The sequence below is a fragment of the Salmo salar genome, chromosome 15, assembly GCF_965601325.2.
Source record: "Salmo salar chromosome 15, fSalSal1, whole genome shotgun sequence".
NCBI lineage: Eukaryota > Metazoa > Chordata > Actinopteri > Salmoniformes > Salmonidae > Salmo > Salmo salar.
Window position 1 is genome coordinate 16,379,059 of NC_138305.1, and position 65,594 is coordinate 16,444,652.

Sequence of the window (65,594 nt, forward strand, 5' to 3'; positions counted from 1 at the left end):
GGTAGAGTCCGGCGTGTGGGTTAGAGTCCAGCGTGTTGGGTAGAGTCCAGCGTGTGGGGTAGAGTCCAGCGTGTGGGTTAGAGTCCAGCATGTGGGGTAGAGTCCAGCGTCTGAGTAGAGTCCAACATGTGGGTAGAGTCCAGCGTGTGGGTGCGTGTGGATAGATTCCGGCTTGTGGGTAGAGTCCGGCGTGTGGGTAGAGTCCGGCGTGTGGGTAGAGTCTGGCGTGTGGGTAGAGTCTAGCATGTGGGTAGAGTCCCGCATGTGTGGTAGAGTCCAGCGTGTGGGTAGAGTCCAGCATGTGGGTAGAGTCCAGCGTGTGGGTAGAGTCCAGCGTGTGGGTAGAGTCCAACGTGTGGGTAGAGTCCAGCGTGTGGGGTAGAGTCCAGCGTGTGGGTAGAGTCCAGCGTGTGGGTAGAGTCCAACGTGTGGGTAGAGTCCAGCGTGTGGGGTAGAGTCCAGCGTGTGGGGTAGAGTCCAGCGTGTGGGTAGAGTCCAGCGTGTGGGTTAGAGTCCGGCATGTGGGTAGAGTCCAGCGTGTGGGATAGAGTCCAGCGTGTGTGGTAGAGTCCGGAGTGTGGGGTAGAGTCCGGCGTGTGGGTAGAGTCCGGCGTGTGGGTTAGAGTCCAGCGTGTTGGGTAGAGTCCAGCGTGTGGGGTAGAGTCCAGCGTGTGGGTTAGAGTCCAGCATGTGGGGTAGAGTCCAGCGTCTGAGTAGAGTCCAACATGTGGGTAGAGTCCAGCGTGTGGGTAGATTCCAGCGTGTGGGTAGAGTCCAACGTGTGGGTAGAGTCCGGCGTGTGGGTAGAGTCCGGCGTGTGGGTAGAGTCCAGCGTCTGGGTAGAGTCCAACATGTGGGTAGAGTCCAGCGTGTGGGTAGATTCCAGCTTGTGGGTAGAGTCCGGCGTGTGGGTAGAGTCCGGCATGTGGGTAGAGTCCAGCGTGTGGTTAGAGTCCGGCGTGTGGGTAGAGTCTGGCGTGTGGGTAGAGTCTAGCATGTGGGTAGAGTCCAGCGTGTGGGGTAGAGTCCAGCGTGTGGGATAGAGTCCCGCATGTGTGGTAGAGTCCAGCGTGTGGGTAGAGTCCAGCGTGTGGGTTAGAGTCCAGCATGTGGGGTAGAGTCCAGCGTCTGGGTAGAGTCCAACATGTGGGTAGAGTCCAGCGTCTGGGTAGAGTCCAACATGTGGGTAGAGTCCAGCGTGTGGGTAGATTCCAGCGTGTGGGTAGAGTCCAGCGTGTTGGGTAGAGTCCAGCGTGTGGGGTAGAGTCCAGCGTGTGGGTTAGAGTCCAGCATGTGGGGTAGAGTCCAGCGTCTGGGTAGAGTCCAACATGTGGGTAGAGTCCAGCATGTGGGTAGATTCCAGCGTGTGGGTAGAGTCCGGCGTGTGGGTAGAGTCCGGCGTGTGGGTAGAGTCCAGCGTCTGGGTAGAGTCCAACATGTGAGTAGAGTCCAGCATGTGGGTAGAGTCCAGCGTGTGGGGTAGAGTCCAGCGTGTGTGGTAGAGTCCAGCATGTGGGTTAGAGTCCAGCGTGTGGGTTAGAGTCCGGCATGTGGGTAGAGTCCAGCGTGTGGATAGATTCCAGCTTGTGGGTAGAGTCCGGCGTGTGGGTAGAGTCCGGCGTGTGGGTAGAGTCTGGCTTGTGGGTAGAGTCTAGCATGTGGGTAGAGTCCAGCGTGTGGGGTAGAGTCCCGCATGTGTGGTAGAGTCCAGCGTGTGGATAGAGTCCAGCGTGTGGGTAGAGTCCAGCGTGTGGGTAGAGTCCAACGTGTGGGTAGAGTCCAGCGTGTGGGGTAGAGTCCGGCGTGTGGGTAGAGTCCAGCGTGTGGGTAGAGTCCGGCGTGTGGGTAGAGTCCGGCGTGTGGGTAGAGTCCAGCATGTGGGGTAGAGTCCAGCGTGTGGGGTAGAGTCCAGTGTGTGTGTAGAGTCCAGCGTGTGGCGTAGAGTCCAGCATGTGTTGTAGAGTCCAGTGTGTGGGGTAGAGTCCAGCGTATGGGGTAGAGTCCAGCGTTTGGGGTAGAGTCCAGCGTGTGGTATAGAGTCCAGCGTGTGGGATAGAGTCCAGCGTGTGGGATAGAGTCCAGCGTGTGTGGTAGAGTACGGAGTGTGGGGTAGAGTCCGACGTGTGGGTAGAGTCCGGCGTGTGGGGTAGAGTCCAGCGTGTTGGGTAGAGTCCAGCGTGTGGGGTAGAGTCCAGCGTGTGGGTTAGAGTCCAGCATGTGGGGTAGAGTCCAGCGTCTGAGTAGAGTCCAACATGTGGGTAGAGTCCAGCGTGTGGGTAGATTCCAGCGTGTGGGTAGAGTCCAACGTGTGGGATAGAGTCCAGGTGTGTGGTAGAGTCCGGCGTGTGGGGTAGAGTCCGGCGTGTGGGTAGAGTCCGGCGTGTGGGTAGAGTCCAGCGTGTGGGTAGAGTCCAGCGTGTGGGTAGAGTCCAGCGTGTGGGGTAGAGTCCAGCGTGTGGGATAGAGTCCACGTCTGGGTAGAGTCCGCGTGTGGGTAGAGTCCAGCGTGTGGGTAGAGTCCAGCGTGTGGGTTAGAGTCCAGCTGTGGGTAGTGTGGGGTAGAGTCCAGCGTCTGGGTAGAGTCCAACATGTGGGTAGAGTCCAGCGTCTGGGTAGAGTCCAACATGTGGGTAGAGTCCAGCGTGTGGGTAGATTCCAGCGTGTGGGTAGAGTCCAGCGTGTTGGGTAGAGTCCAGCGTGTGGGGTAGAGTCCAGCGTGTGGGTTAGAGTCCAGCATGTGGGGTAGAGTCCAGCGTCTGGGTAGAGTCCAACATGTGGGTAGAGTCCAGCATGTGGGTAGATTCCAGCGTGTGGGTAGAGTCCGGCGTGTGGGTAGAGTCCGGCGTGTGGGTAGAGTCCAGCGTCTGGGTAGAGTCCAACATGTGAGTAGAGTCCAGCATGTGGGTAGAGTCCAGCGTGTGGGGTAGAGTCCAGCGTGTGTGGTAGAGTCCAGCATGTGGGTTAGAGTCCAGCGTGTGGGTTAGAGTCCGGCATGTGGGTAGAGTCCAGCGTGTGGATAGATTCCAGCTTGTGGGTAGAGTCCGGCGTGTGGGTAGAGTCCGGCGTGTGGGTAGAGTCTGGCTTGTGGGTAGAGTCTAGCATGTGGGTAGAGTCCAGCGTGTGGGGTAGAGTCCCGCATGTGTGGTAGAGTCCAGCGTGTGGATAGAGTCCAGCGTGTGGGTAGAGTCCAGCGTGTGGGTAGAGTCCAACGTGTGGGTAGAGTCCAGCGTGTGCCAGCATGTGGGGTAGAGTCCAGCGTCTGAGTAGAGTCCAACATGTGGGTAGAGTCCAGCGTGTGGGTAGATTCCAGCGTGTGGGTAGAGTCCAACGTGTGGGGTAGAGTCCGGCGTGTGGGTAGAGTCCAGCGTGTGGGTAGAGTCCGGCGTGTGGGTAGAGTCCGGCGTGTGGGTAGAGTCCAGCATGTGGGGTAGAGTCCAGCGTGTGGGGTAGAGTCCAGTGTGTGTGTAGAGTCCAGCGTGTGGCGTAGAGTCCAGCATGTGTTGTAGAGTCCAGTGTGTGGGGTAGAGTCCAGCGTATGGGGTAGAGTCCAGCGTTTGGGGTAGAGTCCAGCGTGTGGTATAGAGTCCAGCGTGTGGGATAGAGTCCAGCGTGTGGGATAGAGTCCAGCGTGTGTGGTAGAGTACGGAGTGTGGGGTAGAGTCCGACGTGTGGGTAGAGTCCGGCGTGTGGGGTAGAGTCCAGCGTGTTGGGTAGAGTCCAGCGTGTGGGGTAGAGTCCAGCGTGTGGGTTAGAGTCCAGCATGTGGGGTAGAGTCCAGCGTCTGAGTAGAGTCCAACATGTGGGTAGAGTCCAGCGTGTGGGTAGATTCCAGCGTGTAGCGTGTGGGATAGAGTCCCGCATGTGTGGTAGAGTCCAGCGTGTGGGTAGAGTCCAGCGTGTGGGTAGAGTCCAGCGTGTGGGTAGAGTCCAGCGTGTGGGTAGAGTCCAACGTGTGGGTAGAGTCCAGCGTGTGGGGTAGAGTCCAGCGTGTGGGGTAGAGTCCAGCGTGTGGGTTAGAGTCCAGCGTGTGGGTTAGAGTCCGGCATGTGGGTAGAGTCCAGCGTGTGGGATAGAGTCCAGCGTGTGTGGTAGAGTCCGGAGTGTGGGGTAGAGTCCGGCGTGTGGGTTAGAGTCCAGCATGTGGGGTAGAGTCCAGCGTCTGAGTAGAGTCCAACATGTGGGTAGAGTCCAGCGTGTGGGTAGATTCCAGCGTGTGGGTAGAGTCCAACGTGTGGGTAGAGTCCGGCGTGTGGGTAGAGTCCGGCGTGTGGGTAGAGTCCAGCGTCTGGGTAGAGTCCAACATGTGGGTAGAGTCCAGCGTGTGGGTAGATTCCAGCTTGTGGGTAGAGTCCGGCGTGTGGGTAGAGTCCGGCATGTGGGTAGAGTCCAGCGTGTGGTTAGAGTCCGGCGTGTGGGTAGAGTCTGGCGTGTGGGTAGAGTCTAGCATGTGGGTAGAGTCCAGCGTGTGGGGTAGAGTCCAGCGTGTGGGATAGAGTCCCGCATGTGTGGTAGAGTCCAGCGTGTGGGTAGAGTCCAGCGTGTGGGTTAGAGTCCAGCATGTGGGGTAGAGTCCAGCGTCTGGGTAGAGTCCAACATGTGGGTAGAGTCCAGCGTCTGGGTAGAGTCCAACATGTGGGTAGAGTCCAGCGTGTGGGTAGATTCCAGCGTGTGGGTAGAGTCCAGCGTGTTGGGTAGAGTCCAGCGTGTGGGGTAGAGTCCAGCGTGTGGGTTAGAGTCCAGCATGTGGGGTAGAGTCCAGCGTCTGGGTAGAGTCCAACATGTGGGTAGAGTCCAGCATGTGGGTAGATTCCAGCGTGTGGGTAGAGTCCGGCGTGTGGGTAGAGTCCGGCGTGTGGGTAGAGTCCAGCGTCTGGGTAGAGTCCAACATGTGAGTAGAGTCCAGCATGTGGGTAGAGTCCAGCGTGTGGGGTAGAGTCCAGCGTGTGTGGTAGAGTCCAGCATGTGGGTTAGAGTCCAGCGTGTGGGTTAGAGTCCGGCATGTGGGTAGAGTCCAGCGTGTGGATAGATTCCAGCTTGTGGGTAGAGTCCGGCGTGTGGGTAGAGTCCGGCGTGTGGGTAGAGTCTGGCTTGTGGGTAGAGTCTAGCATGTGGGTAGAGTCCAGCGTGTGGGGTAGAGTCCCGCATGTGTGGTAGAGTCCAGCGTGTGGATAGAGTCCAGCGTGTGGGTAGAGTCCAGCGTGTGGGTAGAGTCCAACGTGTGGGTAGAGTCCAGCGTGTGGGGTAGAGTCCGGCGTGTGGGTAGAGTCCAGCCGTGTGGGTAGAGTCCAACGTGTGGGTAGAGTCCCGGCGTGTGGGTAGAGTCCGGCGGGTGCCCGTGGGTAGAGTCCAGCGTATGGGGTAGAGTCCAGCGTTTGGGGTAGAGTCCAGCGTGTGGTATAGAGTCCAGCGTGTGGGATAGAGTCCAGCGTGTGGGATAGAGTCCAGCGTGTGTGGTAGAGTACGGAGTGTGGGGTAGAGTCCGACGTGTGGGTAGAGTCCGGCGTGTGGGGTAGAGTCCAGCGTGTTGGGTAGAGTCCAGCGTGTGTGGTAGAGTCCAGCGTGTGGGTAGAGTCCAGCGTGTGGGTAGAGTCCAGCGTGTGGGTAGAGTCCAGCGTGTGGGTAGAGTCCAACGTGTGGGTAGAGTCCAGCGTGTGGGGTAGAGTCCAGCGTGTGGGGTAGAGTCCAGCGTGTGGGTTAGAGTCCAGCGTGTGGGTTAGAGTCCGGCATGTGGGTAGAGTCCAGCGTGTGGGATAGAGTCCAGCGTGTGTGGTAGAGTCCGGAGTGTGGGGTAGAGTCCGGCGTGTGGGTTAGAGTCCAGCATGTGGGGTAGAGTCCAGCGTCTGAGTAGAGTCCAACATGTGGGTAGAGTCCAGCGTGTGGGTAGATTCCAGCGTGTGAGTAGAGTCCAACGTGTGGGTAGAGTCCGGCGTGTGGGTAGAGTCCGGCGTGTGGGTAGAGTCCAGCGTCTGGGTAGAGTCCAACATGTGGGTAGAGTCCAGCGTGTGGGTAGATTCCAGCTTGTGGGTAGAGTCCGGCGTGTGGGTAGAGTCCGGCATGTGGGTAGAGTCCAGCGTGTGGTTAGAGTCCGGCGTGTGGGTAGAGTCTGGCGTGTGGGTAGAGTCTAGCATGTGGGTAGTGTCCAGCGTGTGGGGTAGAGTCCAGCGTGTGGGATAGAGTCCCGCATGTGTGGTAGAGTCCAGCGTGTGGGTAGAGTCCAGCGTGTGGGTTAGAGTCCAGCATGTGGGGTAGAGTCCAGCGTCTGGGTAGAGTCCAACATGTGGGTAGAGTCCAGCGTCTGGGTAGAGTCCAACATGTGGGTAGAGTCCAGCGTGTGGGTAGATTCCAGCGTGTGGGTAGAGTCCAGCGTGTTGGGTAGAGTCCAGCGTGTGGGGTAGAGTCCAGCGTGTGGGTTAGAGTCCAGCATGTGGGGTAGAGTCCAGCGTCTGGGTAGAGTCCAACATGTGGGTAGAGTCCAGCATGTGGGTAGATTCCAGCGTGTGGGTAGAGTCCGGCGTGTGGGTAGAGTCCGGCGTGTGGGTAGAGTCCAGCGTCTGGGTAGAGTCCAACATGTGAGTAGAGTCCAGCATGTGGGTAGAGTCCAGCGTGTGGGGTAGAGTCCAGCGTGTGTGGTAGAGTCCAGCATGTGGGTTAGAGTCCAGCGTGTGGGTTAGAGTCCGGCATGTGGGTAGAGTCCAGCGTGTGGATAGATTCCAGCTTGTGGGTAGAGTCCGGCGTGTGGGTAGAGTCCGGCGTGTGGGTAGAGTCTGGCTTGTGGGTAGAGTCCAGCGTGTGGGGTAGAGTCCAGCGTGGGGGGTAGAGTCCAGCGTGTGGGTAGAGTGCAGTGTTTGGGCTAGAGTCCAGTGTGCGGGGTAGAGTCCAGCGTATGGGATAGAGTCCAGCGTTTGGGGTAGAGTCAGGCTTGTGGGGTAGAGTCCAGCATGTGGGTTAGAGGCCAGCGCGTGGGTTAGAGTCCGGCATGTGGGTAGAGTCCAGCGTGTGGGTAGAGTCCAGCGTGTGGGTAGAGTCCAGCGTGTGGGGTAGAGTCCAGCGTGGGGGGTAGAGTCCAGCATGTGGGTAGAGTGTAGTGTTTGGGCTAGAGTCCAGTGTGCGGGGTAGAGTCCAGCGTATGGGGTAGAGTCCAGCGTTTGGGGTAGAGTCCGGCATGTGGTTAGAGTCCAGCGTTTGGGGAAGAGTCCAGCGTGTGCGTTAGAGTCTGGCGTGTGGGTAGAGTCCAGCTTGTGGGGTAGAGTTCAGCGTGTTGGGTAGAGTGCAGCTTTTGGGCTAGATTTCAGTGTGTGTGTAGAGTCCAGTGTGTGGGGTAGAGTCCAGCATGTGGGGAAGAGTCCAGCATGTGTGGTAGAGTCCAGTGTGCGGGGTAGAGTCCAGCATGTGGGTAGAGTCCAGCATGTGGGTAGAGTCCAGCGTCTGGGTAGAGTCCAGCGTGTGGGTAGAGTCCAGCGTGTGGGTAGAGTCCAGCATGTGGGTAGAGTCCAGCGTGTGGGTAGAGTCCGGAATGTGGGTAGAGTCCGGCGTGTGGGTAGAGTCCAGCGTGTGGGGTAGAGTCCAGCGTGTGGGTTAGAGTCCAGCATGTTGGTAGAGTCCAGTGTGCGGGGTAGAGTCCAGCATTTGGAGAAGAGTCCAGCAAGTGGGGTAGAGTCCAGCGTGTGGTATAGAGTCCAGCGTGTGGGATAGAGTCCAGCGTGTGGGATAGAGTCCAGCGTGTGTGGTAGAGTCCGGAGTGTGGGGTAGAGTCCGGCGTGTGGGTAGTGTCCGGCGTGTGGGGTAGAGTCCAGCGTGTTGGGTAGAGTCCAGCGTGTGGGGTAGAGTCCAGCGTGTGGGTTAGAGTCCAGCATGTGGGGTAGAGTCCAGCGACTGAGTAGAGTCCAACATGTGGGTAGAGTCCAGCGTGTGGGTAGATTCCAGCGTGTGGGTAGAGTCCAATGTGTGGGTAGAGTCCAGCGTGTGGGTAGAGTCCGGCGTGTGGGTAGAGTCCGGCGTGTGGGTAGAGTCCAGCGTCTGGGTAGAGTCCAACATGTGTGTAGAGTCCAGCGTGTGGGTAGATTCCAGCTTGTGGGTAGAGTCCGGCGTGTGGGTAGAGTCCGGCGTGTGGGTAGAGTCCAGCGTGTGGTTAGAGTCCGGCGTGTGGGTAGAGTCTGGCATGTGGGTAGAGTCTAGCATGTGGGTAGAGTCCAGCGTGTGGGGTAGAGTCCAGCGTGTGGGTAGAGTCCAGCTTCTGGGGTAGAGTCCAGCATGTGGGGTAGAGTCCAGCGTCTGGGTAGAGTCCAACATGTGGGTAGAGTCCAGCGTGTGTGTAGAGTCCAGCGTGTGGGTAGAGTCCAGCTTGTGGGGTAGAGTTCAGCGTGTTGGGTAGAGTGCAGCGTCTGGGCTAGATTTCAGTGTGTGTGTAGAGTCCAGTGTGTGGGGTAGAGTCCAGCATGTGGGGAAGAGTCCAGCATGTGTGGTAGAGTCCAGTGTGCGGGGTAGAGTCCAGCATGTGGGTAGAGTCCAGCGTGTGGGTAGAGTCCAGCGTCTGGGTAGAGTCCAGCGTGTGGGTAGAGTCCAGCGTGTGGGTAGAGTCCAGCATGTGGGTAGAGTCCAGCGTGTGGGTAGAGTCCGGAATGTGGGTAGAGTCCGGCGTGTGGGTAGAGTCCAGCGTGTGGGGTAGAGTCCAGCGTGTGGGTAGAGTCCAGCGTGTGGGTAGAGTCCAGGTGTGTCGGGGTAGAGTCCAGCGTTTGGGGTAGAGTCCAGCGTGGGGTAGAGTCCAGCGTGTGGTATAGAGTCCAGCGTGTGGGATAGAGTCCAGCGTGTGGGATAGAGTCCAGCGTGTGTGGTAGAGTACGGAGTGTGGGGTAGAGTCCGACGTGTGGGTAGAGTCCGGCGTGTGGGGTAGAGTCCAGCGTGTTGGGTAGAGTCCAGCGTCTGAGTAGAGTCCAACATGTGGGTAGAGTCCAGCGTGTGGGTAGATTCCAGCGTGTGGGTAGAGTCCAACGTGTGGGTAGAGTCCGGCGTGTGGGTAGAGTCCGGCGTGTGGGTAGAGTCCAGCGTCTGGGTAGAGTCCAACATGTGGGTAGAGTCCAGCGTGTGGGTAGATTCCAGCTTGTGGGTAGAGTCCGGCGTGTGGGTAGAGTCCGGCATGTGGGTAGAGTCCAGCGTGTGGTTAGAGTCCGGCGTGTGGGTAGAGTCTGGCGTGTGGGTAGAGTCTAGCATGTGGGTAGTGTCCAGCGTGTGGGGTAGAGTCCAGCGTGTGGGATAGAGTCCCGCATGTGTGGTAGAGTCCAGCGTGTGGGTAGAGTCCAGCGTGTGGGTAGAGTCCAGCGTGTGGGTAGAGTCCAGCGTGTGGGTAGAGTCCAACGTGTGGGTAGAGTCCAGCGTGTGGGGTAGAGTCCAGCGTGTGGGGTAGAGTCCAGCGTGTGGGTTAGAGTCCAGCGTGTGGGTTAGAGTCCGGCATGTGGGTAGAGTCCAGCGTGTGGGATAGAGTCCAGCGTGTGTGGTAGAGTCCGGAGTGTGGGGTAGAGTCCGGCGTGTGGGTTAGAGTCCAGCATGTGGGGTAGAGTCCAGCGTCTGAGTAGAGTCCAACATGTGGGTAGAGTCCAGCGTGTGGGTAGATTCCAGCGTGTGAGTAGAGTCCAACGTGTGGGTAGAGTCCGGCGTGTGGGTAGAGTCCGGCGTGTGGGTAGAGTCCAGCGTCTGGGTAGAGTCCAACATGTGGGTAGAGTCCAGCGTGTGGGTAGATTCCAGCTTGTGGGTAGAGTCCGGCGTGTGGGTAGAGTCCGGCATGTGGGTAGAGTCCAGCGTGTGGTTAGAGTCCGGCGTGTGGGTAGAGTCTGGCGTGTGGGTAGAGTCTAGCATGTGGGTAGAGTCCAGCGTGTGGGGTAGAGTCCAGCGTGTGGGATAGAGTCCCGCATGTGTGGTAGAGTCCAGCGTGTGGGTAGAGTCCAGCGTGTGGGTTAGAGTCCAGCATGTGGGGTAGAGTCCAGCGTCTGGGTAGAGTCCAACATGTGGGTAGAGTCCAGCGTCTGGGTAGAGTCCAACATGTGGGTAGAGTCCAGCGTGTGGGTAGATTCCAGCGTGTGGGTAGAGTCCAGCGTGTTGGGTAGAGTCCAGCGTGTGGGGTAGAGTCCAGCGTGTGGGTTAGAGTCCAGCATGTGGGGTAGAGTCCAGCGTCTGGGTAGAGTCCAACATGTGGGTAGAGTCCAGCATGTGGGTAGATTCCAGCGTGTGGGTAGAGTCCGGCGTGTGGGTAGAGTCCGGCGTGTGGGTAGAGTCCAGCGTCTGGGTAGAGTCCAACATGTGAGTAGAGTCCAGCATGTGGGTAGAGTCCAGCGTGTGGGGTAGAGTCCAGCGTGTGTGGTAGAGTCCAGCATGTGGGTTAGAGTCCAGCGTGTGGGTTAGAGTCCGGCATGTGGGTAGAGTCCAGCGTGTGGATAGATTCCAGCTTGTGGGTAGAGTCCGGCGTGTGGGTAGAGTCCGGCGTGTGGGTAGAGTCTGGCTTGTGGGTAGAGTCCAGCGTGTGGGGTAGAGTCCAGCGTGGGGGGTAGAGTCCAGCGTGTGGGTAGAGTGCAGTGTTTGGGCTAGAGTCCAGTGTGCGGGGTAGAGTCCAGCGTATGGGATAGAGTCCAGCGTTTGGGGTAGAGTCAGGCTTGTGGGGTAGAGTCCAGCATGTGGGTTAGAGGCCAGCGCGTGGGTTAGAGTCCGGCATGTGGGTAGAGTCCAGCGTGTGGGTAGAGTCCAGCGTGTGGGTAGAGTCCAGCGGGGGGAGTCCAGCGTGGGGGGTAGAGTCCAGCATGTGGGTAGAGTGTAGTGTTTGGGCTAGAGTCCAGTGTGCGGGGTAGAGTCCAGCGTATGGGGTAGAGTCCAGCGTTTGGGGTAGAGTCCGGCATGTGGTTAGAGTCCAGCGTTTGGGGAAGAGTCCAGCGTGTGCGTTAGAGTCTGGCGTGTGGGTAGAGTCCAGCTTGTGGGGTAGAGTTCAGCGTGTTGGGTAGAGTGCAGCTTTTGGGCTAGATTTCAGTGTGTGTGTAGAGTCCAGTGTGTGGGGTAGAGTCCAGCATGTGGGGAAGAGTCCAGCATGTGTGGTAGAGTCCAGTGTGCGGGGTAGAGTCCAGCATGTGGGTAGAGTCCAGCATGTGGGTAGAGTCCAGCGTCTGGGTAGAGTCCAGCGTGTGGGTAGAGTCCAGCGTGTGGGTAGAGTCCAGCATGTGGGTAGAGTCCAGCGTGTGGGTAGAGTCCGGAATGTGGGTAGAGTCCGGCGTGTGGGTAGAGTCCAGCGTGTGGGGTAGAGTCCAGCGTGTGGGTTAGAGTCCAGCATGTTGGTAGAGTCCAGTGTGCGGGGTAGAGTCCAGCATTTGGAGAAGAGTCCAGCAAGTGGGGTAGAGTCCAGCGTGTGGTATAGAGTCCAGCGTGTGGGATAGAGTCCAGCGTGTGGGATAGAGTCCAGCGTGTGTGGTAGAGTCCGGAGTGTGGGGTAGAGTCCGGCGTGTGGGTAGTGTCCGGCGTGTGGGGTAGAGTCCAGCGTGTTGGGTAGAGTCCAGCGTGTGGGGTAGAGTCCAGCGTGTGGGTTAGAGTCCAGCATGTGGGGTAGAGTCCAGCGACTGAGTAGAGTCCAACATGTGGGTAGAGTCCAGCGTGTGGGTAGAGTCTGGCGTGTGGGTAGAGTCTAGCATGTGGGTAGAGTCCAGCGTGTGGGTAGAGTCCAGCTTCTGGGGTAGAGTCCAGCATGTGGGGTAGAGTCCAGCGTCTGAGTAGAGTCCAACATGTGGGTAGAGTCCAGCGTGTGGGTAGATTCCAGCGTGTGGGTAGAGTCCAACGTGTGGGTAGAGTCCAGCGTGTGGGTAGAGTCCGGCGTGTGGGTAGAGTCCGGCGTGTGGGTAGAGTCCAGCGTGTGGTTAGAGTCCGGCGTGTGGGTAGAGTCTGGCGTGTGGGTAGAGTCTAGCATGTGGGTAGAGTCCAGCGTGTGGGGTAGAGTCCAGCGTGTGGGGTAGAGTCCAGCGTGTGGGTAGAGTCCAGCGTGTGGGTAGAGTCCAGCATGTGGGTAGAGTCCAGCGTGTGGGTAGAGTCCGGCATGTGGGTAGAGTCCGGCGTGTGGGTAGAGTCCAGCGTGTGGGGTAGAGTCCAGCGTGTGGGTTAGAGTCCAGCATGTTGGTAGAGTCCAGTGTGCGGCGTAGAGTCCAGCATGTGGAGAAGAGTCCAGCAAGTGGGGTAGAGTCCAGCGTGTGGTATAGAGTCCAGCGTGTGGGATAGAGTCCAGCGTGTGGGATAGAGTCCAGCGTGTGTGGTAGAGTCCGGAGTGTGGGGTAGAGTCCAGCGTCTGGGTAGAGTCCGGCGTGTGGGTAGAGTCCAGCGTGTGGGTAGATTCCAGCTTGTGGGTAGAGTCCGGCGTGTGGGTAGAGTCCGGCGTGTGGGTAGAGTCCAGCGTGTGGTTAGAGTCCGGCGTGTGGGTAGAGTCTGGCGTGTGGGTAGAGTCTAGCATGTGGGTAGAGTCCAGCGTGTGGGTAGAGTCCAGCTTCTGGGGTAGAGTCCAGCATGTGGGGTAGAGTCCAGCGTGTGGGTAGATCCAGCTGTGGGTAGAGTCCAGCGTCTGGGTAGAGTCCAACATGTGTGTAGAGTCCAGCGTGTGGGTAGATTCCAGCTTGTGGGTAGAGTCCGGCGTGTGGGTAGAGTCCGGCGTGTGGGTAGAGTCCAGCGTGTGGTTAGAGTCCGGCGTGTGGGTAGAGTCTGGCATGTGGGTAGAGTCTAGCATGTGGGTAGAGTCCAGCGTGTGGGGTAGAGTCCAGCGTGTGGGTAGAGTCCAGCTTCTGGGGTAGAGTCCAGCATGTGGGGTAGAGTCCAGCGTCTGGGTAGAGTCCAACATGTGGGTAGAGTCCAGCGTGTGTGTAGAGTCCAGCGTGTGGGTAGAGTCCAGCTTGTGGGGTAGAGTTCAGCGTGTTGGGTAGAGTGCAGCGTCTGGGCTAGATTTCAGTGTGTGTGTAGAGTCCAGTGTGTGGGGTAGAGTCCAGCATGTGGGGAAGAGTCCAGCATGTGTGGTAGAGTCCAGTGTGCGGGGTAGAGTCCAGCATGTGGGTAGAGTCCAGCGTGTGGGTAGAGTCCAGCGTCTGGGTAGAGTCCAGCGTGTGGGTAGAGTCCAGCGTGTGGGTAGAGTCCAGCATGTGGGTAGAGTCCAGCGTGTGGGTAGAGTCCGGAATGTGGGTAGAGTCCGGCGTGTGGGTAGAGTCCAGCGTGTGGGGTAGAGTCCAGCGTGTGGGTTAGAGTCCAGCATGTTGGTAGAGTCCAGTGTGCGGGGTAGAGTCCAGCATTTGGAGAAGAGTCCAGCAAGTGGGGTAGAGTCCAGCGTGTGGTATAGAGTCCAGCGTGTGGGATAGAGTCCAGCGTGTGGGATAGAGTCCAGCGTGTGTGGTAGAGTCCGGAGTGTGGGGTAGAGTCCGGCGTGTGGGTAGTGTCCGGCGTGTGGGGTAGAGTCCAGCGTGTTGGGTAGAGTCCAGCGTGTGGGGTAGAGTCCAGCGTGTGGGTTAGAGTCCAGCATGTGGGGTAGAGTCCAGCGTCTGAGTAGAGTCCAACATGTGGGTAGAGTCCAGCGTGTGGGTAGATTCCAGCGTGTGGGTAGAGTCCAACGTGTGGGTAGAGTCCAGCGTGTGGGTAGAGTCCGGCGTGTGGGTAGAGTCCGGCGTGTGGGTAGAGTCCAGCGTCTGGGTAGAGTCCAACATGTGTGTAGAGTCCAGCGTGTGGGTAGATTCCAGCTTGTGGGTAGAGTCCGGCGTGTGGGTAGAGTCCGGCGTGTGGGTAGAGTCCAGCGTGTGGTTAGAGTCCGGCGTGTGGGTAGAGTCTGGCGTGTGGGTAGAGTCTAGCATGTGGGTAGAGTCCAGCGTGTGGGGTAGAGTCCAGCGTGTGGGTAGAGTCCAGCTTCTGGGGTAGAGTCCAGCATGTGGGGTAGAGTCCAGCGTCTGGGTAGAGTCCAACATGTGGGTAGAGTCCAGCGTGTGTGTAGAGTCCAGCGTGTGGGTAGAGTCCAGCTTGTGGGTAGAGCCCAGCATGTGGGTAGAGTCCAGCGTGTGGGTAGAGTCCGGCGTGTGGGTAGAGCCCAGCGTGTGGTAGAGTCCGGCGTGTGGGTAGAGTCCAGCGTGTGGGAGAGTCCAGCGTGTGGGTAGAGTCCGGCGTGTGGGTAGAGTCCAGCGTCGGGGGTAGAGTCCAGCGTGTGGGTAGAGTGTAGTGTTTGGGCTAGAGTCCAGTGTGCGGGGTAGAGTCCAGCGTATGTGGTAGAGTCCAGCGTTTGGGGTAGAGTCCGGCGTGTGGTTAGAGTCCAGCGTTTGGGGAAGAGTCCAGCGTGTGCGTTAGAGTCTGGCGTGTGGGTAGAGTCCAGCTTGTGGGGTAGAGTTCAGCGTGTTGGGTAGAGTGCAGCGTTTGGGCTAGAGTTCAGTGTGTGTGTAGAGTCCAGTGTGCGGGGTAGAGTCCAGCATGTGGGTAGAGTCCAGCGTGTGGGTAGAGTCCAGCGTCTGGGTAGAGTCCAGCGTGTGGGTAGAGTCCAGCGTGTGGGTAGAGTCCAGCATGTGGGTTAGAGGCCAGCGCGTGGGTTAGAGTCCGGCATGTGGATAGAGTCCAGCGTGTGGGTAGAGTCCGGCGTGTGGGTAGAGTCCAGCGTGTGGGTAGAGTCCAGCGTGTGGGTAGAGTCCAGCGTGTGGGGTAGAGTCCAGCGTGGGGGGTAGAGTCCAGCGTGTGGGTAGAGTGCAGTGTTTGGTCTAGAGTCCAGTGTGCGGGGTAGAGTCCAGCGTATGGGGTAGAGTCCAGCGTTTGGGGTAGAGTCCGGCGTGTGGGGTAGAGTCCAGCATGTGGGTTAGAGGCCAGCGCGTGGGTTAGAGTCCGGCATGTGGGTAGAGTCCAGCGTGTGGGTAGAGTCCGGCGTGTGGGTAGAGTCCAGCGTGTGGGTAGAGTCCAGCGTGTGGGTAGAGTCCAGCGTGTGGGGTAGAGTCCAGCGTGGGGGGTAGAGTCCAGCGTGTGGGTAGAGTGTAGTGTTTGGGCTAGAGTCCAGTGTGCGGGGTAGAGTCCAGCGTATGGGGTAGAGTCCAGCGTTTGGGGTAGAGTCCGGCGTGTGGTTAGAGTCCAGCGTTTGGTGAAGAGTCCAGCGTGTGCGTTAGAGTCTGGCGTGTGGGTAGAGTCCAGCTTGTGGGGTAGAGTTCAGCGTGTTGGGTAGAGTGCAGCGTTTGGGCTAGAGTTCAGTGTGTGTGTAGAGTCCAGTGTGTGGGTTAGAGTCCAGCATGTGGGGAAGAGTCCATCATGTGTGGTAGAGTCCAGTGTGCGGGGTAGAGTCCAGCACGTGGGTAGAGTCCAGCGTGTGGGTAGAGTCCAGCGTCTGGGTAGAGTCCAGCGTGTGGGTAGAGTCCAGCGTGTGGGTAGAGTCAAGCATGTGGGTAGAGTCCAGCGTGTGGGTAGAGTCCAGCGTGTGGGGTAGAGTCCAGCGTGGGGGGTAGAGTCCAGCGTGTGGGTAGAGTGCAGTGTTTGGGCTAGAGTCCAGTGTGCGGGGTAGAGTCCAGCGTATGGGGTAGAGTCCAGCGTTTGGGGTAGAGTCCGGCGTGTGGGGTAGAGTCCAGCATGTGGGTTAGAGGCCAGCGCGTGGGTTAGAGTCCGGCATGTGGGTAGAGTCCAGCGTGTGGGTAGAGTCCGGCGTGTGGGTAGAGTCCAGCGTGTGGGTAGAGTCCAGCGTGTGGGTAGAGTCCAGCGTGTGGGGTAGAGTCCAGCGTGGGGGGTAGAGTCCAGCGTGTGGGTAGAGTGTAGTGTTTGGGCTAGAGTCCAGTGTGCGGGGTAGAGTCCAGCGTATGGGGTAGAGTCCAGCGTTTGGGGTAGAGTCCGGCGTGTGGTTAGAGTCCAGCGTTTGGGGAAGAGTCCAGCGTGTGCGTTAGAGTCTGGCGTGTGGGTAGAGTCCAGCTTGTGGGGTAGAGTTCAGCGTGTTGGGTAGAGTGCAGCGTTTGGGCTAGAGTTCAGTGTGTGTGTAGAGTCCAGTGTGTGGGGTAGAGTCCAGCATGTGGGGAAGAGTCCAGCATGTGTGGTAGAGTCCAGTGTGCGGGGTAGAGTCCAGCATGTGGGTAGAGTCCAGCGTGTGGGTAGAGTCCAGCGTCTGGGTAGAGTCCAGCGTGTGGGTAGAGTCCAGCGTGTGGGTAGAGTCCAGCATGTGGGTAGAGTCCAGCGTGTGGGTAGAGTCCGGCATGTGGGTAGAGTCCGGCGTGTAGGTAGAGTCCAGCGTGTGGGGTAGAGTCCAGCGTGTGGGTTAGAGTCCAGCATGTGGGTTAGAGGCCAGCGCGTGGGTTAGAGTCCGGCATGTGGGTAGAGTCCAGCGTGTGGGTAGAGTCCGGCGTGTGGGTAGAGTCCAGCATGTGGGTAGAGTCCAGCGTGTGAGTAGAGTCCAGCGTGTGGGGTAGAGTCCAGCGTGGGGGGTAGAGTCCAGCGTGTGGGTAGAGTGCAGTGTTTGGTCTAGAGTCCAGTGTGCGGGGTAGAGTCCAGCGTATGGGGTAGAGTCCAGCGTTTGGGGTAGAGTCCGTCGTGTGGGGTAGAGTCCAGCATGTGGGTTAGAGGCCAGCGCGTGGGTTAGAGTCCGGCATGTGGGTAGAGTCCAGCGTGTGGGTAGAGTCCGGCGTGTGGGTAGAGTCCAGCGTGTGGGTAGAGTCCAGCGTGTGGGTAGAGTCCAGCGTGTGGGGTAGAGTCCAGCGTGGGGGGTAGAGTCCAGCGTTTGGGGTAGAGTCCGGCGTGTGGTTAGAGTCCAGCGTTTGGTGAAGAGTCCAGCGTGTGCGTTAGAGTCTGGCGTGTGGGTAGAGTCCAGCTTGTGGGGTAGAGTTCAGCGTGTTGGGTAGAGTGCAGCGTTTGGGCTAGAGTTCAGTGTGTGTGTAGAGTCCAGTGTGTGGGGTAGAGTCCAGCATGTGGGGAAGAGTCCATCATGTGTGGTAGAGTCCAGTGTGCGGGGTAGAGTCCAGCACGTGGGTAGAGTCCAGCGTGTGGGTAGAGTCCAGCGTCTGGGTAGAGTCCAGCGTGTGGGTAGAGTCCAGCGTGTGGGTAGAGTCAAGCATGTGGGTAGAGTCCAGCGTGTGGGTAGAGTCCAGCGTGTGGGGTAGAGTCCAGCGTGGGGGGTAGAGTCCAGCGTGTGGGTAGAGTGCAGTGTTTGGGCTAGAGTCCAGTGTGCGGGGTAGAGTCCAGCGTATGGGGTAGAGTCCAGCGTTTGGGGTAGAGTCCGGCGTGTGGGGTAGAGTCCAGCATGTGGATTAGAGGCCAGCGCGTGGGTTAGAGTCCGGCATGTGGGTAGAGTCCAGCGTGTGGGTAGAGTCCGGCGTGTGGGTAGAGTCCAGCGTGTGGGTAGAGTCCAGCGTGTGGGGTAGAGTCCAGCGTGGGGGGTAGAGTCCAGCGTGTGGGTAGAGTGTAGTGTTTGGGCTAGAGTCCAGTGTGCGGGGTAGAGTCCAGCGTATGGGGTAGAGTCCAGCGTTTGGGGTAGAGTCCGGCGTGTGGTTAGAGTCCAGCGTTTGGGGAAGAGTCCAGCGTGTGCGTTAGAGTCTGGCGTGTGGGTAGAGTCCAGCTTGTGGGGTAGAGTTCAGCGTGTTGGGTAGAGTGCAGCGTTTGGGCTAGAGTTCAGTGTGTGTGTAGAGTCCAGTGTGTGGGGTAGAGTCCAGCATGTGGGGAAGAGTCCAGCATGTGTGGTAGAGTCCAGTGTGCGGGGTAGAGTCCAGCGTGTGGGTTAGAGTCCAGCATGTTGGTAGAGTCCAGTGTGCGGGGTAGAGTCCAGCATGTGGAGAAGAGGCCAGCGCGTGGGTTAGAGTCCGGCATGTGGATAGAGTCCAGCGTGTGGGTAGAGTCCGGCGTGTGGGTAGAGTCCAGCGTGTGGGTAGAGTCCAGCGTGTGGGTAGAGTCCAGCGTGTGGGGTAGAGTCCAGCGTGGGGGGTAGAGTCCAGCGTGTGGGTAGAGTGCAGTGTTTGGTCTAGAGTCCAGTGTGCGGGGTAGAGTCCAGCGTATGGGGTAGAGTCCAGCGTTTGGGGTAGAGTCCGGCGTGTGGGGTAGAGTCCAGCATGTGGGTTAGAGGCCAGCGCGTGGGTTAGAGTCCGGCATGTGGGTAGAGTCCAGCGTGTGGGTAGAGTCCGGCGTGTGGGTAGAGTCCAGCGTGTGGGTAGAGTCCAGCGTGTGGGTAGAGTCCAGCGTGTGGGGTAGAGTCCAGCGTGGGGGGTAGAGTCCAGCGTGTGGGTAGAGTGTAGTGTTTGGGCTAGAGTCCAGTGTGCGGGGTAGAGTCCAGCGTATGGGGTAGAGTCCAGCGTTTGGGGTAGAGTCCGGCGTGTGGTCAGAGTCCAGCGTTTGGTGAAGAGTCCAGCGTGTGCGTTAGAGTCTGGCGTGTGGGTAGAGTCCAGCTTGTGGGGTAGAGTTCAGCGTGTTGGGTAGAGTGCAGCGTTTGGGCTAGAGTTCAGTGTGTGTGTAGAGTCCAGTGTGTGGGTTAGAGTCCAGCATGTGGGGAAGAGTCCATCATGTGTGGTAGAGTCCAGTGTGCGGGGTAGAGTCCAGCACGTGGGTAGAGTCCAGCGTGTGGGTAGAGTCCAGCGTCTGGGTAGAGTCCAGCGTGTGGGTAGAGTCCAGCATGTGGGTAGAGTCAAGCATGTGGGTAGAGTCCAGCGTGTGGGTAGAGTCCAGCGTGTGGGGTAGAGTCCAGCGTGGGGGGTAGAGTCCAGCGTGTGGGTAGAGTGCAGTGTTTGGGCTAGAGTCCAGTGTGCGGGGTAGAGTCCAGCGTATGGGGTAGAGTCCAGCGTTTGGGGTAGAGTCCGGCGTGTGGGGTAGAGTCCAGCATGTGGGTTAGAGGCCAGCGCGTGGGTTAGAGTCCGGCATGTGGGTAGAGTCCAGCGTGTGGGTAGAGTCCGGCGTGTGGGTAGAGTCCAGCGTGTGGGTAGAGTCCAGCGTGTGGGTAGAGTCCAGCGTGTGGGGTAGAGTCCAGCGTGGGGGGTAGAGTCCAGCGTGTGGGTAGAGTGTAGTGTTTGGGCTAGAGTCCAGTGTGCGGGGTAGAGTCCAGCGTATGGGGTAGAGTCCAGCGTTTGGGGTAGAGTCCGGCGTGTGGTTAGAGTCCAGCGTTTGGGGAAGAGTCCAGCGTGTGCGTTAGAGTCTGGCGTGTGGGTAGAGTCCAGCTTGTGGGGTAGAGTTCAGCGTGTTGGGTAGAGTGCAGCGTTTGGGCTAGAGTTCAGTGTGTGTGTAGAGTCCAGTGTGTGGGGTAGAGTCCAGCATGTGGGGAAGAGTCCAGCATGTGTGGTAGAGTCCAGTGTGCGGGGTAGAGTCCAGCATGTGGGTAGAGTCCAGCGTGTGGGTAGAGTCCAGCGTCTGGGTAGAGTCCAGCGTGTGGGTAGAGTCCAGCGTGTGGGTAGAGTCCAGCATGTGGGTAGAGTCCAGCGTGTGGGTAGAGTCCGGCATGTGGGTAGAGTCCGGCGTGTAGGTAGAGTCCAGCGTGTGGGGTAGAGTCCAGCGTGTGGGTTAGAGTCCAGCATGTGGGTTAGAGGCCAGCGCGTGGGTTAGAGTCCGGCATGTGGGTAGAGTCCAGCGTGTGGGTAGAGTCCGGCGTGTGGGTAGAGTCCAGCATGTGGGTAGAGTCCAGCGTGTGAGTAGAGTCCAGCGTGTGGGGTAGAGTCCAGCGTGGGGGGTAGAGTCCAGCGTGTGGGTAGAGTGCAGTGTTTGGTCTAGAGTCCAGTGTGCGGGGTAGAGTCCAGCGTATGGGGTAGAGTCCAGCGTTTGGGGTAGAGTCCGTCGTGTGGGGTAGAGTCCAGCATGTGGGTTAGAGGCCAGCGCGTGGGTTAGAGTCCGGCATGTGGGTAGAGTCCAGCGTGTGGGTAGAGTCCGGCGTGTGGGTAGAGTCCAGCGTGTGGGTAGAGTCCAGCGTGTGGGTAGAGTCCAGCGTGTGGGGTAGAGTCCAGCGTGGGGGGTAGAGTCCAGCGTTTGGGGTAGAGTCCGGCGTGTGGTTAGAGTCCAGCGTTTGGTGAAGAGTCCAGCGTGTGCGTTAGAGTCTGGCGTGTGGGTAGAGTCCAGCTTGTGGGGTAGAGTTCAGCGTGTTGGGTAGAGTGCAGCGTTTGGGCTAGAGTTCAGTGTGTGTGTAGAGTCCAGTGTGTGGGGTAGAGTCCAGCATGTGGGGAAGAGTCCATCATGTGTGGTAGAGTCCAGTGTGCGGGGTAGAGTCCAGCACGTGGGTAGAGTCCAGCGTGTGGGTAGAGTCCAGCGTCTGGGTAGAGTCCAGCGTGTGGGTAGAGTCCAGCGTGTGGGTAGAGTCAAGCATGTGGGTAGAGTCCAGCGTGTGGGTAGAGTCCAGCGGGGGGTGGTCCGCGTGGGGGGTAGAGTCCAGCGTGTGGGTAGAGTGCAGTGTTTGGGCTAGAGTCCAGTGTGCGGGGTAGAGTCCAGCGTATGGGGTAGAGTCCAGCGTTTGGGGTAGAGTCCGGCGTGTGGGGTAGAGTCCAGCATGTGGATTAGAGGCCAGCGCGTGGGTTAGAGTCCGGCATGTGGGTAGAGTCCAGCGTGTGGGTAGAGTCCGGCGGGGGTGGTCCGCGTGTGGGTAGAGTCCAGCGTGTGGGGTAGAGTCCAGCGTGGGGGGTAGAGTCCAGCGTGTGGGTAGAGTGTAGTGTTTGGGCTAGAGTCCAGTGTGCGGGGTAGAGTCCAGCGTATGGGGTAGAGTCCAGCGTTTGGGGTAGAGTCCGGCGTGTGGTTAGAGTCCAGCGTTTGGGGAAGAGTCCAGCGTGTGCGTTAGAGTCTGGCGTGTGGGTAGAGTCCAGCTTGTGGGGTAGAGTTCAGCGTGTTGGGTAGAGTGCAGCGTTTGGGCTAGAGTTCAGTGTGTGTGTAGAGTCCAGTGTGTGGGGTAGAGTCCAGCATGTGGGGAAGAGTCCAGCATGTGTGGTAGAGTCCAGTGTGCGGGGTAGAGTCCAGCGTGTGGGTTAGAGTCCAGCATGTTGGTAGAGTCCAGTGTGCGGGGTAGAGTCCAGCATGTGGAGAAGAGTCCAGCAAGTGGGGTAGAGTCCAGCGTGTGGTATAGAGTCCAGCGTGTGGGATAGAGTCCAGCGTGTGGGATAGAGTCCAGCGTGTGTGGTAGAGTCCGGAGTGTGGGGTAGAGTCCAGCGTCTGGGTAGAGTCCGGCGTGTGGGTAGAGTCCAGCGTGTGGGTAGATTCCAGCTTGTGGGTAGAGTCCGGCGTGTGGGTAGAGTCCGGCGTGTGGGTAGAGTCCGGCATGTGGGTATAGTCCAGCGTGTGGGTAGAGTCCGGCATGTGGGTAGAGTCCAGCGTGTGGGTAGAGTCCGGCGTGTGGGTAGAGTCCAGCATGTGGGTAGAGTCCAGCGTGTGAGTAGAGTCCAGCGTGTGGGGTAGAGTCCAGCGTGGGGGGTAGAGTCCAGCGTGTGGGTAGAGTGCAGTGTTTGGTCTAGAGTCCAGTGTGCGGGGTAGAGTCCAGCGTATGGGGTAGAGTCCAGCGTTTGGGGTAGAGTCCGGCGTGTGGGGTAGAGTCCAGCATGTGGGTTAGAGGCCAGCGCGTGGGTTAGAGTCCGGCATGTGGGTAGAGTCCAGCGTTTGGGGTAGAGTCCGGCGTGTGGTTAGAGTCCAGCGTTTGGGGAAGAGTCCAGCGTGTGCGTTAGAGTCTGGCGTGTGGGTAGAGTCCAGCTTGTGGGGTAGAGTTCAGCGTGTTGGGTAGAGTGCAGCGTTTGGGCTAGAGTTCAGTGTGTGTGTAGAGTCCAGTGTGTGGGGTAGAGTCCAGCATGTGGGGAAGAGTCCAGCATGTGTGGTAGAGTCCAGTGTGCGGGGTAGAGTCCAGCATGTGGGTAGAGTCCAGCGTGTGTGTAGAGTCCAGCGTTTGGGGTAGAGTCTGGCGTGTGGGTAGAGTCTAGCATGTGGGTAGAGTCCAGCGTGTGGGTAGAGTCCAGCTTCTGGGGTAGAGTCCAGCATGTGGGGTAGAGTCCAGCGTCTGGGTAGAGTCCAACATGTGGGTAGAGTCCAGCGTGTGTGTAGAGTCCAGCGTGTGGGTAGAGTCCAGCTTGTGGGTAGAGCCCAGCATGTGGGTAGAGTCCAGCGTGTGGGTAGAGTCCGGCGTGTGGGTAGAGCCCAGCGTGTGGTAGAGTCCGGCGTGTGGATAGAGTCCAGCGTGTGGGAGAGTCCGGCGTGTGGGTAGAGTCCGGCGTGTGGGTAGAGTCCAGCATGTGGGGTAGAGTCCAGCATGTGGGGTAGAGTCCAGCATGTGGGTTAGAGGCCAGCGTGTGGGTAGAGTCCAGCGTGTGGGTAGAGTCCAGCGTGTGGGTAGAGTCCAGCGTGTGGGGTAGAGTCCAGCGTGGGGGGTAGAGTCCAGCGTGTGGGTAGAGTGCAGTGTTTGGGCTAGAGTCCAGTGTGCGGGGTAGAGTCCAGCGTATGGGGTAGAGTCCAGCGTTTGGGGTAGAGTCCGGCGTGTGGGGTAGAGTCCAGCGTGTGGGCTAGAGTCCTGGTGTGCGGGGTAGAGTCCAGCGTAGTGGGGTAGAGTCCAGCGTTTGGGTAGAGTCCAGCGTGTGGGCTAGAGTCCTGTGTGCGGGGTAGAGTCCAGCGTATGGGGTAGAGTCCAGCGTTTGGGGTAGAGTCCGGCGTGTGGTTAGAGTCCAGCGTTTGGGGAAGAGTCCAGCGTGTGCGTTAGAGTCTGGCGTGTGGGTAGAGTCCAGCTTGTGGGGTAGAGTTCAGCGTGTTGGGTAGAGTGCAGCGTTTGGGCTAGAGTTCAGTGTGTGTGTAGAGTCCAGTGTGTGGGGTAGAGTCCAGTGTGCGGGGTAGAGTCCAGCATGTGGGTAGAGTCCAGCGTGTGGGTAGAGTCCAGCGTCTGGGTAGAGTCCAGCGTGTGGGTAGAGTCCAGCGTGTGGGTAGAGTCCAGCATGTGGGTTAGAGGCCAGCGCGTGGGTTAGAGTCCGGCATGTGGGTAGAGTCCAGCGTGTGGGTAGAGTCCGGCGTGTGGGTAGAGTCCAGCGTGTGGGTAGAGTCCAGCGTGTGGGTAGAGTCCAGCGTGTGGGGTAGAGTCCAGCGTGGGGGGTAGAGTCCAGCGTGTGGGTAGAGTGCAGTGTTTGGGGTAGAGTCCGGCGTGTGGGGTAGAGTCCAGCATGTGGGTTAGAGGCCAGCGCGTGGGTTAGAGTCCGGCATGTGGGTAGAGTCCAGCGTGTGGGTAGAGTCCGGCGTGTGGGTAGAGTCCAGCGTGTGGGTAGAGTCCAGCGTGTGGGTAGAGTCCAGCGTGTGGGGTAGAGTCCAGCGTGGGGGGTAGAGTCCAGCGTGTGGGTAGAGTGTAGTGTTTGGGCTAGAGACCAGTGTGCGGGGTAGAGTCCAGCGTATGGGGTAGAGTCCAGCGTTTGGGGTAGAGTCCGGCGTGTGGTTAGAGTCCAGCGTTTGGGGAAGAGTCCAGCGTGTGCGTTAGAGTCTGGCGTGTGGGTAGAGTCCAGCGTGTGGGTAGAGTCCAGCGTGTGGGTTAGAGTCCGGCATGTGGGTAGAGTCCAGCGTGTGGGATAGAGTCCAGCGTGTGTGGTAGAGTCCGGAGTGTGGGGTAGAGTCCGGCGTGTGGGTAGAGTCCGGCGTGTGGGGTAGAGTCCAGCGTGTTGCGTAGAGTCCAGCGTGTGGGTAGAGTCCAGCGTCTGGGTAGAGTCCAACATGTGGGTAGAGTCCAGCATGTGGGTAGAGTCCAGCGTGTGGGGTAGAGTCCAGCGTGTGGGATAGAGTCCAGCGTGTGTGGTAGAGTCCGGAGTGTGGGGTAGAGTCCGGCGTGTGGGTAGAGTCCGGCGTGTGGGGTAGAGTCCAGCGTGTTGGGTAGAGTCCAGCGTGTGGGGTAGAGTCCAGCGTGTGGGTTAGAGTCCAGCATGTGGGGTAGAGTCCAGCGTCTGGGTAGAGTCCAGCGTGTGGGTAGAGTCCAGCGTGTGGGTAGATTCCAGCGTGTGGGTAGAGTCCAGCGTGTGGGTAGAGTCCAGCGTGTGGGTATAGTCCAGCGTGTGGGTAGAGTCCAGCGTGTGGGTAGAGTCCAGCGTGTGGGTAGAGTCCAACGTGTGGGTAGAGTCCAGCGTGTGGGGTAGAGTCCAGCGTGTGGGGTAGAGTCCAGCGTGTGGGTTAGAGTCCGGCATGTGGGTAGAGTCCAGCGTGTGGGATAGAGTCCAGCGTGTGTGGTAGAGTCCGGAGTGTGGGGTAGAGTCCGGCGTGTGGGTAGAGTCCGGCGTGTGGGGTAGAGTCCAGCGTGTTGCGTAGAGTCCAGCGTGTGGGGTAGAGTCCAGCGTGTGGGTTAGAGTCCAGCATGCGGGGTAGAGTCCAGCGTCTGGGTAGAGTCCAGCGTGTGGGTAGAGTCCAGCGTGTGGGTTAGAGTCCAGCATGCGGGGTAGAGTCCAGCGTCTGGGTAGAGTCCAGCGTGTGGGTAGAGTCTGGCGTGTGGGTAGAGTCTAGCATGTGGGTAGAGTCCCGCATGTGTGGTAGAGTCCAGCGTGTGGGTAGAGTCCAGCATGTGGGTAGAGTCCAGCGTGTGGGTAGAGTCCAGCGTGTGGGTAGAGTCCAACGTGTGGGTAGAGTCCAGCGTGTGGGTAGATTCCAGCGTGTGGGTAGAGTCCAGCGTGTGGGTAGAGTCCAGCGTGTGGGTAGAGTCCGGCGTATGGGTAGAGTCCGGCGTGTGTGTAGAGTCAAGCGTCTGGGTAGAATCCAACATGTGGGTAGAGTCCAGCATGTGGGTAGAGTCCAGCGTGTGGGGTAGAGTCCAGCGTGTGGGTAGAGTGCAGTGTTTGGGGTAGAGTCCGGCGTGTGGGGTAGAGTCCAGCATGTGGGTTAGAGGCCAGCGCGTGGGTTAGAGTCCAGCGTGTGGGTAGAGTCCAGCGTGTGGGTAGAGTCCAGCGTGGGTAGAGTGTAGTGTTTGGGCTAGAGACCAGCGTGTGGGTAGAGTCCAGCGTGGGTAGAGTGTAGTGTTTGGGCTAGAGACCAGTGTGCGGGGTAGAGTCCAGCGTATGGGGTAGAGTCCAGCGTTTGGGGTAGAGTCCGGCGTGTGCGTTAGAGTCTGGCGTGTGGGTAGAGTCCAGCGTGTGGGTAGAGTCCAGCGTGTGGGTTAGAGTCCGGCATGTGGGTAGAGTCCAGCGTGTGGGATAGAGTCCAGCGTGTGTGGTAGAGTCCGGAGTGTGGGGTAGAGTCCGGCGTGTGGGTAGAGTCCGGCGTGTGGGGTAGAGTCCAGCGTGTTGCGTAGAGTCCAGCGTGTGGGTAGAGTCCAGCGTCTGGGTAGAGTCCAACATGTGGGTAGAGTCCAGCATGTGGGTAGAGTCCAGCGTGTGGGGTAGAGTCCAGCGTGTGGGATAGAGTCCAGCGTGTGTGGTAGAGTCCGGAGTGTGGGGTAGAGTCCGGCGTGTGGGTAGAGTCCGGCGTGTGGGGTAGAGTCCAGCGTGTTGGGTAGAGTCCAGCGTGTGGGGTAGAGTCCAGCGTGTGGGTTAGAGTCCAGCATGTGGGGTAGAGTCCAGCGTCTGGGTAGAGTCCAGCGTGTGGGTAGAGTCCAGCGTGTGGGTAGATTCCAGCGTGTGGGTAGAGTCCAGCGTGTGGGTAGAGTCCAGCGTGTGGGTAGAGTCCAGCGTGTGGGTAGAGTCCAGCGTGTGGGTAGAGTCCAGCGTGTGGGTAGAGTCCAACGTGTGGGTAGAGTCCAGCGTGTGGGGTAGAGTCCAGCGTGTGGGGTAGAGTCCAGCGTGTGGGTTAGAGTCCGGCATGTGGGTAGAGTCCAGCGTGTGGGATAGAGTCCAGCGTGTGTGGTAGAGTCCGGAGTGTGGGGTAGAGTCCGGCGTGTGGGTAGAGTCCGGCGTGTGGGGTAGAGTCCAGCGTGTGGCGTAGAGTCCAGCGTGTGGGGTAGAGTCCAGCGTGTGGGTTAGAGTCCAGCATGTGGGGTAGAGTCCAGCGTCTGGGTAGAGTCCAACATGTGGGTAGAGTCCAGCGTGTGGGTAGATTCCAGCGTGTGGGTAGAGTCCAGCGTGTGGGTAGATTCCAGCGTGTGGGTAGAGTCAAGCGTGTGGGTAGAGTCCGGCGTGTGGGTAGAGTCCAGCGTCTGGGTAGAGTCCAACATGTGGGTAGAGTCCAGCATGTGGGTAGAGTCCAGCGTGTGGGATAGAGTCCAGCGTGTGTGGTAGAGTCCGGAGTGTGGGGTAGAGTCCGGCGTGTGGGTAGAGTCCGGCGTGTGGGGTAGAGTCCAGCGTGTTGGGTAGAGTCCAGCGTGTGGGGTAGAGTCCAGCGTGTGGGTTAGAGTCCAGCATGCGGGGTAGAGTCCAGCGTCTGGGTAGAGTCCAGCGTGTGGGTAGAGTCCAGCGTGTGGGTAGATTCCAGCGTGTGGGTAGAGTCCAGCGTGTGGGTAGAGTCCAGCGTGTGGGTAGAGTCCGGCGTATGGGTAGAGTCCGGCGTGTGTGTAGAGTCAAGCGTCTGGGTAGAATCCAACATGTGGGTAGAGTCCAGCATGTGGGTAGAGTCCAGCGTGTGGGGTAGAGTCCAGCGTGTGTGGTAGAGTCCAGCATGTGGGTTAGAGTCCAGCGTGTGGGTTAGAGTCCGGCATGTGGGTAGAGTCCAGCGTGTGGATAGATTCCGGCTTGTGGGTAGAGTCCGGCGTGTGGGTAGAGTCCGGCGTGTGGGTAGAGTCTGGCGTGTGGGTAGAGTCTAGCATGTGGGTAGAGTCCCGCATGTGTGGTAGAGTCCAGCGTGTGGGTAGAGTCCAGCATGTGGGTAGAGTCCAGCGTGTGGGTAGATTCCAGCGTGTGGGTAGAGTCCAGCGTGTGGGTAGAGTCCAGCGTGTGGGTAGAGTCCGGCGTATGGGTAGAGTCCGGCGTGTGTGTAGAGTCAAGCGTCTGGGTAGAATCCAACATGTGGGTAGAGTCCAGCATGTGGGTAGAGTCCAGCGTGTGGGGTAGAGTCCAGCGTGTGTGGTAGAGTCCAGCATGTGGGTTAGAGTCCAGCGTGTGGGTTAGAGTCCGGCATGTGGGTAGAGTCCAGCGTGTGGATAGATTCCGGCTTGTGGGTAGAGTCCGGCGTGTGGGTAGAGTCCGGCGTGTGGGTAGAGTCTGGCGTGTGGGTAGAGTCTAGCATGTGGGTAGAGTCCCGCATGTGTGGTAGAGTCCAGCGTGTGGGTAGAGTCCAGCATGTGGGTAGAGTCCAGCGTGTGGGTAGAGTCCAGCGTGTGGGTAGAGTCCAACGTGTGGGTAGAGTCCAGCGTGTGGGGTAGAGTCCAGCGTGTGGGTAGAGTCCTGCGTGTGGGTAGAGTCCAACGTGTGGGTAGAGTCCAGCGTGTGGGGTAGAGTCCAGCGTGTGGGGTAGAGTCCAACATGTGGGTAGAGTCCAGCGTGTGGGTAGATTCCAGCGTGTGGGTAGAGTCCAACGTGTGGGTAGAGTCCGGCGTGTGGGTAGAGTCCGGCGTGTGGGTAGAGTCCAGCGTCTGGGTAGAGTCCAACATGTGGGTAGAGTCCAGCGTGTGGGTAGATTCCAGCTTGTGGGTAGAGTCCGGCGTGTGGGTAGAGTCCGGCATGTGGGTAGAGTCCAGCGTGTGGTTAGAGTCCGGCGTGTGGGTAGAGTCTGGCGTGTGGGTAGAGTCTAGCATGTGGGTAGAGTCCAGCGTGTGGGGTAGAGTCCAGCGTGTGGGATAGAGTCCCGCATGTGTGGTAGAGTCCAGCGTGTGGGTAGAGTCCAGCGTGTGGGTTAGAGTCCAGCATGTGGGGTAGAGTCCAGCGTCTGGGTAGAGTCCAACATGTGGGTAGAGTCCAGCGTCTGGGTAGAGTCCAACATGTGGGTAGAGTCCAGCGTGTGGGTAGATTCCAGCGTGTGGGTAGAGTCCAGCGTGTTGGGTAGAGTCCAGCGTGTGGGGTAGAGTCCAGCGTGTGGGTTAGAGTCCAGCATGTGGGGTAGAGTCCAGCGTCTGGGTAGAGTCCAACATGTGGGTAGAGTCCAGCATGTGGGTAGATTCCAGCGTGTGGGTAGAGTCCGGCGTGTGGGTAGAGTCCGGCGTGTGGGTAGAGTCCAGCGTCTGGGTAGAGTCCAACATGTGAGTAGAGTCCAGCATGTGGGTAGAGTCCAGCGTGTGGGGTAGAGTCCAGCGTGTGTGGTAGAGTCCAGCATGTGGGTTAGAGTCCAGCGTGTGGGTTAGAGTCCGGCATGTGGGTAGAGTCCAGCGTGTGGATAGATTCCAGCTTGTGGGTAGAGTCCGGCGTGTGGGTAGAGTCCGGCGTGTGGGTAGAGTCTGGCTTGTGGGTAGAGTCTAGCATGTGGGGTAGAGTCCAGCGTGTGGATAGAGTCCAGCGTGTGGGTAGAGTCCAGCGTGTGGGTAGAGTCCAACGTGTGGGTAGAGTCCAGCGTGTGGGGTAGAGTCCGGCGTGTGGGTAGAGTCCAGCGTGTGGGTAGAGTCCGGCGTGTGGGTAGAGTCCGGCGTGTGGGTAGAGTCCAGCATGTGGGGTAGAGTCCAGCGTGTGGGGTAGAGTCCAGTGTGTGTGTAGAGTCCAGCGTGTGGCGTAGAGTCCAGCATGTGTTGTAGAGTCCAGTGTGTGGGGTAGAGTCCAGCGTATGGGGTAGAGTCCAGCGTTTGGGGTAGAGTCCAGCGTGTGGTATAGAGTCCAGCGTGTGGGATAGAGTCCAGCGTGTGGGATAGAGTCCAGCGTGTGTGGTAGAGTACGGAGTGTGGGGTAGAGTCCGACGTGTGGGTAGAGTCCGGCGTGTGGGGTAGAGTCCAGCGTGTTGGGTAGAGTCCAGCGTGTGGGGTAGAGTCCAGCGTGTGGGTTAGAGTCCAGCATGTGGGGTAGAGTCCAGCGTCTGAGTAGAGTCCAACATGTGGGTAGAGTCCAGCGTGTGGGTAGATTCCAGCGTGTGGGTAGAGTCCAACGTGTGGGATAGAGTCCAGGGTGTGTGGTAGAGTCCGGAGTGTGGGGTAGAGTCCGGCGTGTGGGTAGAGTCCGGCGTGTGGGTTAGAGTCCAGCGTGTTGGGTAGAGTCCAGCGTGTGGGGTAGAGTCCAGCGTGTGGGTTAGAGTCCAGCATGTGGGGTAGAGTCCAGCGTCTGAGTAGAGTCCAACATGTGGGTAGAGTCCAGCGTGTGGGTAGATTCCAGCGTGTGGGTAGAGTCCAACGTGTGGGTAGAGTCCGGCGTGTGGGTAGAGTCCGGCGTGTGGGTAGAGTCCAGCGTCTGGGTAGAGTCCAACATGTGGGTAGAGTCCAGCGTGTGGGTAGATTCCAGCTTGTGGGTAGAGTCCGGCGTGTGGGTAGAGTCCGGCATGTGGGTAGAGTCCAGCGTGTGGTTAGAGTCCGGCGTGTGGGTAGAGTCTGGCGTGTGGGTAGAGTCTAGCATGTGGGTAGAGTCCAGCGTGTGGGGTAGAGTCCAGCGTGTGGGATAGAGTCCCGCATGTGTGGTAGAGTCCAGCGTGTGGGTAGAGTCCAGCATGTGGGGTAGAGTCCAGCGTCTGGGTAGAGTCCAACATGTGGGTAGAGTCCAGCGTCTGGGTAGAGTCCAACATGTGGGTAGAGTCCAGCGTGTGGGTAGATTCCAGCGTGTGGGTAGAGTCCAGCGTGTTGGGTAGAGTCCAGCGTGTGGGGTAGAGTCCAGCGTGTGGGGTAGAGTCCAGCGTCTGGGTAGAGTCCAACATGTGGGTAGAGTCCAGCGTCTGGGTAGAGTCCAACATGTGGGTAGAGTCCAGCGTGTGGGTAGATTCCAGCGTGTGGGTAGAGTCCAGCGTGTTGGGTAGAGTCCAGCGTGTGGGGTAGAGTCCAGCGTGTGGGTTAGAGTCCAGCATGTGGGGTAGAGTCCAGCGTCTGGGTAGAGTCCAACATGTGGGTAGAGTCCAGCATGTGGGTAGATTCCAGCGTGTGGGTAGAGTCCGGCGTGTGGGTAGAGTCCGGCGTGTGGGTAGAGTCCAGCGTCTGGGTAGAGTCCAACATGTGAGTAGAGTCCAGCATGTGGGTAGAGTCCAGCGTGTGGGGTAGAGTCCAGCGTGTGTGGTAGAGTCCAGCATGTGGGTTAGAGTCCAGCGTGTGGGTTAGAGTCCGGCATGTGGGTAGAGTCCAGCGTGTGGATAGATTCCAGCTTGTGGGTAGAGTCCGGCGTGTGGGTAGAGTCCGGCGTGTGGGTAGAGTCTGGCTTGTGGGTAGAGTCTAGCATGTGGGTAGAGTCCAGCGTGTGGGGTAGAGTCCCGCATGTGTGGTAGAGTCCAGCGTGTGGATAGAGTCCAGCGTGTGGGTAGAGTCCAGCGTGTGGGTAGAGTCCAACGTGTGGGTAGAGTCCAGCGTGTGGGGTAGAGTCCGGCGTGTGGGTAGAGTCCAGCGTGTGGGTAGAGTCCGGCGTGTGGGTAGAGTCCGGCGTGTGGGTAGAGTCCAGCATGTGGGGTAGAGTCCAGCGTGTGGGGTAGAGTCCAGTGTGTGTGTAGAGTCCAGCGTGTGGCGTAGAGTCCAGCATGTGTTGTAGAGTCCAGTGTGTGGGGTAGAGTCCAGCGTATGGGGTAGAGTCCAGCGTTTGGGGTAGAGTCCAGCGTGTGGTATAGAGTCCAGCGTGTGGGATAGAGTCCAGCGTGTGGGATAGAGTCCAGCGTGTGTGGTAGAGTACGGAGTGTGGGGTAGAGTCCGACGTGTGGGTAGAGTCCGGCGTGTGGGGTAGAGTCCAGCGTGTTGGGTAGAGTCCAGCGTGTGGGGTAGAGTCCAGCGTGTGGGTTAGAGTCCAGCATGTGGGGTAGAGTCCAGCGTCTGAGTAGAGTCCAACATGTGGGTAGAGTCCAGCGTGTGGGTAGATTCCAGCGTGTGGGTAGAGTCCAACGTGTGGGTAGAGTCCGGCGTGTGGGTAGAGTCCGGCGTGTGGGTAGAGTCCAGCGTCTGGGTAGAGTCCAACATGTGGGTAGAGTCCAGCGTGTGGGTAGATTCCAGCTTGTGGGTAGAGTCCGGCGTGTGGGTAGAGTCCGGCATGTGGGTAGAGTCCAGCGTGTGGTTAGAGTCCGGCGTGTGGGTAGAGTCTGGCGTGTGGGTAGAGTCTAGCATGTGGGTAGAGTCCAGCGTGTGGGGTAGAGTCCAGCGTGTGGGATAGAGTCCCGCATGTGTGGTAGAGTCCAGCGTGTGGGTAGAGTCCAGCGTGTGGGTTAGAGTCCAGCATGTGGGGTAGAGTCCAGCGTCTGGGTAGAGTCCAACATGTGGGTAGAGTCCAGCGTCTGGGTAGAGTCCAACATGTGGGTAGAGTCCAGCGTGTGGGTAGATTCCAGCGTGTGGGTAGAGTCCAGCGTGTTGGGTAGAGTCCAGCGTGTGGGGTAGAGTCCAGCGTGTGGGTTAGAGTCCAGCATGTGGGGTAGAGTCCAGCGTCTGGGTAGAGTCCAACATGTGGGTAGAGTCCAGCATGTGGGTAGATTCCAGCGTGTGGGTAGAGTCCGGCGTGTGGGTAGAGTCCGGCGTGTGGGTAGAGTCCAGCGTCTGGGTAGAGTCCAACATGTGAGTAGAGTCCAGCATGTGGGTAGAGTCCAGCGTGTGGGGTAGAGTCCAGCGTGTGTGGTAGAGTCCAGCATGTGGGTTAGAGTCCAGCGTGTGGGTTAGAGTCCGGCATGTGGGTAGAGTCCAGCGTGTGGATAGATTCCAGCTTGTGGGTAGAGTCCGGCGTGTGGGTAGAGTCCGGCGTGTGGGTAGAGTCTGGCTTGTGGGTAGAGTCTAGCATGTGGGGTAGAGTCCAGCGTGTGGGGTAGAGTCCAGTGTGTGTGTAGAGTCCAGCGTGTGGCGTAGAGTCCAGCATGTGTTGTAGAGTCCAGTGTGTGGGGTAGAGTCCAGCGTATGGGGTAGAGTCCAGCGTTTGGGGTAGAGTCCAGCGTGTGGTATAGAGTCCAGCGTGTGGGATAGAGTCCAGCGTGTGGGATAGAGTCCAGCGTGTGTGGTAGAGTACGGAGTGTGGGGTAGAGTCCGACGTGTGGGTAGAGTCCAGCGTGTGGGGTAGAGTCCAGCGTGTTGGGTAGAGTCCAGCGTGTGGGGTAGAGTCCAGCGTGTGGGTTAGAGTCCAGCATGTGGGGTAGAGTCCAGCGTCTGAGTAGAGTCCAACATGTGGGTAGAGTCCAGCGTGTGGGTAGATTCCAGCGTGTGGGTAGAGTCCAACGTGTGGGTAGAGTCCGGCGTGTGGGTAGAGTCCGGCGTGTGGGTAGAGTCCAGCGTCTGGGTAGAGTCCAACATGTGGGTAGAGTCCAGCGTGTGGGTAGATTCCAGCTTGTGGGTAGAGTCCGGCGTGTGGGTAGAGTCCGGCATGTGGGTAGAGTCCAGCGTGTGGTTAGAGTCCGGCGTGTGGGTAGAGTCTGGCGTGTGGGTAGAGTCTAGCATGTGGGTAGTGTCCAGCGTGTGGGGTAGAGTCCAGCGTGTGGGATAGAGTCCCGCATGTGTGGTAGAGTCCAGCGTGTGGGTAGAGTCCAGCGTGTGGGTAGAGTCCAGCGTGTGGGTAGAGTCCAGCGTGTGGGTAGAGTCCAACGTGTGGGTAGAGTCCAGCGTGTGGGGTAGAGTCCAGCGTGTGGGGTAGAGTCCAGCGTGTGGGTTAGAGTCCAGCGTGTGGGTTAGAGTCCGGCATGTGGGTAGAGTCCAGCGTGTGGGATAGAGTCCAGCGTGTGTGGTAGAGTCCGGAGTGTGGGGTAGAGTCCGGCGTGTGGGTAGAGTCCGGCGTGTGTGTAGAGTCCAGCGTGTGGCGTAGAGTCCAGCATGTGTTGTAGAGTCCAGTGTGTGGGGTAGAGTCCAGCGTATGGGGTAGAGTCCAGCGTTTGGGGTAGAGTCCAGCGTGTGGTATAGAGTCCAGCATGTGGGATAGAGTCCAGCGTGTGGGATAGAGTCCAGCGTGTGTGGTAGAGTACGGAGTGTGGGGTAGAGTCCGGCGTGTGGGTAGAGTCCGGCGTGTGGGGTAGAGTCCAGCGTGTTGGGTAGAGTCCAGCGTGTGGGGTAGAGTCCAGCGTGTGGGTTAGAGTCCAGCATGTGGGGTAGAGTCCAGCGTCTGAGTAGAGTCCAACATGTGGGTAGAGTCCAGCGTGTGGGTAGATTCCAGCGTGTGGGTAGAGTCCAACGTGTGGGTAGAGTCCGGCGTGTGGGTAGAGTCCAGCGTCTGGGTAGAGTCCAACATGTGAGTAGAGTCCAGCGTGTGGGTAGATTCCAGCTTGTGGGTAGAGTCCAGCGTGTGGGATAGAGTCCAGCGTGTGTGGTAGAGTCCGGAGTGTGGGGTAGAGTCCGGCGTGTGGGTTAGAGTCCAGCATGTGGGGTAGAGTCCAGCGTCTGAGTAGAGTCCAACATGTGGGTAGAGTCCAGCGTGTGGGTAGATTCCAGCGTGTGGGTAGAGTCCAACGTGTGGGTAGAGTCCGGCGTGTGGGTAGAGTCCGGCGTGTGGGTAGAGTCCAGCGTCTGGGTAGAGTCCAACATGTGGGTAGAGTCCAGCGTGTGGGTAGATTCCAGCTTGTGGGTAGAGTCCGGCGTGTGGGTAGAGTCCGGCATGTGGGTAGAGTCCAGCGTGTGGTTAGAGTCCGGCGTGTGGGTAGAGTCTGGCGTGTGGGTAGAGTCTAGCATGTGGGTAGAGTCCAGCGTGTGGGGTAGAGTCCAGCGTGTGGGATAGAGTCCCGCATGTGTGGTAGAGTCCAGCGTGTGGGTAGAGTCCAGCGTGTGGGTTAGAGTCCAGCATGTGGGGTAGAGTCCAGCGTCTGGGTAGAGTCCAACATGTGGGTAGAGTCCAGCGTCTGGGTAGAGTCCAACATGTGGGTAGAGTCCAGCGTGTGGGTAGATTCCAGCGTGTGGGTAGAGTCCAGCGTGTTGGGTAGAGTCCAGCGTGTGGGGTAGAGTCCAGCGTGTGGGTTAGAGTCCAGCATGTGGGGTAGAGTCCAGCGTCTGGGTAGAGTCCAACATGTGGGTAGAGTCCAGCATGTGGGTAGATTCCAGCGTGTGGGTAGAGTCCGGCGTGTGGGTAGAGTCCGGCGTGTGGGTAGAGTCCAGCGTCTGGGTAGAGTCCAACATGTGAGTAGAGTCCAGCATGTGGGTAGAGTCCAGCGTGTGGGGTAGAGTCCAGCGTGTGTGGTAGAGTCCAGCATGTGGGTTAGAGTCCAGCGTGTGGGTTAGAGTCCGGCATGTGGGTAGAGTCCAGCGTGTGGATAGATTCCAGCTTGTGGGTAGAGTCCGGCGTGTGGGTAGAGTCCGGCGTGTGGGTAGAGTCTGGCTTGTGGGTAGAGTCTAGCATGTGGGTAGAGTCCAGCGTGTGGGGTAGAGTCCCGCATGTGTGGTAGAGTCCAGCGTGTGGATAGAGTCCAGCGTGTGGGTAGAGTACGGAGTGTGGGGTAGAGTCCGACGTGTGGGTAGAGTCCAGCGTGTGGGGTAGAGTCCAGCGTGTTGGGTAGAGTCCAGCGTGTGGGGTAGAGTCCAGCGTGTGGGTTAGAGTCCAGCATGTGGGGTAGAGTCCAGCGTCTGAGTAGAGTCCAACATGTGGGTAGAGTCCAGCGTGTGGGTAGATTCCAGCGTGTGGGTAGAGTCCAACGTGTGGGTAGAGTCCGGCGTGTGGGTAGAGTCCGGCGTGTGGGTAGAGTCCAGCGTCTGGGTAGAGTCCAACATGTGGGTAGAGTCCAGCGTGTGGGTAGATTCCAGCTTGTGGGTAGAGTCCGGCGTGTGGGTAGAGTCCGTCATGTGGGTAGAGTCCAGCGTGTGGTTAGAGTCCGGCGTGTGGGTAGAGTCTGGCGTGTGGGTAGAGTCTAGCATGTGGGTAGTGTCCAGCGTGTGGGGTAGAGTCCAGCGTGTGGGATAGAGTCCCGCATGTGTGGTAGAGTCCAGCGTGTGGGTAGAGTCCAGCGTGTGGGTAGAGTCCAGCGTGTGGGTAGAGTCCAGCGTGTGGGTAGAGTCCAACGTGTGGGTAGAGTCCAGCGTGTGGGGTAGAGTCCAGCGTGTGGGGTAGAGTCCAGCGTGTGGGTTAGAGTCCAGCGTGTGGGTTAGAGTCCGGCATGTGGGTAGAGTCCAGCGTGTGGGATAGAGTCCAGCGTGTGTGGTAGAGTCCGGAGTGTGGGGTAGAGTCCGGCGTGTGGGTAGAGTCCGGCGTGTGTGTAGAGTCTAGCGTGTGGCGTAGAGTCCAGCATGTGTTGTAGAGTCCAGTGTGTGGGGTAGAGTCCAGCGTATGGGGTAGAGTCCAGCGTTTGGGGTAGAGTCCAGCGTGTGGTATAGAGTCCAGCGTGTGGGATAGAGTCCAGCGTGTGGGATAGAGTCCAGCGTGTGTGGTAGAGTACGGAGTGTGGGGTAGAGTCCGGCGTGTGGGTAGAGTCCGGCGTGTGGGGTAGAGTCCAGCGTGTTGGGTAGAGTCCAGCGTGTGGGGTAGAGTCCAGCGTGTGGGTTAGAGTCCAGCATGTGGGGTAGAGTCCAGCGTCTGAGTAGAGTCCAACATGTGGGTAGAGTCCAGCGTGTGGGTAGATTCCAGCGTGTGGGTAGAGTCCAACGTGTGGGTAGAGTCCGGCGTGTGGGTAGAGTCCGGCGTGTGGGTAGAGTCCAGCGTCTGGGTAGAGTCCAACATGTGAGTAGAGTCCAGCGTGTGGGTAGATTCCAGCTTGTGGGTAGAGTCCAGCGTGTGGGATAGAGTCCAGCGTGTGTGGTAGAGTCCGGAGTGTGGGGTAGAGTCCGGCGTGTGGGTTAGAGTCCAGCATGTGGGGTAGAGTCCAGCGTCTGAGTAGAGTCCAACATGTGGGTAGAGTCCAGCGTGTGGGTAGATTCCAGCGTGTGGGTAGAGTCCAACGTGTGGGTAGAGTCCGGCGTGTGGGTAGAGTCCGGCGTGTGGGTAGAGTCCAGCGTCTGGGTAGAGTCCAACATGTGGGTAGAGTCCAGCGTGTGGGTATATTCCAGCTTGTGGGTAGAGTCCGGCGTGTGGGTAGAGTCCGGCATGTGGGTAGAGTCCAGCGTGTGGTTAGAGTCCGGCGTGTGGGTAGAGTCTGGTGTGTGGGTAGAGTCTAGCATGTGGGTAGAGTCCAGCGTGTGGGGTAGAGTCCAGCGTGTGGGATAGAGTCCCGCATGTGTGGTAGAGTCCAGCGTGTGGGTAGAGTCCAGCGTGTGGGTTAGAGTCCAGCATGTGGGGTAGAGTCCAGCGTCTGGGTAGAGTCCAACATGTGGGTAGAGTCCAGCGTCTGGGTAGAGTCCAACATGTGGGTAGAGTCCAGCGTGTGGGTAGATTCCAGCGTGTGGGTAGAGTCCAGCGTGTTGGGTAGAGTCCAGCGTGTGGGGTAGAGTCCAGCGTGTGGGTTAGAGTCCAGCATGTGGGGTAGAGTCCAGCGTCTGGGTAGAGTCCAACATGTGGGTAGAGTCCAGCGTCTGGGTAGAGTCCAGCATGTGGGTAGAGTCCAGCGTGTGGGGTAGAGTCCAGCGTGTGTGGTAGAGTCCAGCATGTGGGTTAGAGTCCAGCGTGTGGGTTAGAGTCCGGCATGTGGGTAGAGTCCAGCGTGTGGATAGATTCCAGCTTGTGGGTAGAGTCCGGCGTGTGGGTAGAGTCCGGCGTGTGGGTAGAGTCTGGCTTGTGGGTAGAGTCTAGCATGTGGGTAGAGTCCAGCGTGTGGGGTAGAGTCCCGCATGTGTGGTAGAGTCCAGCGTGTGGATAGAGTCCAGCGTGTGGGTAGAGTCCAGCGTGTGGGTAGAGTCCAACGTGTGGGTAGAGTCCAGCGTGTGGGGTAGAGTCCGGCGTGTGGGTAGAGTCCAGCGTGTGGGTAGAGTCCGGCGTGTGGGTAGAGTCCGGCGTGTGGGTAGAGTCCAGCATGTGGGGTAGAGTCCAGCGTGTGGGGTAGAGTCCAGTTTGTGTGTAGAGTCCAGCGTGTGGCGTAGAGTCCAGCATGTGTTGTAGAGTCCAGTGTGTGGGGTAGAGTCCAGCGTATGGGGTAGAGTCCAGCGTTTGGGGTAGAGTCCAGCGTGTGGTATAGAGTCCAGCGTGTGGGATAGAGTCCAGCGTGTGGGATAGAGTCCAGCGTGTGTGGTAGAGTACGGAGTGTGGGGTAGAGTCCGACGTGTGGGTAGAGTCCAGCGTGTGGGGTAGAGTCCAGCGTGTTGGGTAGAGTCCAGCGTGTGGGGTAGAGTCCAGCGTGTGGGTTAGAGTCCAGCATGTGGGGTAGAGTCCAGCGTCTGAGTAGAGTCCAACATGTGGGTAGAGTCCAGCGTGTGGGTAGATTCCAGCGTGTGGGTAGAGTCCAACGTGTGGGTAGAGTCCGGCGTGTGGGTAGAGTCCGGCGTGTGGGTAGAGTCCAGCGTCTGGGTAGAGTCCAACATGTGGGTAGAGTCCAGCGTGTGGGTAGATTCCAGCTTGTGGGTAGAGTCCGGCGTGTGGGTAGAGTCCGGCATGTGGGTAGAGTCCAGCGTGTGGTTAGAGTCCGGCGTGTGGGTAGAGTCTGGCGTGTGGGTAGAGTCTAGCATGTGGGTAGTGTCCAGCGTGTGGGGTAGAGTCCAGCGTGTGGGATAGAGTCCCGCATGTGGGTAGAGTCCAGCGTGTGGGGTAGATTCCAGCGTGTGGGTAGAGTCCAACGTGTGGGTAGAGTCCGGCGTGTGGGTAGAGGTCCGGCGTGTGGGTAGAGTCCAGCGTCTGGGTAGAGTCCAACATGTGGGGTAGAGTCCAGCGTGTGGGTAGATTCCAGCTTGGTGGGTAGAGTCCGGCGTGTGTGGGTAGAGTCCGGCATGTGGGTAGAGTCCAGCGTGTGGGTTAGAGTCCGGCGTGTGGGTAGAGTCTGGCGTGTGGGTAGAGTCTAGCATGTGGGTAGTGTCCAGCGTGTGGGGTAGAGTCCAGCGTGTGGGATAGAGTCCCGCATGTGTGGTAGAGTCCAGCGTGTGGGTAGAGTCCAGCGTGTGGGTAGAGTCCAGCGTGTGGGTAGAGTCCCAGCGTGTGGGTAGAGTCCAACGTGTGGGGTAGAGTCCAGCGTGTGGGGTAGAGTCCAGCGTGTGGGGTAGAGTCCAGCGTGTGGGTTAGAGTCCAGCGTGTGGGTTAGAGTCCGGCATGTGGGTAGAGTCCAGCGTGTGGGATAGAGTCCAGCGTGTGTGGTAGAGTCCGGAGTGTGGGGTAGAGTCCGGCATGTGGGTAGAGTCCGGCGTGTGTGTAGAGTCCAGCGTGTGGCGTAGAGTCCAGCATGTGTTGTAGAGTCCAGTGTGTGGGGTAGAGTCCAGCGTATGGGGTAGAGTCCAGCGTTTGGGGTAGAGTCCAGCGTGTGGTATAGAGTCCAGCGTGTGGGATAGAGTCCAGCGTGTGGGATAGAGTCCAGCGTGTGTGGTAGAGTACGGAGTGTGGGGTAGAGTCCGGCGTGTGGGTAGAGTCCGGCGTGTGGGGTAGAGTCCAGCGTGTTGGGTAGAGTCCAGCGTGTGGGGTAGAGTCCAGCGTGTGGGTTAGAGTCCAGCATGTGGGGTAGAGTCCAGCGTCTGAGTAGAGTCCAACATGTGGGTAGAGTCCAGCGTGTGGGTAGATTCCAGCGTGTGGGTAGAGTCCAACGTGTGGGTAGAGTCCGGCGTGTGGGTAGAGTCCGGCGTGTGGGTAGAGTCCAGCGTCTGGGTAGAGTCCAACATGTGAGTAGAGTCCAGCGTGTGGGTAGATTCCAGCTTGTGGGTAGAGTCCGGCGTGTGGGTAGAGTCCGGCATGTGGGTAGAGTCCAGCGTGTGGTTAGAGTCCGGCGTGTGGGTAGAGTCTGGCGTGTGGGTAGAGTCTAGCATGTGGGTAGAGTCCAGCGTGTGGGGTAGAGTCCAGCGTGTGGGATAGAGTCCCGCATGTGTGGTAGAGTCCAGCGTGTGGGTAGAGTCCAGCGTGTGGGTTAGAGTCCAGCATGTGGGGTAGAGTCCAGCGTCTGGGTAGAGTCCAACATGTGGGTAGAGTCCAGCGTCTGGGTAGAGTCCAACATGTGGGTAGAGTCCAGCGTGTGGGTAGATTCCAGCGTGTGGGTAGAGTCCAGCGTGTTGGGTAGAGTCCAGCGTGTGGGGTAGAGTCCAGCGTGTGGGTTAGAGTCCAGCATGTGGGGTAGAGTCCAGCGTCTGGGTAGAGTCCAACATGTGGGTAGAGTCCAGCATGTGGGTAGATTCCAGCGTGTGGGTAGAGTCCGGCGTGTGGGTAGAGTCCGGCGTGTGGGTAGAGTCCAGCGTCTGGGTAGAGTCCAACATGTGAGTAGAGTCCAGCATGTGGGTAGAGTCCAGCGTGTGGGGTAGAGTCCAGCGTGTGTGGTAGAGTCCAGCATGTGGGTTAGAGTCCAGCGTGTGGGTTAGAGTCCGGCATGTGGGTAGAGTCCAGCGTGTGGATAGATTCCAGCTTGTGGGTAGAGTCCGGCGTGTGGGTAGAGTCCGGCGTGTGGGTAGAGTCTGGCTTGTGGGTAGAGTCTAGCATGTGGGTAGAGTCCAGCGTGTGGGGTAGAGTCCCGCATGTGTGGTAGAGTCCAGCGTGTGGATAGAGTCCAGCGTGTGGGTAGAGTCCAGCGTGTGGGTAGAGTCCGGCGTGTGGGAAGAGTCCGGCGTGTGGGTAGAGTCCAGCATGTGGGGTAGAGTCCAGCGTGTGGGGTAGAGTCCAGTGTGTGTGTAGAGTCCAGCGTGTGGCGTAGAGTCCAGCATGTGTTGTAGAGTCCAGTGTGTGGGGTAGAGTCCAGCGTATGGGGTAGAGTCCAGCGTTTGGGGTAGAGTCCAGCGTGTGGTATAGAGTCCAGCGTGTGGGATAGAGTCCAGCGTGTGGGATAGAGTCCAGCGTGTGTGGTAGAGTACGGAGTGTGGGGTAGAGTCCGGCGTGTGGGTAGAGTCCAGCGTGTGGGTAGAGTCCAGCGTGTGGGTAGAGTCCAGCGTGTGGGTAGAGTCCAACGTGTGGGTAGAGTCCAGCGTGTGGGGTAGAGTCCAGCGTGTGGGGTAGAGTCCAGCGTGTGGGTTAGAGTCCAGCGTGTGGGTTAGAGTCCGGCATGTGGGTAGAGTCCAGCGTGTGGGATAGAGTCCAGCGTGTGTGGTAGAGTCCGGAGTGTGGGGTAGAGTCCGGCGTGTGGGTAGAGTCCGGCGTGTGGGGTAGAGTCCAGTGTGTTGCGTAGAGTCCAGCGTGTGGGATAGAGTCCAGGGTGTGTGGTAGAGTCCGGAGTGTGGGGTAGAGTCCGGCGTGTGGGTTAGAGTCCGGCGTGTGGGTTAGAGTCCAGCGTGTTGGGTAGAGTCCAGCGTGTGGGGTAGAGTCCAGCGTGTGGGTTAGAGTCCAGCATGTGGGGTAGAGTCCAGCGTGTGGGTTAGAGTCCAGCATGTGGGGTAGAGTCCAGCGTCTGGGTAGAGTCCAACATGTGGGTAGAGTCCAGCATGTGGGTAGATTCCAGCGTGTGGGTAGAGTCCGGCGTGTGGGTAGAGTCCGGCGTGTGGGTAGAGTCCAGCGTCTGGGTAGAGTCCAACATGTGAGTAGAGTCCAGCATGTGGGTAGAGTCCAGCGTGTGGGGTAGAGTCCAGCGTGTGTGGTAGAGTCCAGCATGTGGGTTAGAGTCCAGCGTGTGGGTTAGAGTCCGGCATGTGGGTAGAGTCCAGCGTGTGGATAGATTCCAGCTTGTGGGTAGAGTCCGGCGTGTGGGGTAGAGTCCCGCATGTGTGGTAGAGTCCAGCGTGTGGATAGAGTCCAGCGTGTGGGTAGAGTCCAGCGTGTGGGTAGAGTCCAACGTGTGGGTAGAGTCCAGCGTGTGGGGTAGAGTCCGGCGTGTGGGTAGAGTCCAGCGTGTGGGTAGAGTCCGGCGTGTGGGAAGAGTCCGGCGTGTGGGTAGAGTCCAGCATGTGGGGTAGAGTCCAGCGTGTGGGGTAGAGTCCAGTGTGTGTGTAGAGTCCAGCGTGTGGCGTAGAGTCCAGCATGTGTTGTAGAGTCCAGTGTGTGGGGTAGAGTCCAGCGTATGGGGTAGAGTCCAGCGTTTGGGGTAGAGTCCAGCGTGTGGTATAGAGTCCAGCGTGTGGGATAGAGTCCAGCGTGTGGGATAGAGTCCAGCGTGTGTGGTAGAGTACGGAGTGTGGGGTAGAGTCCGGCGTGTGGGTAGAGTCCGGCGTGTGGGGTAGAGTCCAGCGTGTTGGGTAGAGTCCAGCGTGTGGGGTAGAGTCCAGAGTGTGGGTTAGAGTCCAGCATGTGGGGTAGAGTCCAGCGTCTGAGTAGAGTCCAACATGTGGGTAGAGTCCAGCGTGTGGGTAGATTCCAGCGTGTGGGTAGAGTCCAACGTGTTGGTAGAGTCCGGCGTGTGGGTAGAGTCCGGCGTGTGGGTAGAGTCCAGCGTCTGGGTAGAGTCCAACATGTGGGTAGAGTCCAGCGTGTGGGTAGATTCCAGCTTGTGGGTAGAGTCCGGCGTGTGGGTAGAGTCCGGCATGTGGGTAGAGTCCAGCGTGTGGTTAGAGTCCGGCGTGTGGGTAGAGTCTGGCGTGTGGGTAGAGTCTAGCATGTGGGTAGTGTCCAGCGTGTGGGGTAGAGTCCAGCGTGTGGGATAGAGTCCCGCATGTGTGGTAGAGTCCAGCGTGTGGGTAGAGTCCAGCGTGTGGGTAGAGTCCAGCGTGTGGGTAGAGTCCAGCGTGTGGGTAGAGTCCAACGTGTGGGTAGAGTCCAGCGTGTGGGGTAGAGTCCAGCGTGTGGGGTAGAGTCCAGCGTGTGGGTTAGAGTCCAGCGTGTGGGTTAGAGTCCGGCATGTGGGTAGAGTCCAGCGTGTGGGATAGAGTCCAGCATGTGTGGTAGAGTCCGGAGTGTGGGGTAGAGTCCGGCGTGTGGGTAGAGTCCGGCGTGTGTGTAGAGTCCAGCGTGTGGCGTAGAGTCCAGCATGTGTTGTAGAGTCCAGTGTGTGGGGTAGAGTCCAGCGTATGGGGTAGAGTCCAGCGTTTGGGGTAGAGTCCAGCGTGTGGTATAGAGTCCAGCGTGTGGGATAGAGTCCAGCGTGTGGGATAGAGTCCAGCGTGTGTGGTAGAGTACGGAGTGTGGGGTAGAGTCCGGCGTGTGGGTAGAGTCCGGCGTGTGGGGTAGAGTCCAGCGTGTTGGGTAGAGTCCAGCGTGTGGGGTAGAGTCCAGCGTGTGGGTTAGAGTCCAGCATGTGGGGTAGAGTCCAGCGTCTGAGTAGAGTCCAACATGTGGGTAGAGTCCAGCGTGTGGGTAGATTCCAGCGTGTGGGTAGAGTCCAACGTGTGGGTAGAGTCCGGCGTGTGGGTAGAGTCCGGCGTGTGGGTAGAGTCCAGCGTCTGGGTAGAGTCCAACATGTGAGTAGAGTCCAGCGTGTGGGTAGATTCCAGCTTGTGGGTAGAGTCCGGCGTGTGGGTAGAGTCCGGCATGTGGGTAGAGTCCAGCGTGTGGTTAGAGTCCGGCGTGTGGGTAGAGTCTGGCGTGTGGGTAGAGTCTAGCATGTGGGTAGTGTCCAGCGTGTGGGGTAGAGTCCAGCGTGTGGGATAGAGTCCCGCATGTGTGGTAGAGTCCAGCGTGTGGGTAGAGTCCAGCGTGTGGGTAGAGTCCAGCGTGTGGGTAGAGTCCAGCGTGTGGGTAGAGTCCAACGTGTGGGTAGAGTCCAGCGTGTGGGGTAGAGTCCAGCGTGTGGGGTAGAGTCCAGCGTGTGGGTTAGAGTCCAGCGTGTGGGTTAGAGTCCGGCATGTGGGTAGAGTCCAGCGTGTGGGATAGAGTCCAGCGTGTGTGGTAGAGTCCGGAGTGTGGGGTAGAGTCCGGCGTGTGGGTAGAGTCCGGCGTGTGGGGTAGAGTCCAGTGTGTTGCGTAGAGTCCAGCGTGTGGGATAGAGTCCAGGGTGTGTGGTAGAGTCCGGAGTGTGGGGTAGAGTCCGGCGTGTGGGTAGAGTCCGGCGTGTGGGTTAGAGTCCAGCGTGTTGGGTAGAGTCCAGCGTGTGGGGTAGAGTCCAGCGTGTGGGTTAGAGTCCAGCATGTGGGGTAGAGTCCAGCGTCTGGGTAGAGTCCAACATGTGAGTAGAGTCCAGCGTGTGGGTAGATTCCAGCTTGTGGGTAGAGTCCGGCGTGTGGGTAGAGTCCGGCATGTGGGTAGAGTCCAGCGTGTGGTTAGAGTCCGGCGTGTGGGTAGAGTCTGGCGTGTGGGTAGAGTCTAGCATGTGGGTAGTGTCCAGCGTGTGGGGTAGAGTCCAGCGTGTGGGATAGAGTCCCGCATGTGTGGTAGAGTCCAGCGTGTGGGTAGAGTCCAGCGTGTGGGTAGAGTCCAGCGTGTGGGTAGAGTCCAGCGTGTGGGTAGAGTCCAACGTGTGGGTAGAGTCCAGCGTGTGGGGTAGAGTCCAGCGTGTGGGGTAGAGTCCAGCGTGTGGGTTAGAGTCCAGCGTGTGGGTTAGAGTCCGGCATGTGGGTAGAGTCCAGCGTCTGGGTAGAGTCCAACATGTGGGTAGAGTCCAGCATGTGGGTAGATTCCAGCGTGTGGGTAGAGTCCGGCGTGTGGGTAGAGTCCGGCGTGTGGGTAGAGTCCAGCGTCTGGGTAGAGTCCAACATGTGAGTAGAGTCCAGCATGTGGGTAGAGTCCAGCGTGTGGGGTAGAGTCCAGCGTGTGTGGTAGAGTCCAGCATGTGGGTTAGAGTCCAGCATGTGGGTTAGAGTCTGGCATGTGGGTAGAGTCCAGCGTGTGGATAGATTCCAGCTTGTGGGTAGAGTCCGGCATGTGGGTAGAGTCCGGCGTGTGGGTAGAGTCTGGCTTGTGGGTAGAGTCTAGCATGTGGGTAGAGTCCAGCGTGTGGGGTAGAGTCCCGCATGTGTGGTAGAGTCCAGCGTGTGGATAGAGTCCAGCGTGTGGGTAGAGTCCAGCGTGTGGGTAGAGTCCAACGTGTGGGTAGAGTCCAGCGTGTGGGGTAGAGTCCGGCGTGTGGGTAGAGTCCAGCGTGTGGGTAGAGTCCGGCGTGTGGGTAGAGTCCGGCGTGTGGGTAGAGTCCAGCATGTGGGGTAGAGTCCAGCGTGTGGGGTAGAGTCCAGTGTGTGTGTAGAGTCCAGCGTGTGGCGTAGAGTCCAGCATGTGTTGTAGAGTCCAGTGTGTGGGGTAGAGTCCAGCGTATGGGGTAGAGTCCAGCGTTTGGGGTAGAGTCCAGCGTGTGGTATAGAGTCCAGCGTGTGGGATAGAGTCCAGCGTGTGGGATAGAGTCCAGCGTGTGTGGTAGAGTACGGAGTGTGGGGTAGAGTCCGGCGTGTGGGTAGAGTCCGGCGTGTGGGTAGAGTCCGGCGTGTGGGTAGAGTCCAGCGTCTGGGTAGAGTCCAACATGTGAGTAGAGTCCAGCGTGTGGGTAGATTCCAGCTTGTGGGTAGAGTCCGGCGTGTGGGTAGAGTCCGGCATGTGGGTAGAGTCCAGCGTGTGGTTAGAGTCCGGCGTGTGGGTAGAGTCTGGCGTGTGGGTAGAGTCTAGCATGTGGGTAGTGTCCAGCGTGTGGGGTAGAGTCCAGCGTGTGGGATAGAGTCCCGCATGTGTGGTAGAGTCCAGCGTGTGGGTAGAGTCCAGCGTGTGGGTAGAGTCCAGCGTGTGGGTAGAGTCCAGCGTGTGGGTAGAGTCCAACGTGTGGGTAGAGTCCAGCGTGTGGGGTAGAGTCCAGCGTGTGGGGTAGAGTCCAGCGTGTGGGTTAGAGTCCAGCGTGTGGGTTAGAGTCCGGCATGTGGGTAGAGTCCAGCGTGTGGGATAGAGTCCAGCGTGTGGGTAGAGTCCAGCGTGTGGGTAGAGTCCAGCGTGTGGGTAGAGTCCAACGTGTGGGTAGAGTCCAGCGTGTGGGGTAGAGTCCAGCGTGTGGGGTAGAGTCCAGCGTGTGGGTTAGAGTCCAGCGTGTGGGTTAGAGTCCGGCATGTGGGTAGAGTCCAGCGTGTGGGGTAGAGTCCAGCGTGTGGGGTAGAGTCCAGCGTGTGGGGTAGAGTCCGGCGTGTGGGTAGAGTCCGGCGTGTGTGTAGAGTCCAGCGTGTGGCGTAGAGTCCAGCATGTGTTGTAGAGTCCAGTGTGTGGGGTAGAGTCCAGCGTATGGGGTAGAGTCCAGCGTTTGGGGTAGAGTCCAGCGTGTGGTATAGAGTCCAGCGTGTGGGATAGAGTCCAGCGTGTGGGATAGAGTCCAGCGTGTGTGGTAGAGTACGGAGTGTGGGGTAGAGTCCGGCGTGTGGGTAGAGTCCGGCGTGTGGGGTAGAGTCCAGCGTGTTGGGTAGAGTCCAGCGTGTGGGGTAGAGTCCAGCGTGTGGGTTAGAGTCCAGCATGTGGGGTAGAGTCCAGCGTCTGAGTAGAGTCCAACATGTGGGTAGAGTCCAGCGTGTGGGTAGATTCCAGCGTGTGGGTAGAGTCCAACGTGTGGGTAGAGTCCGGCGTCTGGGTAGAGTCCGGCGTGTGGGTAGAGTCCAGCGTCTGGGTAGAGTCCAACATGTGAGTAGAGTCCAGCGTGTTGGTAGATTCCAGCTTGTGGGTAGAGTCCGGCGTGTGGGTAGAGTCCGGCATGTGGGTAGAGTCCAGCGTGTGGTTAGAGTCCGGCGTGTGGGTAGAGTCTGGCGTGTGGGTAGAGTCTAGCATGTGGGTAGTGTCCAGCGTGTGGGGTAGAGCCCAGCGTGTGGGATAGAGTCCCGCATGTGTGGTAGAGTCCAGCGTGTGGGTAGAGTCCAGCGTGTGGGTAGAGTCCAGCGTGTGGGTAGAGTCCAGCGTGTGGGTAGAGTCCAACGTGTGGGTAGAGTCCAGCGTGTGGGGTAGAGTCCAGCGTGTGGGGTAGAGTCCAGCGTGTGGGTTAGAGTCCAGCGTGTGGGTTAGAGTCCGGCATGTGGGTAGAGTCCAGCGTGTGGGATAGAGTCCAGCGTGTGTGGTAGAGTCCGGAGTGTGGGGTAGAGTCCGGCGTGTGGGTAGAGTCCGGCGTGTGGGGTAGAGTCCAGTGTGTTGCGTAGAGTCCAGCGTGTGGGATAGAGTCCAGGGTGTGTGGTAGAGTCCGGAGTGTGGGGTAGAGTCCGGCGTGTGGGTAGAGTCCGGCGTGTGGGTTAGAGTCCAGCGTGTTGGGTAGAGTCCAGCGTGTGGGGTAGAGTCCAGCGTGTGGGTTAGAGTCCAGCATGTGGGGTAGAGTCCAGCGTCTGGGTAGAGTCCAACATGTGAGTAGAGTCCAGCGTGTGGGTAGATTCCAGCTTGTGGGTAGAGTCCGGCGTGTGGGTAGAGTCCGGCATGTGGGTAGAGTCCAGCATGTGGTTAGAGTCCGGCGTGTGGGTAGAGTCTGGCGTGTGGGTAGAGTCTAGCATGTGGGTAGTGTCCAGCGTGTGGGGTAGAGTCCAGCGTGTGGGATAGAGTCCCGCATGTGTGGTAGAGTCCAGCGTGTGGGTAGAGTCCAGCGTGTGGGTAGAGTCCAGCGTGTGGGTAGAGTCCAGCGTGTGGGTAGAGTCCAACGTGTGGGTAGAGTCCAGCGTGTGGGGTAGAGTCCAGCGTGTGGGGTAGAGTCCAGCGTGTGGGTTAGAGTCCAGCGTGTGGGTTAGAGTCCGGCATGTGGGTAGAGTCCAGCGTGTGGGATAGAGTCCAGCGTGTGTGGTAGAGTCCGGAGTGTGGGGTAGAGTCCGGCGTGTGGGTTAGAGTCCAGCATGTGGGGTAGAGTCCAGCGTCTGAGTAGAGTCCAACATGTGGGTAGAGTCCAGCGTGTGGGTAGATTCCAGCGTGTGGGTAGAGTCCAACGTGTGGGTAGAGTCCGGCGTGTGGGTAGAGTCCGGCGTGTGGGTAGAGTCCAGCGTCTGGGTAGAGTCCAACATGTGGGTAGAGTCCAGCGTGTGGGTAGATTCCAGCTTGTGGGGTAGAGTCCGGCGTGTGGGTAGAGTCCGGCATGTGGGTAGAGTCCAGCGTGTGGTTAGAGTCCGGCGTGTGGGTAGAGTCTGGCGTGTGGGTAGAGTCTAGCATGTGGGTAGAGTCCAGCGTGTGGGGTAGAGTCCAGCGTGTGGGATAGAGTCCCGCATGTGTGGTAGAGTCCAGCGTGTGGGTAGAGTCCAGCGTGTGGGTTAGAGTCCAGCATGTGGGGTAGAGTCCAGCGTCTGGGTAGAGTCCAACATGTGGGTAGAGTCCAGCGTCTGGGTAGAGTCCAACATGTGGGTAGAGTCCAGCGTGTGGGTAGATTCCAGCGTGTGGGTAGAGTCCAGCGTGTGGGTTAGAGTCCAGCATGTGGGGTAGAGTCCAGCGTCTGGGTAGAGTCCAACATGTGGGTAGAGTCCAGCATGTGGGTAGATTCCAGCGTGTGGGTAGAGTCCGGCGTGTGGGTAGAGTCCGGCGTGTGGGTAGAGTCCAGCGTCTGGGTAGAGTCCAACATGTGAGTAGAGTCCAGCATGTGGGTAGAGTCCAGCGTGTGGGGTAGAGTCCAGCGTGTGTGGTAGAGTCCAGCATGTGGGTTAGAGTCCAGCGTGTGGGTTAGAGTCCGGCATGTGGGTAGAGTCCAGCGTGTGGATAGATTCCAGCTTGTGGGTAGAGTCCGGAATGTGGGTAGAGTCCGGCGTGTGGGTAGAGTCTGGCTTGTGGGTAGAGTCTAGCATGTGGGTAGAGTCCAGCGTGTGGGGTAGAGTCCCGCATGTGTGGTAGAGTCCAGCGTGTGGATAGAGTCCAGCGTGTGGGTAGAGTCCAGCGTGTGGGTAGAGTCCAACGTGTGGGTAGAGTCCAGCATGTGGGGTAGAGTCTGGCGTGTGGGTAGAGTCCAGCGTGTGGGTAGAGTCCGGCGTGTGGGTAGAGTCCGGCGTGTGGGTAGAGTCCAGCATGTGGGGTAGAGTCCAGCGTGTGGGGTAGAGTCCAGTGTGTGTGTAGAGTCCAGCGTGTGGCGTAGAGTCCAGCATGTGTTGTAGAGTCCAGTGTGTGGGGTAGAGTCCAGCGTATGGGGTAGAGTCCAGCGTTTGGGGTAGAGTCCAGCGTGTGGTATAGAGTCCAGCGTGTGGGATAGAGTCCAGCGTGTGGGATAGAGTCCAGCGTGTGTGGTAGAGTACGGAGTGTGGGTAGAGTCCGGCGTGTGGGTAGAGTCCAGCGTCTGGGTAGAGTCCAACATGTGGGTAGAGTCCAGCGTGTGGGTAGATTCCAGCTTGTGGGTAGAGTCCGGCGTGTGGGTAGAGTCCGGCATGTGGGTAGAGTCCAGCGTGTGGTTAGAGTCCGGCGTGTGGGTAGAGTCTGGCGTGTGGGTAGAGTCTAGCATGTGGGTAGTGTCCAGCGTGTGGGGTAGAGTCCAGCGTGTGGGATAGAGTCCCGCATGTGTGGTAGAGTCCAGCGTGTGGGTAGAGTCCAGCGTGTGGGTAGAGTCCAGCGTGTGGGTAGAGTCCAGCGTGTGGGTAGAGTCCAACGTGTGGGTAGAGTCCAGCGTGTGGGGTAGAGTCCAGCGTGTGGGGTAGAGTCCAGCGTGTGGGTTAGAGTCCAGCGTGTGGGTTAGAGTCCGGCATGTGGGTAGAGTCCAGCGTGTGGGATAGAGTCCAGCGTGTGTGGTAGAGTCCGGAGTGTGGGGTAGAGTCCAGCGTGTGGGTAGAGTCCGGCGTGTGTGTAGAGTCCAGCGTGTGGCGTAGAGTCCAGCATGTGTTGTAGAGTCCAGTGTGTGGGGTAGAGTCCAGCGTATGGGGTAGAGTCCAGCGTTTGGGGTAGAGTCCAGCGTGTGGTATAGAGTCCAGCGTGTGGGATAGAGTCCAGCGTGTGGGATAGAGTTCAGCGTGTGTGGTAGAGTACGGAGTGTGGGGTAGAGTCCAGCGTGTGGGATAGAGTCCAGCGTGTGTGGTAGAGTACGGAGTGTGGGGTAGAGTCCGGCGTGTGGGTAGAGTCCGGCGTGTGGGTTAGAGTCCAGCGTGTTGGGTAGAGTCCAGCGTGTGGGGTAGAGTCCAGCGTGTGGGTTAGAGTCCAGCATGTGGGGTAGAGTCCAGCGTCTGGGTAGAGTCCAACATGTGAGTAGAGTCCAGCGTGTGGGTAGATTCCAGCTTGTGGGTAGAGTCCGGCGTGTGGGTAGAGTCCGGCATGTGGGTAGAGTCCAGCGTGTGGTTAGAGTCCGGCGTGTGGGTAGAGTCTGGCGTGTGGGTAGAGTCTAGCATGTGGGTAGTGTCCAGCGTGTGGGGTAGAGTCCAGCGTGTGGGATAGAGTCCCGCATGTGTGGTAGAGTCCAGCGTGTGGGTAGAGTCCAGCGTGTGGGTAGAGTCCAGCGTGTGGGTAGAGTCCAGCGTGTGGGTAGAGTCCAGCGTGTGGGTAGAGTCCAACGTGTGGGTAGAGTCCAGCGTGTGGGGTAGAGTCCAGCGTGTGGGGTAGAGTCCAGCGTGTGGGTTAGAGTCCAGCGTGTGGGTTAGAGTCCGGCATGTGGGTAGAGTCCAGCGTGTGGGATAGAGTCCAGCGTGTGTGGTAGAGTCCGGAGTGTGGGGTAGAGTCCGGCGTGTGGGTAGAGTCTGGCGTGTGGGGTAGAGTCCAGTGTGTTGCGTAGAGTCCAGCGTGTGGGATAGAGTCCAGGGTGTGTGGTAGAGTCCGGAGTGTGGGGTAGAGTCCGGCGTGTGGGTAGAGTCCGGCGTGTGGGTTAGAGTCCAGCGTGTTGGGTAGAGTCCAGCGTGTGGGGTAGAGTCCAGCGTGTGGGTTAGAGTCCAGCATGTGGGGTAGAGTCCAGCGTCTGAGTAGAGTCCAACATGTGGGTAGAGTCCAGCGTGTGGGTAGATTCCAGCGTGTGGGTAGAGTCCAACGTGTGGGTAGAGTCCGGCGTGTGGGTAGAGTCCGGCGTGTGGGTAGAGTCCAGCGTCTGGGTAGAGTCCAACATGTGGGTAGAGTCCAGCGTGTGGGTAGATTCCAGCTTGTGGGTAGAGTCCGGCGTGTGGGTAGAGTCCGGCATGTGGGTAGAGTCCAGCGTGTGGTTAGAGTCCGGCGTGTGGGTAGAGTCTGGCGTGTGGGTAGAGTCTAGCATGTGGGTAGAGTCCAGCGTGTGGGGTAGAGTCCAGCGTGTGGGATAGAGTCCCGCATGTGTGGTAGAGTCCAGCGTGTGGGTAGAGTCCAGCGTGTGGGTTAGAGTCCAGCATGTGGGGTAGAGTTCAGCGTCTGGGTAGAGTCCAACATGTGGGTAGAGTCCAGCGTCTGGGTAGAGTCCAACATGTGGGTAGAGTCCAGCGTGTGGGTAGATTCCAGCGTGTGGGTAGAGTCCAGCGTGTTGGGTAGAGTCCAGCGTGTGGGGTAGAGTCCAGCGTGTGGGTTAGAGTCCAGCATGTGGGGTAGAGTCCAGCGTCTGGGTAGAGTCCAACATGTGGGTAGAGTCCAGCATGTGGGTAGATTCCAGCGTGTGGGTAGAGTCCGGCGTGTGGGTAGAGTCCGGCGTGTGGGTAGAGTCCAGCGTCTGGGTAGAGTCCAACATGTGAGTAGAGTCCAGCATGTGGGTAGAGTCCAGCGTGTGGGGTAGAGTCCAGCGTGTGTGGTAGAGTCCAGCATGTGGGTTAGAGTCCAGCGTGTGGGTTAGAGTCCGGCATGTGGGTAGAGTCCAGCGTGTGGATAGATTCCAGCTTGTGGGTAGAGTCCGGAATGTGGGTAGAGTCCGGCGTGTGGGTAGAGTCTGGCTTGTGGGTAGAGTCTAGCATGTGGGTAGAGTCCAGCGTGTGGGGTAGAGTCCCGCATGTGTGGTAGAGTCCAGCGTGTGGATAGAGTCCAGCGTGTGGGTAGAGTCCAGCGTGTGGGTAGAGTCCAACGTGTGGGTAGAGTCCAGCGTGTGGGGTAGAGTCTGGCGTGTGGGTAGAGTCCAGCGTGTGGGTAGAGTCCGGCGTGTGGGTAGAGTCCGGCGTGTGGGTAGAGTCCAGCATGTGGGGTAGAGTCCAGCGTGTGGGTAGAGTCCGGCGTGTGGGTAGAGTCCAGCATGTGGGGTAGAGTCCAGCGTGTGGGGTAGAGTCCAGTGTGTGTGTAGAGTCCAGCGTGTGGCGTAGAGTCCAGCATGTGTTGTAGAGTCCAGTGTGTGGGGTAGAGTCCAGCGTATGGGGTAGAGTCCAGCGTTTGGGGTAGAGTCCAGCGTGTGGTATAGAGTCCAGCGTGTGGGATAGAGTCCAGCGTGTGGGATAGAGTCCAGCGTGTGTGGTAGAGTACGGAGTGTGGGGTAGAGTCCGGCGTGTGGGTAGAGTCCGGCGTGTGGGTAGAGTCCGGCGTGTGGGTAGAGTCCAGCGTCTGGGTAGAGTCCAACATGTGGGTAGAGTCCAGCGTGTGGGTAGATTCCAGCTTGTGGGTAGAGTCCGGCGTGTGGGTAGAGTCCGGCATGTGGGTAGAGTCCAGCGTGTGGTTAGAGTCCGGCGTGTGGGTAGAGTCTGGCGTGTGGGTAGAGTCTAGCATGTGGGTAGTGTCCAGCGTGTGGGGTAGAGTCCAGCGTGTGGGATAGAGTCCCGCATGTGTGGTAGAGTCCAGCGTGTGGGTAGAGTCCAGCGTGTGGGTTAGAGTCCAGCATGTGGGGTAGAGTCCAGCGTCTGGGTAGAGTCCAACATGTGGGTAGAGTCCAGCGTCTGGGTAGAGTCCAACATGTGGGTAGAGTCCAGCGTGTGGGTAGATTCCAGCGTGTGGGTAGAGTCCAGCGTGTTGGGTAGAGTCCAGCGTGTGGGGTAGAGTCCAGCGTGTGGGTTAGAGTCCAGCATGTGGGGTAGAGTCCAGCGTCTGGGTAGAGTCCAACATGTGGGTAGAGTCCAGCATGTGGGTAGATTCCAGCGTGTGGGTAGAGTCCGGCGTGTGGGTAGAGTCCGGCGTGTGGGTAGAGTCCAGCGTCTGGGTAGAGTCCAACATGTGAGTAGAGTCCAGCATGTGGGTAGAGTCCAGCGTGTGGGGTAGAGTCCAGCGTGTGTGGTAGAGTCCAGCATGTGGGTTAGAGTCCAGCGTGTGGGTTAGAGTCCGGCATGTGGGTAGAGTCCAGCGTGTGGATAGATTCCAGCTTGTGGGTAGAGTCCGGAATGTGGGTAGAGTCCGGCGTGTGGGTAGAGTCTGGCTTGTGGGTAGAGTCTAGCATGTGGGTAGAGTCCAGCGTGTGGGGTAGAGTCCCGCATGTGTGGTAGAGTCCAGCGTGTGGATAGAGTCCAGCGTGTGGGTAGAGTCCAGCGTGTGGGTAGAGTCCAACGTGTGGGTAGAGTCCAGCGTGTGGGGTAGAGTCTGGCGTGTGGGTAGAGTCCAGCGTGTGGGTAGAGTCCGGCGTGTGGGTAGAGTCCGGCGTGTGGGTAGAGTCCAGCATGTGGGGTAGAGTCCAGCGTGTGGGTAGAGTCCGGCGTGTGGGTAGAGTCCAGCATGTGGGGTAGAGTCCAGCGTGTGGGGTAGAGTCCAGTGTGTGTGTAGAGTCCAGCGTGTGGCGTAGAGTCCAGCATGTGTTGTAGAGTCCAGTGTGTGGGGTAGAGTCCAGCGTATGGGGTAGAGTCCAGCGTTTGGGGTAGAGTCCAGCGTGTGGTATAGAGTCCAGCGTGTGGGATAGAGTCCAGCGTGTGGGATAGAGTCCAGCGTGTGTGGTAGAGTACGGAGTGTGGGGTAGAGTCCGGCGTGTGGGTAGAGTCCGGCGTGTGGGTAGAGTCCAACGTGTGGGTAGAGTCCGGCGTGTGGGTAGAGTCCGGCGTGTGGGTAGAGTCCAGCGTCTGGGTAGAGTCCAACATGTGGGTAGAGTCCAGCGTGTGGGTAGATTCCAGCTTGTGGGTAGAGTCCGGCGTGTGGGTAGAGTCCGGCATGTGGGTAGAGTCCAGCGTGTGGTTAGAGTCCGGCGTGTGGGTAGAGTCTGGCGTGTGGGTAGAGTCTAGCATGTGGGTAGTGTCCAGCGTGTGGGGTAGAGTCCAGCGTGTGGGATAGAGTCCCGCATGTGTGGTAGAGTCCAGCGTGTGGGTAGAGTCCAGCGTGTGGGTAGAGTCCAGCGTGTGGGTAGAGTCCAGCGTGTGGGGTAGAGTCCAGCGTGTGGGGTAGAGTCCAGCGTGTGGGTTAGAGTCCAGCGTGTGGGTTAGAGTCCGGCATGTGGGTAGAGTCCAGCGTGTGGGATAGAGTCCAGCGTGTGTGGTAGAGTCCGGAGTGTGGGGTAGAGTCCGGCGTGTGGGTAGAGTCCGGCGTGTGTGTAGAGTCCAGCGTGTGGCGTAGAGTCCAGCATGTGTTGTAGAGTCCAGTGTGTGGGGTAGAGTCCAGCGTATGGGGTAGAGTCCAGCGTTTGGGGTAGAGTCCAGCGTGTGGTATAGAGTCCAGCGTGTGGGATAGAGTCCAGCGTGTGGGATAGAGTCCAGCGTGTGTGGTAGAGTACGGAGTGTGGGGTAGAGTCCGGCGTGTGGGTAGAGTCCGGCGTGTGGGTAGAGTCCGGCGTGTGGGTAGAGTCCAGCGTCTGGGTAGAGTCCAACATGTGGGTAGAGTCCAGCGTGTGGGTAGATTCCAGCTTGTGGGTAGAGTCCGGCGTGTGGGTAGAGTCCGGCATGTGGGTAGAGTCCAGCGTGTGGTTAGAGTCCGGCGTGTGGGTAGAGTCTGGCGTGTGGGTAGAGTCTAGCATGTGGGTAGTGTCCAGCGTGTGGGGTAGAGTCCAGCGTGTGGGATAGAGTCCCGCATGTGTGGTAGAGTCCAGCGTGTGGGTAGAGTCCAGCGTGTGGGTAGAGTCCAGCGTGTGGGTAGAGTCCAACGTGTGGGTAGAGTCCGGCGTGTGGGTAGAGTCCGGCGTGTGGGTAGAGTCCAGCGTCTGGGTAGAGTCCAACATGTGGGTAGAGTCCAGCGTGTGGGTAGATTCCAGCTTGTGGGTAGAGTCCGGCGTGTGGGTAGAGTCCGGCATGTGGGTAGAGTCCAGCGTGTGGTTAGAGTCCGGCGTGTGGGTAGAGTCTGGCGTGTGGGTAGAGTCTAGCATGTGGGTAGTGTCCAGCGTGTGGGGTAGAGTCCAGCGTGTGGGATAGAGTCCCGCATGTGTGGTAGAGTCCAGCGTGTGGGTAGAGTCCAGCGTGTGGGTAGAGTCCAACGTGTGGGTAGAGTCCAGCGTGTGGGGTAGAGTCCAGCGTGTGGGGTAGAGTCCAGCGTGTGGGTTAGAGTCCAGCGTGTGGGTTAGAGTCCGGCATGTGGGTAGAGTCCAGCGTGTGGGATAGAGTCCAGCGTGTGTGGTAGAGTCCGGAGTGTGGGGTAGAGTCCGGCGTGTGGGTAGAGTCCGGCGTGTGTGTAGAGTCCAGCGTGTGGCGTAGAGTCCAGCATGTGTTGTAGAGTCCAGTGTGTGGGGTAGAGTCCAGCGTATGGGGTAGAGTCCAGCGTTTGGGGTAGAGTCCAGCGTGTGGTATAGAGTCCAGCGTGTGGGATAGAGTCCAGCGTGTGGGATAGAGTCCAGCGTGTGTGGTAGAGTACGGAGTGTGGGGTAGAGTCCGGCGTGTGGGTAGAGTCCGGCGTGTGGGGTAGAGTCCAGCGTGTTGGGTAGAGTCCAGCGTGTGGGGTAGAGTCCAGCGTGTGGGTTAGAGTCCAGCATGTGGGGTAGAGTCCAGCGTCTGAGTAGAGTCCAACATGTGGGTAGAGTCCAGCGTGTGGGTAGATTCCAGCGTGTGGGTAGAGTCCAACGTGTGGGTAGAGTCCGGCGTGTGGGTAGAGTCCGGCGTGTGGGTAGAGTCCAGCGTCTGGGTAGAGTCCAACATGTGAGTAGAGTCCAGCGTGTGGGTAGATTCCAGCTTGTGGGTAGAGTCCGGCGTGTGGGTAGAGTCCGGCATGTGGGTAGAGTCCAGCGTGTGGTTAGAGTCCGGCGTGTGGGTAGAGTCTGGCGTGTGGGTAGAGTCTAGCATGTGGGTAGTGTCCAGCGTGTGGGGTAGAGTCCAGCGTGTGGGATAGAGTCCCGCATGTGTGGTAGAGTCCAGCGTGTGGGTAGAGTCCAGCGTGTGGGTAGAGTCCAGCGTGTGGGTAGAGTCCAGCGTGTGGGTAGAGTCCAACGTGTGGGTAGAGTCCAGCGTGTGGGGTAGAGTCCAGCGTGTGGGGTAGAGTCCAGCGTGTGGGTTAGAGTCCAGCGTGTGGGTTAGAGTCCGGCATGTGGGTAGAGTCCAGCGTGTGGGGTAGAGTCCAGCGTGTGGGGTAGAGTCCAGCGTGTGGGGTAGAGTCTGGCGTGTGGGTAGAGTCCGGCGTGTGTGTAGAGTCCAGCGTGTGGCGTAGAGTCCAGCATGTGTTGTAGAGTCCAGTGTGTGGGGTAGAGTCCAGCGTATGGGGTAGAGTCCAGCGTTTGGGGTAGAGTCCAGCGTGTGGGTATAGAGTCCAGCGTGTGGGATAGAGTCCAGCGTGTGGGATAGAGTCCAGCGTGTGTGGTAGAGTACGGCAGTGTGGGGTAGAGTCCGGCGTGTGGGTAGAGTCCGGCGTGTGGGGTAGAGTCCAGCGTGTTGGGTAGAGTCCAGCGTGTGGGGTAGAGTCCAGCGTGTGGGTTAGAGTCCAGCATGTGGGGTAGAGTCCAGCGTCTGGGTAGAGTCCAACATGTGGGTAGAGTCCAGCGTGTGGGTAGATTCCAGCTTGTGGGTAGAGTCCGGCGTGTGGGTAGAGTCCGGCATGTGGGTAGAGTCCAGCGTGTGGTTAGAGTCCGGCGTGTGGGTAGAGTCTGGCGTGTGGGTAGAGTCTAGCATGTGGGTAGAGTCCAGCGTGTGGGGTAGAGTCCAGCGTGTGGGATAGAGTCCCGCATGTGTGGTAGAGTCCAGCGTGTGGGTAGAGTCCAGCGTGTGGGTAGAGTCCAGCATGTGGGGTAGAGTCCAGCGTCTGGGTAGAGTCCAACATGTGGGTAGAGTCCAGCGTCTGGGTAGAGTCCAACATGTGGGTAGAGTCCAGCGTGTGGGTTAGATTCCAGCGTGTGGGTAGAGTCCAGCGTGTTGGGTAGAGTCCAGCGTGTGGGGTAGAGTCCAGCGTGTGGGTTAGAGTCCAGCATGTGGGGTAGAGTCCAGCGTCTGGGTAGAGTCCAACATGTGGGTAGAGTCCAGCATGTGGGTAGATTCCAGCGTGTGGGTAGAGTCCGGCGTGTGGGTAGAGTCCGGCGTGTGGGTAGAGTCCAGCGTCTGGGTAGAGTCCAACATGTGAGTAGAGTCCAGCATGTGGGTAGAGTCCAGCGTGTGGGGTAGAGTCCAGCGTGTGTGGTAGAGTCCAGCATGTGGGTTAGAGTCCAGCGTGTGGGTTAGAGTCCGGCATGTGGGTAGAGTCCAGCGTGTGGATAGATTCCAGCTTGTGGGTAGAGTCCGGAATGTGGGTAGAGTCCGGCGTGTGGGTAGAGTCTGGCTTGTGGGTAGAGTCTAGCATGTGGGTAGAGTCCAGCGTGTGGGGTAGAGTCCCGCATGTGTGGTAGAGTCCAGCGTGTGGATAGAGTCCAGCGTGTGGGTAGAGTCCAGCGTGTGGGTAGAGTCCAACGTGTGGGTAGAGTCCAGGGTAGAGTCCAGCGTTTGGGGTAGAGTCCAGCGTGTGGTATAGAGTCCAGCGTGTGGGATAGAGTCCAGCGTGTGGGATAGAGTCCAGCGTGTGTGGTAGAGTACGGAGTGTGGGGTAGAGTCCGACGTGTGGGTAGAGTCCAGCGTGTGGGGTAGAGTCCAGCGTGTTGGGTAGAGTCCAGCGTGTGGGGTAGAGTCCAGCGTGTGGGTTAGAGTCCAGCATGTGGGGTAGAGTCCAGCGTCTGAGTAGAGTCCAACATGTGGGTAGAGTCCAGCGTGTGGGTAGATTCCAGCGTGTGGGTAGAGTCCAACGTGTGGGTAGAGTCCGGCGTGTGGGTAGAGTCCGGCGTGTGGGTAGAGTCCAGCGTCTGGGTAGAGTCCAACATGTGGGTAGAGTCCAGCGTGTGGGTAGATTCCAGCTTGTGAGTAGAGTCCGGCGTGTGGGTAGAGTCCGGCATGTGGGTAGAGTCCAGCGTGTGGTTAGAGTCCGGCGTGTGGGTAGAGTCTGGCGTGTGGGTAGAGTCTAGCATGTGGGTAGTGTCCAGCGTGTGGGGTAGAGTCCAGCGTGTGGGATAGAGTCCCGCATGTGTGGTAGAGTCCAGCGTGTGGGTAGAGTCCAGCGTGTGGGTAGAGTCCAGCGTGTGGGTAGAGTCCAGCGTGTGGGTAGAGTCCAACGTGTGGGTAGAGTCCAGCGTGTGGGGTAGAGTCCAGCGTGTGGGGTAGAGTCCAGCGTGTGGGTTAGAGTCCAGCGTGTGGGTTAGAGTCCGGCATGTGGGTAGAGTCCAGCGTGTGGGATAGAGTCCAGCGTGTGTGGTAGAGTCCGGAGTGTGGGGTAGAGTCCGGCGTGTGGGTAGAGTCCGGCGTGTGTGTAGAGTCCAGCGTGTGGCGTAGAGTCCAGCATGTGTTGTAGAGTCCAGTGTGTGGGGTAGAGTCCAGCGTATGGGGTAGAGTCCAGCGTTTGGGGTAGAGTCCAGCGTGTGGTATAGAGTCCAGCGTGTGGGATAGAGTCCAGCGTGTGGGATAGAGTCCAGCGTGTGTGGTAGAGTACGGAGTGTGGGGTAGAGTCCGGCGTGTGGGTAGAGTCCGGCGTGTGGGGTAGAGTCCAGCGTGTTGGGTAGAGTCCAGCGTGTGGGGTAGAGTCCAGCGTGTGGGTTAGAGTCCAGCATGTGGGGTAGAGTCCAGCGTCTGAGTAGAGTCCAACATGTGGGTAGAGTCCAGCGTGTGGGTAGATTCCAGCGTGTGGGTAGAGTCCAACGTGTGGGTAGAGTCCGGCGTGTGGGTAGAGTCCGGCGTGTGGGTAGAGTCCAGCGTCTGGGTAGAGTCCAACATGTGGGTAGAGTCCAGCGTGTGGGTAGATTCCAGCTTGTGAGTAGAGTCCGGCGTGTGGGTAGAGTCCGGCATGTGGGTAGAGTCCAGCGTGTGGTTAGAGTCCGGCGTGTGGGTAGAGTCTGGCGTGTGGGTAGAGTCTAGCATGTGGGTAGTGTCCAGCGTGTGGGGTAGAGTCCAGCGTGTGGGATAGAGTCCCGCATGTGTGGTAGAGTCCAGCGTGTGGGTAGAGTCCAGCGTGTGGGTAGAGTCCAGCGTGTGGGTAGAGTCCAGCGTGTGGGTAGAGTCCAACGTGTGGGTAGAGTCCAGCGTGTGGGGTAGAGTCCAGCGTGTGGGGTAGAGTCCAGCGTGTGGGTTAGAGTCCAGCGTGTGGGTTAGAGTCCGGCATGTGGGTAGAGTCCAGCGTGTGGGATAGAGTCCAGCGTGTGTGGTAGAGTCCGGAGTGTGGGGTAGAGTCCGGCGTGTGGGTAGAGTCCGGCGTGTGTGTAGAGTCCAGCGTGTGGCGTAGAGTCCAGCATGTGTTGTAGAGTCCAGTGTGTGGGGTAGAGTCCAGCGTATGGGGTAGAGTCCAGCGTTTGGGGTAGAGTCCAGCGTGTGGTATAGAGTCCAGCGTGTGGGATAGAGTCCAGCGTGTGGGATAGAGTCCAGCGTGTGTGGTAGAGTACGGAGTGTGGGGTAGAGTCCGGCGTGTGGGTAGAGTCCGGCGTGTGGGGTAGAGTCCAGCGTGTGGGGTAGAGTCCAGCGTGTTGCGTAGAGTCCAGCGTGTGGGGTAGAGTCCAGCGTGTGGGGTAGTGTCCAGCGTCTGGGTAGAGTCCAACATGTGGGTAGAGTCCAGCGTGTGGGTAGATTCCAGCGTGTGGGTAGAGTCCAGCGTGTGGGTAGATTCCAGCGTGTGGGTAGAGTCCGGCATGTGGGTAGAGTCCGGCGTGTGGGTAGAGTCCAGCGTGTGGGTAGAGTCCAACATGTGGGTAGAGTCCAGCATGTGGGTAGAGTCCAGCGTGTTGGGTAGAGTCCAGCGTGTGGGGTAGAGTCCAGCATGTGGGTTAGAGTCCAGCATGTGGGGTAGGTTCCAGCGTCTGGGTAGAGTCCGGGAGGTGGGTAGAGTCCAGTGCTTGGGGTAGAGTCCAGCTTGTGGGGTAGAGTCCAGCGGGTGGGTAGAGTCCGGCGTGTGGGTAGAGTCCGGGAGGTGGGAAGAGTCCAGCGTGTGGCGAAGAGTCCAGCAAGTGGGGTAGAGTCCAGCGTGTGGTATAGAGTCCAGCGTGTGGTATAGAGTCCAGCGTGTGGGATAGAGTCCAGCGTGTGTGGTAGAGTCCGGAGTGTGGGGTAGAGTCCGGCGTGTGGGTAGAGTCCGGCGTGTGGGGTAGAGTCCAGCGTGTTGGGTAGAGTCCAGCGTGTGGGGTGGAGTCCAGCGTGTGGGTTAGAGTCCAGCATGTGGGGTAGAGTCCAGCGTCTGAGTAGAGTCCAACGTGTGGGTAGAGTCCAGCGTGTGGGTAGAGTCCAGCATGTGGGTAGAGTCCAGCGTGTGGGGTAGAGTCCAGCGTGTGTGGTAGAGTCCAGCATGTGGGTTAGAGTCCAGCGTGTGGGTTAGAGTCCGGCATGTGGGTAGAGTCCAGCTTGTGGATAGATTCCGGCTTGTGGGTAGAGTCCGGCGTGTGGGTAGAGTCCGGCGTGTGGGTAGAGTCTGGCGTGTGGGTAGAGTCTAGCATGTGGGTAGAGTCCCGCATGTGTGGTAGAGTCCAGCGTGTGGGTAGAGTCCAGCATGTGGGTAGAGTCCAGCGTGTGGGTAGAGTCCAGCGTGTGGGTAGAGTCCAACGTGTGGGTAGAGTCCAGCGTGTGGGGTAGAGTCCAGCGTGTGGGTAGAGTCCAGCGTGTGGGTAGAGTCCAACGTGTGGGTAGAGTCCAGCGTGTGGGGTAGAGTCCAGCGTGTGGGGTAGAGTCCAGCGTGTGGGTTAGAGTCCAGCGTGTGGGTTAGAGTCCGGCATGTGGGTAGAGTCCAGCGTGTGGGATAGAGTCCAGGGTGTGTGGTAGAGTCCGGAGTGTGGGGTAGAGTCCGGCGTGTGGGTAGAGTCCGGCGTGTGGGTTAGAGTCCAGCGTGTTGGGTAGAGTCCAGCGTGTGGGGTAGAGTCCAGCGTGTGGGTTAGAGTCCAGCATGTGGGGTAGAGTCCAGCGTCTGAGTAGAGTCCAACATGTGGGTAGAGTCCAGCGTGTGGGTAGATTCCAGCGTGTGGGTAGAGTCCAACGTGTGGGTAGAGTCCGGCGTGTGGGTAGAGTCCGGCGTGTGGGTAGAGTCCAGCGTCTGGGTAGAGTCCAACATGTGGGTAGAGTCCAGCGTGTGGGTAGATTCCAGCTTGTGGGTAGAGTCCGGCGTGTGGGTAGAGTCCGGCATGTGGGTAGAGTCCAGCGTGTGGTTAGAGTCCGGCGTGTGGGTAGAGTCTGGCGTGTGGGTAGAGTCTAGCATGTGGGTAGAGTCCAGCGTGTGGGGTAGAGTCCAGCGTGTGGGATAGAGTCCCGCATGTGTGGTAGAGTCCAGCGTGTGGGTAGAGTCCAGCGTGTGGGTTAGAGTCCAGCATGTGGGGTAGAGTCCAGCGTCTGGGTAGAGTCCAACATGTGGGTAGAGTCCAGCGTCTGGGTAGAGTCCAACATGTGGGTAGAGTCCAGCGTGTGGGTAGATTCCAGCGTGTGGGTAGAGTCCAGCGTGTTGGGTAGAGTCCAGCGTGTGGGGTAGAGTCCAGCGTGTGGGTTAGAGTCCAGCATGTGGGGTAGAGTCCAGCGTCTGGGTAGAGTCCAACATGTGGGTAGAGTCCAGCATGTGGGTAGATTCCAGCGTGTGGGTAGAGTCCGGCGTGTGGGTAGAGTCCGGCGTGTGGGTAGAGTCCAGCGTCTGGGTAGAGTCCAACATGTGAGTAGAGTCCAGCATGTGGGTAGAGTCCAGCGTGTGGGGTAGAGTCCAGCGTGTGTGGTAGAGTCCAGCATGTGGGTTAGAGTCCAGCGTGTGGGTTAGAGTCCGGCATGTGGGTAGAGTCCAGCGTGTGGATAGATTCCAGCTTGTGGGTAGAGTCTGGCGTGTGGGTAGAGTCCGGCGTGTGGGTAGAGTCTGGCTTGTGGGTAGAGTCTAGCATGTGGGTAGAGTCCAGCGTGTGGGGTAGAGTCCCGCATGTGTGGTAGAGTCCAGCGTGTGGGTAGAGTCCAGGTCTGGGTAGAGTCCAACATGTGGGTAGAGTCGCATGTGGGTAGAGTCCAGCGTGTGGGTAGAGTCCAGCGTGTGGGTAGAGTCCAGCTGTGGGTTAGAGTCCAGCATGTGGGGTAGATCCAGCGTCTGGTAGAGTCCAACATGTGGGTAGAGTCCAGCGTGTGGGTAGATTCCAGCGTGTGGGTAGAGTCCAACGTGTGGGTAGAGTCCGGCGTGTGGGTAGAGTCCGGCGTGTGGGTAGAGTCCAGCGTCTGGGTAGAGTCCAACATGTGGGTAGAGTCCAGCGTGTGGGTAGATTCCAGCTTGTGGGTAGAGTCCGGCGTGTGGGTAGAGTCCGGCATGTGGGTAGAGTCCAGCGTGTGGTTAGAGTCCGGCGTGTGGGTAGAGTCTGGCGTGTGGGTAGAGTCTAGCATGTGGGTAGAGTCCAGCGTGTGGGGTAGAGTCCAGCGTGTGGGATAGAGTCCCGCATGTGTGGTAGAGTCCAGCGTGTGGGTAGAGTCCAGCGTGTGGGTTAGAGTCCAGCATGTGGGGTAGAGTCCAGCGTCTGGGTAGAGTCCAACATGTGGGTAGAGTCCAGCGTCTGGGTAGAGTCCAACATGTGGGTAGAGTCCAGCGTGTGGGTAGATTCCAGCGTGTGGGTAGAGTCCAGCGTGTTGGGTAGAGTCCAGCGTGTGGGGTAGAGTCCAGCGTGTGGGTTAGAGTCCAGCATGTGGGGTAGAGTCCAGCGTCTGGGTAGAGTCCAACATGTGGGTAGAGTCCAGCATGTGGGTAGATTCCAGCGTGTGGGTAGAGTCCGGCGTGTGGGTAGAGTCCGGCGTGTGGGTAGAGTCCAGCGTCTGGGTAGAGTCCAACATGTGAGTAGAGTCCAGCATGTGGGTAGAGTCCAGCGTGTGGGGTAGAGTCCAGCGTGTGTGGTAGAGTCCAGCATGTGGGTTAGAGTCCAGCGTGTGGGTTAGAGTCCGGCATGTGGGTAGAGTCCAGCGTGTGGATAGATTCCAGCTTGTGGGTAGAGTCTGGCGTGTGGGTAGAGTCCGGCGTGTGGGTAGAGTCTGGCTTGTGGGTAGAGTCTAGCATGTGGGTAGAGTCCAGCGTGTGGGGTAGAGTCCCGCATGTGTGGTAGAGTCCAGCGTGTGGGTAGAGTCCAGCGTGTGGGTAGAGTCCAGCGTGTGGGTAGAGTCCAACGTGTGGGTAGAGTCCAGCGTGTGGGGTAGAGTCCGGCGTGTGGGTAGAGTCCGGCATGTGGGTAGAGTCCGGCGTGTGGGTAGAGTCCGGCGTGTGGGTAGAGTCCGGCATGTGGGGTAGAGTCCAGCGTGTGGGGTAGAGTCCAGTGTGTGCGTAGAGTCCAGCATGTGTTGTAGAGTCCAGTGTGTGGGGTAGAGTCCAGCGTATGGGGTAGAGTCCAGCGTTTGGGGTAGAGTCCAGCGTGTGGTATAGAGTCCAGCGTGTGGGATAGAGTCCAGCGTGTGGGATAGAGTCCAGCGTGTGTGGTAGAGTACGGAGTGTGGGGTAGAGTCCGGCGTGTGGGTAGAGTCCGGCGTGTGGGGTAGAGTCCAGCGTGTTGGGTAGAGTCCAGCGTGTGGGGTAGAGTCCAGCGTGTGGGTTAGAGTCCAGCATGTGGGGTAGAGTCCAGCGTCTGAGTAGAGTCCAACATGTGGGTAGAGTCCAGCGTGTGGGTAGATTCCAGCGTGTGGGTAGAGTCCAACGTGTGGGTAGAGTCCGGCGTGTGGGTAGAGTCCGGCGTGTGGGTAGAGTCCAGCGTCTGGTAGAGTCCAACATGTGGGTAGAGTCCAGCGTGTGGGTAGATTCCAGCTTGTGGGTAGAGTCCGGCGTGTGGGTAGAGTCCGGCATGTGGGTAGAGTCCAGCGTGTGGTTAGAGTCCGGCGTGTGGGTAGAGTCTGGCGTGTGGGTAGAGTCTAGCATGTGGGTAGTGTCCAGCGTGTGGGGTAGAGTCCAGCGTGTGGGATAGAGTCCCGCATGTGTGGTAGAGTCCAGCGTGTGGGTAGAGTCCAGCGTGTGGGTAGAGTCCAGCGTGTGGGTAGAGTCCAGCGTGTGGGTAGAGTCCAACGTGTGGGTAGAGTCCAGCGTGTGGGGTAGAGTCCAGCGTGTGGGGTAGAGTCCAGCGTGTGGGTTAGAGTCCAGCGTGTGGGTTAGAGTCCGGCATGTGGGTAGAGTCCAGCGTGTGGGATAGAGTCCAGCGTGTGTGGTAGAGTCCGGAGTGTGGGGTAGAGTCCGGCGTGTGGGTAGAGTCCGGCGTGTGTGTAGAGTCCAGCGTGTGGCGTAGAGTCCAGCATGTGTTGTAGAGTCCAGTGTGTGGGGTAGAGTCCAGCGTATGGGGTAGAGTCCAGCGTTTGGGGTAGAGTCCAGCGTGTGGTATAGAGTCCAGCGTGTGGGATAGAGTCCAGCGTGTGGGATAGAGTCCAGCGTGTGTGGTAGAGTACGGAGTGTGGGGTAGAGTCCGGCGTGTGGGTAGAGTCCGGCGTGTGGGGTAGAGTCCAGCGTGTTGGGTAGAGTCCAGCGTGTGGGGTAGAGTCCAGCGTGTGGGTTAGAGTCCAGCATGTGGGGTAGAGTCCAGCGTCTGAGTAGAGTCCAACATGTGGGTAGAGTCCAGCGTGTGGGTAGATTCCAGCGTGTGGGTAGAGTCCAACGTGTGGGTAGAGTCCGGCGTGTGGGTAGAGTCCGGCGTGTGGGTAGAGTCCAGCGTCTGGGTAGAGTCCAACATGTGAGTAGAGTCCAGCGTGTGGGTAGATTCCAGCTTGTGGGTAGAGTCCGGCGTGTGGGTAGAGTCCGGCATGTGGGTAGAGTCCAGCGTGTGGTTAGAGTCCGGCGTGTGGGTAGAGTCTGGCGTGTGGGTAGAGTCTAGCATGTGGGTAGTGTCCAGCGTGTGGGGTAGAGTCCAGCGTGTGGGATAGAGTCCCGCATGTGTGGTAGAGTCCAGCGTGTGGGTAGAGTCCAGCGTGTGGGTAGAGTCCAGCGTGTGGGTAGAGTCCAGCGTGTGGGTAGAGTCCAACGTGTGGGTAGAGTCCAGCGTGTGGAGTCCAGCGTGTGGGTTAGAGTCCAGCGTGTGGGTTAGAGTCCGGCATGTGGGTAGAGTCCAGCGTGTGGGATAGAGTCCAGCGTGTGTGGTAGAGTCCGGAGTGTGGGGTAGAGTCCGGCGTGTGGGTAGAGTCCAGCGTGTGGGGTAGAGTCCAGCGTGTGGGTTAGAGTCCAGCATGTGGGGTAGTGTCCAGCGTCTGGGTAGAGTCCAACATGTGGGTAGAGTCCAGCGTGTGGGTAGATTCCAGCGTGTGGGTAGAGTCCAGCGTGTGGGTAGATTCCAGCGTGTGGGTAGAGTCCGGCATGTGGGTAGAGTCCGGCGTGTGGGTAGAGTCCAGCGTGTGGGTAGAGTCCAACATGTGGGTAGAGTCCAGCATGTGGGTAGAGTCCAGCGTGTTGGGTAGAGTCCAGCGTGTGGGGTAGAGTCCAGCATGTGGGTTAGAGTCCAGCATGTGGGGTAGGTTCCAGCGTCTGGGTAGAGTCCGGGAGGTGGGTAGAGTCCAGTGCTTGGGGTAGAGTCCAGCTTGTGGGGTAGAGTCCAGCGGGTGGGTAGAGTCCGGCGTGTGGGTAGAGTCCGGGAGGTGGGAAGAGTCCAGCGTGTGGCGAAGAGTCCAGCAAGTGGGGTAGAGTCCAGCGTGTGGTATAGAGTCCAGCGTGTGGTATAGAGTCCAGCGTGTGGGATAGAGTCCAGCGTGTGTGGTAGAGTCCGGAGTGTGGGGTAGAGTCCGGCGTGTGGGTAGAGTCCGGCGTGTGGGGTAGAGTCCAGCGTGTTGGGTAGAGTCCAGCGTGTGGGGTGGAGTCCAGCGTGTGGGTTAGAGTCCAGCATGTGGGGTAGAGTCCAGCGTCTGAGTAGAGTCCAACGTGTGGGTAGAGTCCAGCGTGTGGGTAGAGTCCAGCATGTGGGTAGAGTCCAGCGTGTGGGGTAGAGTCCAGCGTGTGTGGTAGAGTCCAGCATGTGGGTTAGAGTCCAGCGTGTGGGTTAGAGTCCGGCATGTGGGTAGAGTCCAGCTTGTGGATAGATTCCGGCTTGTGGGTAGAGTCCGGCGTGTGGGTAGAGTCCGGCGTGTGGGTAGAGTCTGGCGTGTGGGTAGAGTCTAGCATGTGGGTAGAGTCCCGCATGTGTGGTAGAGTCCAGCGTGTGGGTAGAGTCCAGCATGTGGGTAGAGTCCAGCGTGTGGGTAGAGTCCAGCGTGTGGGTAGAGTCCAACGTGTGGGTAGAGTCCAGCGTGTGGGGTAGAGTCCAGCGTGTGGGTAGAGTCCAGCGTGTGGGTAGAGTCCAACGTGTGGGTAGAGTCCAGCGTGTGGGGTAGAGTCCAGCGTGTGGGGTAGAGTCCAGCGTGTGGGTTAGAGTCCAGCGTGTGGGTTAGAGTCCGGCATGTGGGTAGAGTCCAGCGTGTGGGATAGAGTCCAGGGTGTGTGGTAGAGTCCGGAGTGTGGGGTAGAGTCCGGCGTGTGGGTAGAGTCCGGCGTGTGGGTTAGAGTCCAGCGTGTTGGGTAGAGTCCAGCGTGTGGGGTAGAGTCCAGCGTGTGGGTTAGAGTCCAGCATGTGGGGTAGAGTCCAGCGTCTGAGTAGAGTCCAACATGTGGGTAGAGTCCAGCGTGTGGGTAGATTCCAGCGTGTGGGTAGAGTCCAACGTGTGGGTAGAGTCCGGCGTGTGGGTAGAGTCCGGCGTGTGGGTAGAGTCCAGCGTCTGGGTAGAGTCCAACATGTGGGTAGAGTCCAGCGTGTGGGTAGATTCCAGCTTGTGGGTAGAGTCCGGCGTGTGGGTAGAGTCCGGCATGTGGGTAGAGTCCAGCGTGTGGTTAGAGTCCGGCGTGTGGGTAGAGTCTGGCGTGTGGGTAGAGTCTAGCATGTGGGTAGAGTCCAGCGTGTGGGGTAGAGTCCAGCGTGTGGGATAGAGTCCCGCATGTGTGGTAGAGTCCAGCGTGTGGGTAGAGTCCAGCGTGTGG